This window comes from Triticum aestivum, chromosome 1D (genome assembly GCF_018294505.1).
Source record: "Triticum aestivum cultivar Chinese Spring chromosome 1D, IWGSC CS RefSeq v2.1, whole genome shotgun sequence".
In the NCBI taxonomy this organism is placed as follows: Eukaryota; Viridiplantae; Streptophyta; class Magnoliopsida; order Poales; family Poaceae; genus Triticum; species Triticum aestivum.
In genome coordinates, this window is record NC_057796.1 from 195,003,982 (window position 1) to 195,076,070 (window position 72,089).

Genomic DNA, 72,089 nt, shown 5'->3' on the forward strand with positions numbered 1-72,089 from the left:
CATAAACCGGAGCTTCTCAAAACAAGCATGATGGTTTTCGGTAGGGAATGTCCCACCTTTGGGGACGAAACAATATCTGTTCCCTCTTATTGCTTTCGAATGTTTTCTCATGTGAACATAGAACAACAGGAGTGTTGTGTGATTTTTTTGATTTTTTGGGGTTCGTTTGGACATTTTTATGCATTAACTGAGTTTTCAATGCATTTATGTGCATAATTCGAATTTGAACTACATGCACATGCTCCAATGCATATAAATTTGTTGAAAAATAAAATCTGTGTCCTTGGGTGCATGCTTAGGTGGCATGCAAGAAATGGGAATGAATTTAAAACACCAGGGCACCGTTTATTGCCGGCAAAACATTGAGATGCCTGGTTTTTAAATTCTAGTAAATCCAAAACTAGTCTGAAATTCATGAAGCTTGGCATGCTATCATGGAGCGGCATCAACATGCCATGGTACAAATTTTGTCCCATTTGGGGCAGGTTTGGGTATATGCTTTTCACAAACCGGAGCTTCTCACAACAAGCATGATGGTTTTCGATAGGGAACGTCCCACCTTTGGGGACGAAATGATATCCATTGCCTCTTATTACTTTCAAATTTTTTCTCGTGTCAACATAGAACAACAGAAGTGTTGTGTGAATTTTTGTGATTTTTCGGGGTTCATTTGGAAATTGGTATGCATTAATTGAGTTTTCAATGCATTTATGTGCATAATTCAATTTGAACTACATGCACATGCTCCAGTGCATATAAATTTGTTGAAAAATCAAATATGTGTCCTTGGGTGTGTGGTTAGGTCCCATGCAAGAAATGGGAATGAATTTCAAACACCAGGGCACCGTTGATTGCCGGCAAAACATTGAGATGCTTGGCTTTTAATTTCTAGTAAAACCAAAACTCGTCTGAAATTCATGAAACTTGGGATGCTCACATGGAGCGGCATCAACATGCCGTGGTAAATTTTTTGTCCCATTTGGGGCAGGTTTGGGTATATGCTTCTCACAGTCCGAAGCTTCTCACAACAAGCATGATGGTTTTCGGTAGGGAACGTCCCACCTTTGGGGACGAAACGATATCCATTGCCTCTTATTGCTTTAAATTTTTTCTCATGTCAACATAGAAGAACAGAAGTGTTGTGTGAATTTTTGTGATTTTTTGGGGTTCATTTGGAAATTTGTATGCATTAATTGAGTTTTCAATGCATTTATGTGCATAATTCAATTTGAACTACATGCACATGCTCCGGTGCATATAAATTGGTTGAAAAATCAAATATGTGTCCTTGGGTGCGTGCTTAGGTCCCATGCAAGAAATGGGAATGAATTTCAAACACCAGGGCACCGTTGATTGCCGGCAAAACATTGAGATGCCTGATTTTTAAATTCTAGTAAAACCAAAACTCGTCTGAAATTCATGAAACTTGGGATGCTATCATGGAGCGGCATCAACATGCCGTGGTAAAATTTTTGTCCCATTTGGGGCAGGTTTGGGTATATGCTTCTCACAAACCGGAGCTTCTCACAACAAGCATGATGGTTTTCGGTAGGGAACGTCCCACCTTTGGGGACGAAACGATATCCATTGCCTCTTATTGCTTTCAAAATTTTCTCATGTCAACATAGAACAACAGAAGTGTTGTGTGAATTTTTGTGATTTTTTGGGGTTCATTTGGAAATTTGTATGCATTAATTGAGTTTTCAATGCATTTATGTGCATAATTCAATTTGAACTACATGCACATGCTCCAGTGCATATAAATTGGTTGAAAAAACAAATGTGTGTCCTTGGGTGCGTGCTTAGGTCCCATGCAAGAAATGGGAATGAATTTCGAACACCAGGGCACCGTTGATTGTCGGCAAAACATTGAGATGCCAGGTTTTTAAATTCTAGTAAATCCAAAACTCGTCTGAAATTCATGAAACTTGGCATGCTATCATGGAGCGGCATCAACATGTCGTGGTACAAATTTTGTCCCATTTGGGGCAGGTTTCGGTATATGCTTCTCACAAACCAAAGCTTCTCACAACAAGCATGATGGTTTCGGTAGGGAACGTCCCACCTTGGGGACGAAACGATATCCATTGCCTCTTATTGCTTTCAAATTTTTTCTCGTGTCAACATAGAACAACAGGAGTGTTGTGTGAATTTTTGTGATTTTTCGGGGTTCGTTTGGACACTTTTATGCATTAACTGAGTTTTCAATGCATTTATGTGCATAATTCAAATTTGAACTACATGCACATGCTCTAGTGCATATAAATTGGTTGAAAATCAAATTTGTGTCCTTGGGTGCATGCTTAGGTCCCATGCAAGAAATGGGAATGAACACCAGGACACAGATGATTGCCTGCAAAACATTGAGATGCCTGGTTTTTAAATTCTAGTAAATCCAAAACTCGTCTAAAATTCATGAAACTCGGCATGCTATCATGGAGCGGCATCAACATGTCGTGGTACAAAATTTTGTCCCATTTGGGGCAGGTTTGGGTATATGCTTCTCACAAACCAGAGCTTCTCACAACTAGCATGATGGTTTCGGTAGGGAACGTCCCACCTTTGGGGACGAAACGATATCCATTGCCTGGTATTGCTTTTAAATTTTTTCTCGTGTCAACAAAGAACAACAGGAGTGTTGTGTGAATTTTTGTGATTTTTCGGGGTTCGTTTGGACACTTTTATGCATTAACTGAGTTTTCAGTGCATTTATGTGCATAATTCAAATTTGAAGTACATGCACATGCTCCAGTGCATATAAATTGGTTGAAAATCAAATCTGTGTCCTTGGGTGCATGCTTAGGTCACATGCAAGAAATGGGAATGAATTTCAAACACCAGGGCACCGTTGATTGCCGGCAAAACGTTGAGTACCTTATTTTTAAATTCTAGTAAATTCAAAAGTCGTCTGAAATTCATGAAACTTGGCATTATCATGGAATGGCACCCGACATGCTGTGGTATTTTTCGTGTCCATTTTGATAGAAGGCGCACTCGAATAGTCACAACCAACAAAGGCATTTTGAAAAAATAGTTGCCACTTTAATATCTCAAACGTTTGTATAATTCAAACCGTGTGCGTTATGTTAACCATTCACGTGACGCCACATGTCTTGGTTTTAATGGCTGTAGGAGGTGCCGTGCGGACAGCTGCTTGACCTTGACTGAACGGGAGGCGTGTGAGCGTCGTCCGGTGTGCAGGCTGACCGAGAGGCGTGCAAGCTGTCCTCAAATGCGCAGGCTCACCGGGAAGCGTGCGAGCTGTACGTTGCGCAGGCTCACTGTGAAGCGGGCCCTTTGACATCCATGGCCTCCCGCCTTGCTCGCATCCTCTCCATTAATGGCGCCCAAGCCGAAGTTTAATTCGCTTTTTAAATATAAAACACTCATCGCAAATGTTTTAGTTAGAACACCCGTATGCAAACCGACAGCTTCCCCAGGAAGCCAAGAGAAAATGTGCCGAGCAGGATTTCTGCAGCTCTTGATCGCAAACGTTTTAGATTGAACACCCGTATACAAAGTGAGAGCAGCGCAGGATTTGTGCATCCCTTCAACGCAAATGGGCTCACCGTCGATTCATTGGCGCCACCGTTTGGCCAAAAGAACGCCCCCGCGCGCTGCGCAAGCTTGCGCTGTAAGCCGTCTGCGGTAGCGGGGTGACAAGATGTGCGAGAGGAGGACGAAAGGCTACATACACATACGGTTAATAAAAAAACATTTGTGATTTAATTACCTACTATACCACCATCCTAGTTTATAAGTATGATTTAACTAATAAAATACGAATGCATGTCGCCAAAGATTATATAGTTGGATTTGTATTTGAACATAGTTTCCAATTATATAATTTTTAAAACATGCATTAACTTTTTGTTGGTTAAATTTGAGGGCAAAGTATGGCATAGAATATAAAGGAGACTATAGACTAGACGGAGGTGGTAGCACACGGCTGCTCTCTATGCGGCAATGCAACTGTCGGCCGGCTTGTAGGCGACCATTACCTGCGTGTTCAACTGCTCTATGCGTGTGGTTGCTTGCGGTTCAGGCGGCCGCGACGCGCTCTGCTCGCGTCCTGCCGCGCGCGCTCTGCTCTCGCGTCCCTCTGGGTGCTCTACCTTCGTCCCTCCACGTGCGCTGCCAGTGTTTGGGGCCGGCGCACGATCACGCACGTTCGTGTGCAAGCGGTTGCGTCGGGCGCGGCGCGATGATGTAGTTACCCGCTGCAAAAACTGCCATGCGGACACGCCGAGAATCCACGCCGCCCGGTCCCCTTTATTCCTGCAGCCATTTACCTTCATCTCTTGTCTCACACGACACAATAAGCACACCCACGAGGACACATACAGAGAGGACATCCAGCGGTTCCGATGGCGCTCCCCGTGGCTCCAATGGTGCTCCCAACGGCTGACGACGACAACGGCGGGTAGTTCACCACACATCACGTAGTGGACACCGACATGAGGGGGAAGGCCCTCTCGGTGCTGTACATGAATGATCCGGTCTCGGTGGAGAGCTCCATCCAAACTACGGAGCAGTTCCTTGCCGAGGACAAGTACCGAGTGGTCGGCTTTGACCTCGAGTACACCATCGGTCGTGCCGGGCACGATCAGAAGGTTGTCGTCGCCCAGTTGTGCGTGCGACATGACGTCCTCGTCTACCACTACCACCTTGCCACAAGTCCTTGCGAGTGTTTCTCCAGGTTTATCAACAGCTCCGACTATAGTTTCGCTACGGTGGACACCACCAACGATCTAAAAGCGCTCAAAGTTTTGGACTTGAAATGCCCGAATCTTGTCAACATCCAGCACCACTACAAGGTCTAGGGCAGCGACAAAAACAAACTGAACTCCCTGGTTGACCTCGCATTGGCCATCATTGACTCCTAGTACGCAAAGATGAAGGAAGAGAGCAATAAGGACAAGAACGCCTGACACAGTGTGTGGCATGAGAGACTAGTCGAACAACATGTCAAGTATGCGGCCATGGACGCGTACACAAGCTACGAGATGTACAGGCGGATCGTTGACATGAGGAACTGTCTTCTTCCTGACCCAGATGAGGGATCGAGCCACATAGCAGTGGTAGGAGCATCACAAGAAGTAGATGACTAGACGATCATTTCTCCTACTTTAGAATGCATGCAATTGTTTATTGAGGTGTGTGCGAATGATCTGTATAGTCACTTATGTAATTGGATGCTTATTTCAGTTATATATATATATATCCATGTTATTCTACTATAGATAGAGAAATTCACACGGCTTATTAGCAGCAATCGTCTGTGTAATTATTGGTCTTCGCACACATTTCTGATTACGGACCTGTTTGCCGCGTATCACACACATCTTGTTCAGTTGAACCGTTTCCATTGTGTTGCCTAATCACACACAGTCATCCCAGTGAACCGTATACTGTATATCGTACACGCCTTCATCTGGCTGCCCGTTTATTTTGTTCCTCCTCATCCCAAACAGGCAATTGAGTTGAACCGTATGCCCTGCACCGCACACGCAACTAAATTCTGAACCGTGTTTGATGCATCTGTCATCACAAATGTTTGCACCTTTTTGATGGTTTTTTTACACCACCATTTGCGATTATGGCATCACACACAGTTTTGTCGAAGGGTCTTTGATCGTAGTGTCGTGTTTGGACGATCCTGCAGTAGTGATGGTCTAGAGGAGGAAGAAGTTTTTGAGTCCAAGTAGCAATGTACTGTTATCGGCAAACTTATCTTTAGCCGAATTGTAAAACTATTGTCATGGCAGACCTTCTGCTTCAACCTCCGAAACCCGAGGTTTGGAGTGCTTCCGAATACTATACCGTCGGTAAACACCAAAGTATGTTCGGAAACCAGGCAGTCTGGTCATGGTTGCTTAAATAGACAAGTTGTATTCGGGGAGTCATGTTATATTACATTTGATCGTAAGAAACATCTTCCAGAGAGAATAGTTCTGTTAAGGGTTCCTCTCCCTGGACCAACATGCGCTGTTGTGCATGCCTAAGCTGTGATGCGAAAAATCATAGTACACACTATTTTTGGGGGCTTATATTACAACGAGGGTAGTTCATCTTTTGTCCGCCGACCAATTATTCCCTTAAGAATGCTAGCTTTCGGCTTCACCCGTCCGAGGTACACGTCCGGATAACCCGGCTGTAACAATTGTAGAGGTGCTCCCTTTATGCCCTAGCCGAACAAGCGGGAACGTAGGGCATAAGCACAGGAGCCAGGCAACCCAGCTTGGCAAAAACTTAAGTCATAAAGGTGCATATAATGGCAAAGAAAAGACATATATGAGAAGACAACACATATGTGCGGTGAGCTTGATGCTCGAAAAATAATAATAATAAGCTTCTGTGAAAAGAAGCCCCCAGGTATTGTGGGGTATGTACATTTAAGGATGTATACCCCTTAAGTGTGCGGTTTATCTGAACACGAGCGAGAAGTAATATAAAAACAAAAAGAAGAAAGAAAAAAGAGAAAAAGGTAATGAACAATTAGTCCGGACTTAGGCGTAGAATCTTTGGAGTCTGGCAGTCGTTCCATGGGTTCGGCTCTAAGCGATTATCCGATGCATTACGAAGGCGATAGGCTCCTCCAGTGAGAACTTCATCTATAATGAAGCGACCCTCCCATTTGGCCTTGAGCTTGTCCTTTGTCTTCTCTGGTAGGCGTAGAACGAGTTCACCGACATTATAAGTCTTGGCCCGCACTTCTCTGCTTTGGTATATTCGAGCTTGTTGTTGGTAGAACGCTGAACGAGCTTTTGCGACATAGCGCTCCTCCTCCAGGCCATCTAAGTCATCTTGCCGATCGAGCTCGGCCTCTCTCTCTTCGTACATGCGCACTCGAGGTGAGTCATGAATAATATCGCAGGGCAAGACGGCCTCTGCGCTGTACACCATGAAGAACGGTGTGTATCCGGTCGTGCGATTGGGTGTGGTCCGCAGCCCCCCAGAGTACGAAGTGGAGCTCCTCAACCCAGTGTTTATCTGACTCCTTTAAGGATCACACTAGTCTGGGTTTAATGCCGCTCATTATCAGGCCATTAGCCCGTTCGACTTGACCGTTTGTTTGAGGGTGATACACGGAGGTGTAATCGAGCTTGATGCCCAGATTATCACACCAAGTTTTTACCTCGTCGGCTGTAAAGTTAGAGCCGCTATCGGTGATAATGCTGTGTGGGATACCATAACGGTGTACAACACCGAATATGAAATCTATCACTGGTCCGGCTTCAGCCGTTTTAACAGGTTTGGCCTCTATCCACTTAGTGAATTTATCTACCATGACCAGCAGGTATTTTTTCTTATGGCTTCCCCCTTTAAGGCGTCCGACCATGTCAAGCCCCCAGACCGCAAAAGGCCAAGTAATGGGGATTGTTCGTAGGGCGGTAGGCGGCATATGGCTTTGATTGGCGAAAAGCTGGCATCCTACACAATGTTGCACTAGGTCTTGTGCATCTGCTCGGGCCGTAGGCCAGAAAAAACCAGTACGGAAGGTCTTACTTACAAGGGCCCAAGCTGCGGCATGATGGCTGCCAAGACCAGCATGGATTTCGACCAAGAGCTGCCGCCCCTCTTCTTCGGAGATACATCTTTGAAGGACTCCGGTAGTACTTTCTTGTAGAGCTCTCCTTCGTGAACCTTGTAGGCTTTCAAGCGTTGAACGATGCAACGAGCCTCATTCTGGTCCTCAAGGAGCTCCCGCCTATTAAGGTAGGCCAGGAAGGGTTCGGTCCATGGGGCGATTACTGCCATGATTACATGGGCGGAAGGTGTTGGTTCTACGCCCGAGCCCTCGATGATATCTTAATCGTGTTCGGCATCTGGGGGCGTGCTCGGCGCCGGACTGGTGGTTCTGCTCTCGTCCTGCCATACTACGGATGGCTTGAATAGCCGCTCCACAAAGGTGTTGGGCGGAACGGGGTCGCGTTTAGCACCCATTCGAGCAAGGATGTCCGCTGCTTGGTTACTGTCTCGAGCCACGTGATGGAACTCAAGCCCCTCGAACCGAGCTGATATTTTGAGCACGGCATTGCGGTAAGCTGCCATCATTGGATCTTTTGCATCAAATTCTCCGTTTAATTGGGATATTGCTAGGTTTGAATCCCCTCGCACCTCAAGGCGTTGTATGCCCATAGAAACAGCCATCCGGAGACCCTGCAGTAGGGCCTCATATTCAGCTGCGTTATTGGAGTCTGTATACAGTATTTGGAGCACATAATAGACTATTTCTCCTATGGGGGATGTCAGGACGACACCAGCCCCAAGTCCGGCTAGGATTTTAGAACCGTCGAAGTGCATCACCTAGTTGGAATATGTGTCGTACTCTTTAGGGAGTTCGGCCTCTGTCCATTCGGCGACGAAGTCAGCCAACACCTGAGATTTAATGGCTCGGCGTGGCTTATATGTTATTTCAAACGATAAGAGCTCAATGGCCAATTTGGCAATCCGGCCGGTGGCGTCCCAGTTGTTTATGATATCATTAAGTGGTACTTCGGAAGCCACCATGATCGAACACTCTTGAAAGTAGTGCCACGGCTTCTAGGATGCCATGAAGACCGCATACGCTATCTTTCGATAATGTGGGTATCAGGATTTGCATGGTGTGAGGACCGTTGGTACATAGTATACTGGTTTTTGAAGTGGGAATTTATGTCCCTCTTCCTCTCATTCGACGACGAGCACCGCACTCACCACCTGGTGCGTTGCAGATATGTATAGTAACATGGGTTCGCCGACGTTTGGTGCGGCCGGGATTGGGTTGCTTGCTAACAAAGCTTTTATTTCTTCCAGTTCGGCTGTTGCTGCATCCGTCCATGCAAAGTGGTCGGTGCGTCGGAGCAGGCGATACAATGGCAGTGCCTTTTCTCCTAATCTGGAGATAGAGCGGCTAAAAGCTGCCACACACCCTACCAGTTTTTGGACCTGCTTGAGGTCGGTTGGTGTAGCCAACTGTGACAGGGCTGGGATTTTCGCTGGGTTTGCTTTGATTCCTCCATTGGAAACAATGAACCCAAGCAGTTTTCCGGCGGGAACACCGAACACGCACTTTTATTGAGCCGTATGTCATACCTTCGGAGGTTGTCGAATGTAAGGCGTAAGTCGTCCACCAATGACTCGACATGCTTAGTTTTGATGACTACATCATCTACATATGCCTCAACTGTCTTGCCGATTTGCTTTTCCAGGCACGTTTGAATCATGCGTTGGTATGTGGCGCCGACGTTTTTGAGCCCGAAAGGCATGGTGTTGAAGCAGAAGGGCCCGTATGGGATGATGAATGTCGTCGTGGCTTGGTCGGATTCCTTCATTTTGATTTGATGGTATCCGGAGTATGCATCGAGGAAGCACAGTGAGTCGTGTCCTGCGGTTGCATCAATAATCTGGTCGATGCGAGGTAGTGGGAAGGGATCCTTAGGACAGGCTTTATTAAGGTCCTTGAAGTCGACACACAAGCGCCAGGATTTGTCCTTCTTCGGCACCATGACCAGGTTTGCTAGCCAGTCCGGATGTTTGATCTCTCTGATAAACCCAGCTTCGAGTAGCTTGTCTAGCTGCTCACCCATAGCTTGTCGTTTGGGTTCGGAAAATCGTCGCAGCGTTTGCTTGACTGGTTTGTATCCCTTTAGTATACTGAGACTATGTTCGGCTAGCGCGCGCGGGACTCCTGGCATATCAGAAGGGTGCCAGGCGAAGTTGTCCCAATTCTCGCGCAAGAACGCGTGCAATGCGGCGTACACCACCGGATCCAGCTGTGACCCAATGGAAGCTGTCTTCTTGGGGTCCGTTGGGTGAACTTGAAATTTGACTATCTCGTCTGCTGGCTTAAAAGAAGTGGATTTAGGCCTTTTATCTATAATTACGTCATCTCTATCCACTGTGGAACGCAGAGCGGTGAGCTCCTCGGCCGCCAGGGCTTCGGACAGTGCCTCGAGGGCCAGGGATGCGGTTTTGTTGTCGGCGCAGAGTGCTATGTCCGGATCACTGGCGATAGTGATAACACCGTTTGGCCCGGGCATTTTGAGCTTCATGTACTCGTAATGAGGTATGGCTTGAAAGCGTGTGAATGCATCTCGCCCTAACAGGGCAGGATATCCGCTGTTGAAAGGTGCCACCTGGAAGATTAATTCTTCGGACCTATAGTTCTCAGGCGTGTCGAATACCACATCAAGTTTTATTTTTCCCGAACACACCGTGCTTCTCGGCTGGGGATGATACCTCGAAAGGTTGTGTTGCTCTGCTCGATGCGGCTCTTGTCTATTTGCATTTTATTGAGAGTGTCCTCATAGATGAGGTTCAGTCCGCTGTCGCCGTCCATGAGCACTTTAGTGAGGCGAAAGCCATCTACAATTGGGTTTAGAACCAAAGCAGCTGGTGCTCGGACTGATCGGGCCCTTGGCTTGTCATCGGCGTTGAGGGTTATCGCCATATCGTTCCAAGGATTTATTGCGGCTACGTGATTGACTTCAGCGAGGTCGCGGAGCTCCCTTTTATGCCGATTGCTTGAAGAAAGGGTCTCGAAGACCGTAAACACATTGAGGTCGTTATCATCGGGGGAGTGCATTGCCGGGGTAGTGTTGGTGAGGATAGCCTCACCGCTTTTAGCCACCTGCCGGAGTATCCAACATGCCCGGAGGGTATGAGTTGGTTCAGAATTTGGCATCGCGTGTATCTGACAGGGCTTGTCGAGCCATTCATTAAGGATAGTTCTATGTCCCAGTAAGGGCTTAATTTTCCTTTCCGTGAAGTAATGATCAAGTGCCCCGTAAGGGTGCTTCCGTTTTGCCCGGCCGGTGGGTGGCTTAAAGGCCGGTGGTTCCCACCGAGCTGTCTGGGCTTTCCACGCGCTTTCCATTGCGCAGTACTTCTATACTATGTGTGCCAAATCTGCAAAGTGCAGTATGCGGCGCCGATTAACGGCATTGAGGATCCCCTCGTCCGTACAGTTGCAGCAAAAGACTAATACCGCATCGTTGTCGTAGCAATCTTTGATCTTGTTTTTAAGAAGTAGGAATCTAGCCCAAAAGTGGTGGACTGCTTCCTCGGGTTTTTGTCGTATGTACATTAAGTCACATATGTCCGAGGGACCGGGAATTGCTTGGAGAGTATTGATTGTGGTGGGCGGGTGGGCTTAAATCCGAGCCCTGACCCGCCGCGGAATCCCGATTTTGAAAATTTTCTAAGGTCGTTGGCCCAGGATCCGGAGTGTCCTGGGGGTTCTTAGGTTCGACGCCTGATTCCATGCTCGGAGGATAGATGATCTCTTCTCAAAGATGAGTGTCCGGCTTGTGGGGCTCGGAGATCCGAACATAGCATGTTTTTAGCATAGGAGGAGCAGTATCCTCAACTTGCTCTTCCACGACAGTCACCAGGTGGGTGACCGGTGGGGACTTGATTTCCCTCTGATCGGGTTTAAGCCAATCAGATTGTCATCCGTTGCAACCCCCAGGGCGGCGATGTGATCTAGCAATTCGTTTAAAGACGAGATATCTGCCGGATCCATCTTATCGACGTTTTCGGGGTTGATGCGGAGATGATTTTTGGCAATCCGGGGGACCGCCTTGGGCTTAATGGCCGGGCAGGCACCTATGGTGAAATTGCCGATCCGGAGGGTCTATCGAGGAACTAGGGCTCTTCCAGAGGTGATTTTGTGGTTGATGACAAGGCGAGCCATCAATCCTTCTATCGACAACACGGAGGAACTGTCAATGAAAGCACCAATGTCGGTGTCAAAACCGGCAGATCTTGGGTAGGGCGTCCCGAACTGTGCGTTTGAGGATCGAAGGTAACAGGAGACAGGGGACACGATGGTTACCCAGGTTCGGGCCCTCTTAATGGAGGTAAAACCCTACTTCCTGCTTGATTGACTATGATGAGTATAGGGGTTACAAGAGTTGATCTACCTCGAGATTGTAATGGCTAAACCCTAGATGTCTAGCCTGTCTGATTATGATCGCCTCTACGGACTAACCCCTTTGGTTTATATAGACACCGGAGGGGGCTAGGGTTGTATAGATTCGGTTTACAGAGAAAGGAATCTTCATATCCGAACACCAAGTTTGCCTTCCACATCAAGGAGAGTCCCATCCGGACACGGGGGAAGGTCCTTGATCTTGTATCTTCACGGCCCACCAATCCAGCCCATATCACATTGCCCGGACGCCCGAGGACCCCGTAATCTAGGACTCCCTCAATGCCCTCACAGTAATTATGCGTCGCACCAACATATATATAATCTTCTGCTTCATTTGCCTTTCGGATGTCTGACGCTGCACACATGTCTTTAAAGGCTGACGAAACCCCATGCACCGTACTATAGATGATCAACGACCAGAAGGTGGATGTGGGAACCGCGACGATACAGAAGCCCAAGGAACGCTTGTTCCAGGGCCAGCTAATCCCCGTTGGCACCTTCAGGGTTTCCTTGGCGAGTGTCAAAGCGGGCCACGAGGATTTGGCTCCTCCAGTATGGCTCGGGGGAGAGGATGATGAGACCCCCGATCTGGCTTGGACAATGCAAGGGTTGGATGCTGTTGTGGCTGGAGAATCTTCTTCGTGGGAGGCGACCGAGAGCACACCAACGAGAAAATCACATCAGCAAGGTATAAACACCACCCCTCCTATGCAATTACCAGCGCCTGATCTCGTGCCGGTTGAGAGCGGCGAACGACGCAAGGAAGGGGGTCCAATAATGGATGATCTACTCGCCCCTGTGGAACAAGAAATGGATGATGATATGGGGGAGGAGGACCCTCTTCGGTTCCTCCGTACCGGCACCTATGACGCCGGAGAAATGATGAGTCAGCCATATGACTTGGGCTATGAGCATGAGGATGAGGAGATAGATGATGTCCCTGGGCAGGAACGTCCTAGGGTTGATTGCAAGAAGTCTCTCTTCATGCAATTCTCACAGGACATGCCTCCAGATGCCGCCTCAACGCAGGGTCAACTAGCCGAGGGTCATACAGTGCTTTGCCCGACAACACTCGTGGCAGGGGTAAGGAAGGGTCTGGAAGGTCAACCCAGGAAAAAGGAGAGGAAGAGACCGCCGAAGAGAGGCTCTGCTGCCTACAAACCTAGGGTTGGTTCTAGGCTGCCTTGGGACGTCCTCCCACCTCCTTGGCCGCCACCCCTTGCTCCTATATAAGTAGATCCATCTAGTAGCTTTTTCCTTGGGATTTGTTTAGTTAAAAGTTAGCCATTGCAATTTCGTGTACTTCGTTTGTGTCCAACGACCAGACCAAGACCGCTTTCGCATCCCGACCTTTATCAATACTTCATCTATATTCGCAATATTCAGATTGCATTATAATATTCTTACTTGTTCTTCGATTGCGTGCAGGAACAGACCTTCGTGGTCAGGCTGATTGTGCTTCCAGCATCGTCAGTAACCTCGGGAGATTAGCGATTGCTAAGGCGCAACGTTGTGCATGTTTGTAGTCGGATCGTCAAAGTCGGCTCCACCAAATCGATAGTTATCATCTCATCGAAAGATCGGGACACCCTCGCCTCTATCAAGTGGTATCAGTTTTCAGGTTGCTCGGTGAGAATTTCCAGTTTCCCCTAGATTAGATTTATTTTCTTACCTATTGTCCAAGAAAAAGCCACAAAAAAGTTAGATCTATTCATCCTTTTGTCCAAGCCAGTCTGAGCGTTTGCAATTTTCTTTTCATTGTTTGCATTATTGAATTATCGGTTGCATCGTCGTGTCGAGTTGCTGGTCTTAGTGTCTAGTTCGTTTAGAGTTTCGAGTTCTGTTCACATTAGTCACGTCGCCACTGCATCGTTATCCCTTCCGCTGTCCACCACACCATCCATGAATTTCCACCACGTGCTACCCATAGTTCATTGTCACAATCATAGTTGAGGTCGTTCACATCTTCGCTTGATCCAATATGCATCTTATCTAGTTTGTCTTGGAAAGAGGGAGAGACAAAAAAGACAGAGAAAAAAAAAAGAGAGAAAAAAGAAAAAAAAGACAGAGAAAAAATAGAGAGAAAGAAAAAGAAAAAAAGTGTGAGGAAAAAAAATAAGAGAGAAGAAAAAAACAAAATTCGGATCTATCTAGACTCAATCTCGTAGTTGAATTCGGATTGGAATCTGTTTTGTGCACTGTTCAGTAAAACAGGCATAACTTCCTCATACGAAGTCCGTTTTGGCTCCGCGAGTACTCAAATGAAAGCTAGCAACGAGCCGCATCTAAATAGTTGCAGAGGTTAGTTCAATATTTAACACCTCAAAATCGTCTTCTAAATAGGTCTTTTTGCCCTCCGAAGTTCGCGGACACAGCTTATTCCAGTTTTTCAGGCCAGTTTTAGAATTCTTTGACTCCTCATATCAATTCGGAATTGAGTGATTCTTTTTGCATTGGAAAGCTTGAGTTAGTAGCATTCTTTGAAAAAATTTATCAGAAAATTGGCTCAAACTTTTCAAGAGGAAAGTTGGAGAGAGAGTTGTTGTATATCCTGCTTGGCAGTTGTTTTTCATCATTATCTTTACTGCCGTTGTGCTGTTCACTTATATCTTGCTGTCCAGAGCTACTTACTATCCTTCATTGATGCTAGTTGTGCTACGTAGTGACCTCATTAGTGTTCCAGGCTCGCATCTCTAGTCCGGTCTAGCCTAGGACCAGCACAGTACCGTCGTTGAGCGTTTATTCAACATTGCATCTCTGAATTGATTATTACTAATATTTTGCTACCATATATATAGCCAACCCAGCTCCACATATTTCTGCACTGTGTATACGTACGTTCCCCTGGCAACCGCTTTACACAATCTTCAAAGTTATTTGACACCGCTGGTTGCCTGTCACCACCTGCTACTTGGTAAGAACTTGTAAGATATTGATATTTGCTTTACTGTGAGCGCTTTACCACCACATCCTAGTAGTTCATAGGAACATTATTCTTGAATTTTGTTTCTTGTTTTTACTAATCATGACAGGGTCTAGAGTCAATTCATGGGGTTTGTCGATCGTGGGAGACGTGCCATCACCTATGCAAATACCACAACCATCACAAGAGGTGCACAAACATCCAAATGCACATGATCAGGTTAATGTTTCTATACCACCATTTAATGGCCGTTTTAGACCTGCTTTATATATTGAATGGGAGTTTGACATAAATAATATATTTGCTTTGAATAATTTTGATGTACGTAAAAAAGTTAAGGTTGCGGTTGGTTCTTTCACGGGTTATGCTGTAGTTTGGTGGAGTGAATATTGTCGGTTACACCCTAATGATATACCTACTACTTGGGATGATTTGAAACTTGCCATGCGACATACGTTCGTTCCCGCTTATTATACTCGTGACATGATTACAAAGTTGCAACATTTAAAACAAGGTAGTGACACCGTAACGAAATATTATGATACTTTACAAACTACCTTGCTGCATTCCTCTTTAGAAGAAAGTGAAGAAGATTTTATGGATAGATTTTGGGGAGGATTAAATTGTGACATTCAGGAGATACTAATTCATGAAGAGTGTTATCCTATGGACCATTTGTTTCATCTTGCTTGCAAAGCTGAACAGGAAATAAAACGACGTGTTGCCCACAAGGAGAACAAGCGTGAGATGCACATTCCAAGAGTTGATACGACTGTCCCTTCAACTACTAGGCATACTATGACAACCACATCCGTTGTTGTGAGGACTACGTCACCTCCACCATGTGACACATCATCACCGAGAGTGCCTAGATCATCTGAGTTGATCATAAGAGGTAATGACAAAGCTACTAATCTTCCACGTCCACATGAGTATGATGAATGTCTTGTCAATTTAAGTGCAACATGCGGTGAGCTACCGACTACTTTGATCACACCAGCTACTTTAGAGGACTACGTTGATGATTTGACTTTGCCATGTGATCAAACAATTTTGAGTGAACCCATTCAATTAACTATCGATACAAAAGAATCAAGTGAATCAGGGAATAAATCAGATTTGGATTGAATATGTTTGAAAATAATTGTGCCAATGTTTAATCATTTTGATATGACTTCTAATCTTGGTGATGGTTCATCAATGTTGGGATGGTTTAATGATAAGCATTGTCAATCTTTTGATATGAATAAGAGCTTCACTTATATGTGCAAACTGAGTTGCAATATTTTCATGCCTTTGACTTCTTGTGAAAATATATTAGCTTTACATTTCATGACTTTTGAAGGGTGCTCTTGTATAACTGTGTCACATGTGCACCAAATGAGATCAGTAAAAACGGATGACATATACATATACAACGTGTACACCTTGTCTCTTTTGTTAGCCAGATTTCAGATTAAGCAACGCCGAGGACGGCTTTGTTTTCAAGAATGGGAGGATGATGAGGACATGACTACCTTGGATACGACCAAAAATATTGCATACATGCATATTTGTCAGGTGATCTCTAGTGCAAACTATTCAATAATCTATTTATGTTATCCAGAACAAAAATACTTCACACACTTCTGTGTTTTGTCTAATTGCAGGTGTATGGGACATCTATATAATCCACATATGAAGATAAGGCAAAAGGAGAAGTTTAGGTTCTGTTCAAAAAGTCCTCTCACGTCACTTTTGGGCCAAGAGAAGATATAGTCCAAGTCTCTCACGTTTTGGATTCAGATTCGTACTACATAGACATACCTGACTCAAAATGCCAACAACTTTTTCATACGGACTCCAAATTGGGTGATTCTTTTTTTGTTGGAAAGTAGATTTCGTCCTCTTTCCAACCCAATTGGATTCACCTTTAAATTCTTCCGGAGCGTTGAGATATGGACGAAACAATGTGACGCTAGATCAGAATCTGAGTCAAACAACAAGTCCAAAGGTGTTGCATCACCTTCACTTGGGCCCATGAGCCTTGTACGACCTAGGGTTGGTTCTAGGCTGCCTTGGGACGTCCTCCCACCTCCTTGGCCGCCACCCCTTGCTCCTATATAAGTAGATCCATCTAGTAGCTTTTTCCTTGGGATTTGTTTAGTTAAAAGTTAGCCATTGCAACTTCGTGTACTTCGTTTGTGTCCAACGACCAGACCAAGACCGCTTTCGGATCCCCACCTTTATCAATACTTCATCTATATTCGCAATATTCAGATTGCATTATCATATTCTTGCTTGTTCTTCGATTGCGTGCAGGAATAGACCTTCGTGGTCAGGCTGATTGTGCTTCCAGCATCGTCAGTAACCTCGGGAGATTGGTTTAGCGATTGCTAAGACGCAACGTCGTGCACGTTTGTAGTCGGATCGTCAAAGTCGGCTCCACCAAATCGATAGTTATCATCTCATCGAAAGATCGGGACACCCTCGCCTCTATCAGTGTGCCTGAGGGGAAGTGCTACGTTGACACACTGCCCGCGGAGGTGTTCTTCCTGCGTTTGATCACATCTTTGGTATGTTTCTCATGAGGCGGCTCGATTTTATGAATCTTCGCCTTTTTGCACTACATATGAACTTTGTCATCAGGAGAGAACTAATCTCGCAAATATCGGTGGCGGATCCATACTACATGCATGATTCCTTCTTGAGTCTCGGCGCTTTTGAACGTAAAGCTGCTAGGGAGTACATCGAATACTTCATGATAACGAATAAGGACAAGGAAACGGTTCTCCTACCTTACCATCCAATGTAAGTCATTGCCAGACAGTCCTTTCGTACATTTCAATCAGTCCTTCGCTCATATGGAGAATAATTTGAGGTGTTTTTCCTGGCAGCAATGGGCGCCATCCTTATCATTCTTTTCCCGCGAGTCTCCCACTCTGTGTATTTCGAATCATCCAGAAACTATGAGAAGAAGGACTACACCCACATAATGGATATTCTGGATGATGCTCTCCAGGGCTTCAGCATGAGGGGTGGCCACATCGAGACCAGGAAGCAAAGGAAGAGTAGGCCGGGTTTCTCGCATAAAACCAAGTTCTGCTGCATCCATCAATTGACAACAAGAAAGAATGATGGATTCTACCTCCTCCATCTCATGAAGGAGTTTAGAAGGGATCACCAGCACCTTTGCATGACAAGCAGAAACGATGATCATATCCACAAATGGGTAGAATCCTTAGGAGAAGAACAGGATTATAAACTCAGAGATGACTTCTTTGACATCCAGAAAGACATTGCAACGATCATCATGAAAGAAGTCGTCGAAGAGAAGGGGATATTCAACCATGGCCCTATATCGTGAGCTGACGTCCGAACTCACATAGGCCTAAAAAGTTTGGACCTGACGCCGTTCACAAATCTAGGGTGCATCCTCCAGGATCTGGATGGATGGAACTTCCAGTGATTGACGACGCCGATGATGATGTATAGGTTGAACTTGTACTTTCTATAGCAATGAAACTTTGTGATATCAACGGTCCCTGCTGAACTTGCGTAACACTAGTTTGTTAGTTTGGGTACGATGACCTACGTACCTCTAGGTAATTAGTTTGGGTACGATGAACCTATGTTGATTAATTATGTTTACTATATGTTGCATCTATTTCCTAACTCTTTCTTTTTGTGTTGCTCAAGTATATTATGTTGCATATTATTGTTGATTCGCTTGATGAAGATGCATCTCTAACAGGTACATAGATACTTGATGGCGAAGAAGTGCTATGTTGTGTAGATAGGGAGGGTTACGGGGGTGTATGATGGGTGGCCCGAGTGTCAGGCCCAAGTGGAGCGGTTCTCAGGCGGCAGCCATAAAGGGTTCGATAGCAGACAAGATGCAAAAGCTAGTTACTTGAGGTTCACGCTAGCGCGAGAGAGAGGAATCAGAACCGGTGCCTCATGTACTGCATAATTCCGCTCTCACTCATTGTGATAGCTCTTCTCTTCTATATCATTGTTTAAATGGATGATGATGTAGTTGCAAGAATTTGAGACATGTCATAACTTGTATCGGTATTTCGAGATGAAGACGAGAGACATCATTTGTGTTGGATGATGATTATGATGATGACATGATTTGATGAGACTATTTGTGTGTGTATGATATGATGAGACTATTGTCTGTATGATATGATATAGACTATTTAATAAAACCAGTACAAATACAAAGGAAATATGTTGCAGAATCACTTCATAAATTTCTTCGTTTAACACTTCGTCACAATTTTCAGATTCAAAAATCTCAAGCAGAACTCCATAAAGATAATCAAGTGCACTCAAATCACTAGCAACTAGTTCAACATAATTAGATCTCTTAAAAAGATTAGCTAGTGGATGAGGATCCATATCAACAGATTTTTAGCAAGCGAAGATGCAAGCAAATAGAGGACACATGGTCACACAAGCAAACAAAAGATCAAACGAAAAAAAGGTGAATGAAAAAGAGGGCGAATAAAACGGCAAATTTTGTGAAGTGGGGGAGCTGAAAATGAGAGGAAAATAGCAAATAATGTAAATTGCGAGGAGATGAGATTTGGGATTAGGAACCTGGTATATGTTGAAGATCCTCCACGGCAACGGTGCCAGAAATTCCTTTTGATGGCGGCTTGAAGCTACGTCGGTATTTCCCCAAAGAGGAAGGGATGATGCAGCACAGTAGCGGTAGGTATTTCCCTCAGATATGAAACCAAGGTTATCGAACCTGTAGGAGAACAAGCAACACAATGTAAATAGCACCTGCACACAAATAACAAATACTCGCAACCCGACGTGTAGAAGGGGTTGTCAATCCCTTTCGGGTAGCGGCGCCAGAAATTGGCACGTGGACGGGAGAAAGTTGTAAATATTGATAGATCGAATGCCAAAAAAAATAAATAAGAACAAAATGCAGCAAGGTATTTTTGTATTTTTGGTTTAATAGAGCTGAAAATAAAAGGCAAATAAAATAGATCACGAAGGCAAATATATTAGAAAGAGACCCGGGGGGCGTAGGTTTCACTAGTGGCTTCTCTCGAGAAAAATAGCAAACGGTGGGTAAACAAATTACTGTTGGGCAATTGATAGAACTTCAAATAATCATGACGATATCCAGGCAATGATCATTATATAGGCATCACGTCCAAGATTAGTAGATCGACTCCTGCCTGCATCTATTATTATTACTCCACACATCGACCGCTATCCAGCATGCATCTAGTGTATTAAGTTCATGGAGAAATGGAGTAATGCAATAAGAACAATGACATGATGTAGATAAGATCTATCTATGTAGAGATAGACCCCATCGTTTTATCCTTAGTAGCAACGATACATACGTGTCGGTTCCCCTTCTGTCACTGGGATCAAGCACCGTAAGATCGAACCCACTACAAAGCACCTCTTCCCATTGCAAGATAAATAGATCAAGTTGGCCAAATAAAACCCAAATATCGGAGAATAAATACGAGGCTATAAGCAATCATGCATATAAGAGATCAAAGAAACTCAAATAAATTTCATGGATATAAAAAGATAGATCTGATCATAAACTCAAAGTTCATCCGGTCCCAACAACACACCGCAAAAAGTGTTACATCATATGGATCTCCAAGAGACCATTGTAATGAGAATCAAACGAGAGAGAGGAAGCCATCTACCTACTAACTACGGACCCGAAGGTCTACAAAGAACTACTCACGCATTATCGGAGAGGCGCCAATGGAAGTGGTGAACCCCTCTGTGATGGTGTCTAGATTGGATCTGGTGGTTCTGGACTCTGCGGCGGTTGGAATTGATTTTGGTCGACTCCCCTAGGGTTTCTGGAATATTGGGGTATTTATAGACCAAAGAGGCGGTCCGGGGGCATCCGAGATGGGCACAACCCACCAGGGCACGCCTGGGCCTCCTGGCGCGCCCTGGTGGGTTGTGCTCCCGTCGGAGCCCCCCCCCCCCCCGACGCAGCCTTGGCCCATTAGGTGTCTTCTGGTCCATTAAAATCTCCGTAAAGTTTCGTTGCATTTGGACTCCGTTTGGTATTGATTTCCTGTGATGTAAAAAACATGCAGAAAACAGCAACTGGCACTTGGCACTATGTCAATAGGTTAGTACCAAAAAATGATATAAAATGATTATAAAACATCCAAGATTGATAATGTAACAGCATGAATAGCGGCGGCACGGTCAGTATCTTCCATCCTAAGCGGGTTATTCTCATGATGAGTGTTTATTCACTTGCCTTGCACGAGAGAGGTTAGTAATTGGGATGCCCAATCCCTTAAATATAAAACTAAAGAAAAATATAATAAAACAAAAGTTCACCTTGGAAAGTTGAAAGTTTGGAGGGCACCCGTGAATTCGGCTAGCCATGGCTTGTGTTTGAATGGTTGAGGGGAAGTTATGAATTATTACCGTTGACAATTATCTCTATGATAAATGAGTTGGGAAGCAAAACAGTAAGCCCCTATCTTTCTCTGTGTTCGATGGATGCTATTTGTTCTAAAAATATTCTTTGAGTATTAGCGATCATAGAAGACTAAATGATGGTGAGTATGTGGAACCCTTATTTAGGCTTTGTTGAAAATAACATGCATTGAAATTGTTTGGTAACTAAGAACATAGGTTGTTAAGTTTTAAGAGAATGCATTGTTCGAACCATAACATGTGAATTGATTGCTACTTTATAATGATGAGTTTTACGAGAAAGAGTTGCTATTTATGATGCTAGAAAAAGTAACTGAAATTGATCAAACTTGTGCACTATGCTAGCATTCACACTTCATAAATTATTTCTTTTATCATTTACCTACTCGAGGATGAGCAGGAATTAAGCTTGGCGATGCTGATACGTCTCCAACATATCTATAATTTATGAAGTATGCATGCCATGATTACAACAATTTTATATGGTTTTGGTACACTTTTATATGATTTTTATGGAACTAACCTATTAAACTAGTGCCCAGTGCAGTTACTGTTTTCTGCTTGTTTTTGGCTTTTCTAAAAATCCATACCAAACGAAGTCCAAATGTGACAAAACTTTTTGACGATTTTTTGGATTATATGAGACCCCCGAAGCTTCGCGGGAGGATCAGAAGACCCACGAGGAGGTGACAAGGCAACCCAGCGTTCCCAGGGTGGTGGCCGCACCGGGATACCTTATGGGCCCTTCATAATTTTGTTTCGCGTGATTCTAACTCTGAAAATTCTTATAAATAGCGAAACCCCCAGAAATTAACCTAGAACTTCGACTCCGCCACCGCAAGCCTCTGTTCCGACGAGATCCTATCTGAAGGCCTTTTCCGGCACCTTGCCGGAGGGGGAAATCATCACAAGTGGCCATCTTCATCATCCCGGCAGTCTCCATGATGAGGCGGGAGTAGTTCACCCTTGGGGCAGGGTATGTACCAGTAGCTACGTGTTTGATCTCTCTCTCTCTCTCCCTCGTGTTCCTGATTCGGCACGATCTTGATGTATCATGAGCTTTGTTAATATAGATGGATCATATGGTGTTCTTCCCTCTCTACCTTGTTGTGATGAATTGAGTCTTTCCCTTTGAGGTTTCGTTATGTTGGATTGAATACTTTGGATTTGAGAACACTTGATGTACGTCTTGCATGTGGATACCCGCGATGACAATGGGGTATTCTATTGAGTCACTTGATGTATGTTTTGGTAATCAACTTCCGGATTCCCGAGGTGACATTGGGTTAATCTATGCATATGTGTTGATAGACGTTTTCATCCTACTTACTCCGATAGGAACTTTGGCGCACTCTTTGAAGTTCTTTTTGTTGGATTGAATATTATGAATCTGAAGCTCTTTGATGCATATCGTATAATTGACTCACGGATACTTGTGGTGACATTGGAGTATATAGGTGACATTATAGTTGATTGATGCGTATCATACAGTGTTATTTTAGTACGAACTCTAGGGTTGTTTGTGACACTTATAGTAATAGCTCAATAGATTAATCGGAAAGGATAACTTTGAGTTGGTTTACCACCTACAACAATTTCTTCTTATGTTCTCCGCGATACGATCAAAAGTTATAGATACATTGGAGACGTATCAAGCATCGCCAAGCTCAATTCCTGCTCGTCCTCGAGTAGGTAAATGATAATAATAGAATTTTTGATGTGGAATGCTACATAACATGTTTATCATGCAATCTTCCTTTTAGGGTATGAATATGAAGATCTGAGTGATTCAAAGCAGTAGTCTATAAGTTGATATAAATACATCAGTACTCAAGAATACCAACAAACAATCATGCCTTTCAAAATAAAAATGCTAAAGAATGCTATCCCTACAAAATCATATAATCTTGTCATGATCGATCTTCCTAACATGAAGTATTAATCATGTACAACCCCAATGACAAGCTGCACAATTGGTTCAAATTTTTTAACATGCTTCAGCTTTTTCAACTCCCATGCAATACATGAGCGTGAGCCATGGATATAACACTATAGGTGGATTAGAATGCAGTGATAGAGATCAATAAGGGGAAGTAAAAAAACGAAGATAGTCTCACATTGACACAACTAATCAATGGGCCATGGGGATGCCCAGATTTGTTGCCAATTCGAGGAGTAGCGGTTGCCATGCAACTGATTCACTAAGAGCTATAAGTGTATGAAAGTTCAACATGAAAATTAAGTGGGTGTGCATCCAGCTTGCTTGCTCATGAAGACCTCGGGCATTTGAGGAAGCCCATCATCGGAATATACAAGCCAAGTTCTATATTCAAAAATTCCCACTAGTATATGAAAGTTACGACATAGGAGACTCTCTATATGAAAAATATGGTGCTACTCTGAAGCACAAGTGTGGAACAGGATAATAACATTACCCCTTCTCTCATTTTTTTGTTGGGCTTCTTGGCCTCTCTTTTTTCTCTTTTTTTATTTTTCGTCCGGTTCCTGATCCCAACTTGTGTGGGAATCATATTCCCCATCATCCTTTCCTCACTGGGACAATGCTCTAGTAATGATGATCATCACACTTTTATTTACTTGGGATAATTGGTTTTATACCCCTAGTTGGATCACACTCGGCTGGTTTACCCCTAGTTTTCGAAAACATGTGTTCCTGCCCAAACCACTTTCCTCATCTTATGCTTTTGCCCTTTGACTGGTTGACAGCCATTTTGAAAACTTCATAACAAATTCGTACTAACTCAGAAAAATGCAAATAAAATATCCAAATGTTCAGGAAAACATCACCTATATGTGCATGAAATTTGAATTAATGAGAAAAGTGTTGGAAAGTCCCCATCTCAATTTTAGCTCATATAGGTGATGGGTACTTCCCAACACTTTTGTCATGAATGCAAATGGCATGCACATATAGGTGATGTTTTTCTGAACATTTTGATATCTTATGTGATTTTTCTGAGTTAGTATGAATTTTTTAAGAAGTTTTCAAAATGTTGGTCAAACGGCCAAAGGGCAAAAGCATAAGATGAGAAAGTGGTTTGGGCAGGAACGCGTATTTTTGGAAATTAGGGGTAAACCAGCTGAGTGTGATCCAACGAGGGGCATAAAACCAATTATCCCTATTTACTTACAACTCTATACTAGAACAATATGACTTTATATGAATGCCTCTGGCAGTGTACCAGGATTTGCAATGATGCTAGCGTAACATGTATGATAATGATGAACGGTGGCTGAACCACAAATACTACATGCAAAGCAATATGACAATGAAGGTGTTTGTCGTAATAACGGAACGGTGAAATTTGCATGGCAATATATCTTGGAATGGCTACGGAAATGCCATGATAGGTAGGTATGGTGGCTGTTTTGAGGAAGATATAAGGCGGCTTATGTGTGATAGAGAGTATCATATCACAGGGTTTGCATGCACCGTTGAAGTTTGCACCAACTCTCGAGGTGAGAGAGGGCAACGCACGGTACCGAAGAGGCTAGCAAATTGTGGTGAGGTAAGAGTGTGTATAATCCATGGGCTCACATTAGTCTTAAAGAACTCACATACTTATTGTGAAATCCTATTACCCTCGAAGCAAAGTACTACTACGCATGCCCCAAGGGGGATAGATTGGTAGGAAAAGACCATCGCTCGTCCCCGGCCGCCACTCATAAGGAAGACACTCAATAATAAATCATGCTCCAACTTCATAGCATAACTAGAGACTATACATGCATGCTTCAGGAATCACAAACCTTAACACCAATATTCTTACTAAACCACAATTATTCACTAGTACCTCCCACATATTACCATCTCAATATCACAAAACTATTGCAAGCAATCAAACTTATCATATTCAGAGATCTACATGAAAGTTTCTATTATATCCCTCTTGAATACCTATCATATCAGGACCAATTTCATAACATGTGCATATTGCCATTACTATTTATTAGACTCTCACAGGGTATAAGTGAAGCATGAGAGTACAACTATTTCTTTAAAATATAACCACCGTCGTGCTCTAAAAGATATAAGTGAAGTACTAGAGCAACTGCCTAGCTCAAAAGCTATAAGTGAAGCACATACTGTATTTTAACAAATCGCTAATAAATGTGTGTCCCTCTCAAAAGGTGTGTGCAGCAAACAATGATTTTGGCAAACTAAAAAGCAAACAAAGCAAAGCCTACTATCATACAAGACGCTCCAAGCAAAACTCATATCATGTGATGAATAAAAATATAGCTTCAAGTAGTATACCGATGGATTGTAGACGAACGAGGGGATGCCATCGGGGCATCCCCAAGCTTAGATGCTTGGTTCTCCTTAAATATTACCTTAGGGATCCTTGGGCATCCCAAATCTTAGGGTCTTGTCACTCCTTATTCCTTCATCCATCGTGATCTCACCCAAAACTTGAAAACTTCAGCAAACAAAAGTCAACAGAAATCTCGTGAGATCCGTTAGTATAAAAAGCAAATAATAAACTTTAGGTACAATTATCAACCCATTTATATTTTATTATTGCATAATACCTACTATATTCTAATGTCTCCATGGCTTATACCCCCCGATATCATCCATAGCACCATTAAAACAAGCAAACTATGTAACAAAAACATAATCTGTCAAATTAGAACAGTATGTAATGATCTGAACAAATGCAATACTTCTGTAACTCCAAAAATCTGAAAATTAGGAAAATGTGGGAAATTTGTAAAACCTTCAAAATTTTAACACATTCCAGTGAATACTTAAAATTCCAGTACTATGAGCCAAAGTTTCTGTTTTTTCACAGAATCAAGTCAACTATCAACCAAATCATCCCAAAGGCTTTACTTGGCACAAACACTAATTCAAACATAAAAACACAATAATAACAGTAGCATAATTGTGTTTACTATCAAAAACGGAAAATTAAACAAGAAAAATAAGATAACTATTGGGTTGCCTCCCAACAAGCGCTATTGTTTTACGCCCCTAGCTAGGCGTAATGCATAGTTTCAAGTGTTATTATCCTTAGTTTTAATCCCATAGGTGGCCCTCATAATATATTTATATGGTGGCTTAATTCTTTTTCTAGGTAAGTGTTCCATCCCTTTCTTAATGGAAATTGGAACCTTATGTTTCCTTCTTTCATATCAATAATAGCACCTAAGGTTCGTAGGAAAGGCCTACCAAGTATTATAGGACGAGACGGATTGAATTCAATATCAACCACAACAAAATCAGTGGGCACATAATTTCTATAATCAATAATAATCACATAATTTATTCTACCCAAAGGTTTCTTGATAGTGGAATCAGCTAAATGCAAATTAAGGGAACATTCATCCATATCAACAAGGCCTAGCACATCACATAAGGATTTTGGTATAGTAGAAACGCTAGCACCTAAATCACATGGAGCATTACATTCATAATCTTTAATCTTTACTTTAATAGTAGGTTACCATTCATCATGCAATTTTCTAGGTATTGAAACCTCCAACTCTAGCTTTTCTTCATAAGCTTTCATCATAGCCTCTACAATATGTTTAGTAAAAGTTTTATTTTGTTCATAAGCATTGGATGAATTTATCATGGATTGCAACAAGGAAATACACTAATTAAAACACAACTATCATAACTAAAGTCCTTATAATCCAAATTAGTGGGCACATCACTAGTCAAAGTCTTGACCTCTCCAAACCCACTTCTATTATTTTTATCATTAAGATCATCACCCTCCGAATAATTGGGACGGCTTCTAGCTAAAGTTGACTCATCTGCAGTCCCCTTTTCATCAAGTTTTATATTAATAAACAAAGATTCAATGGGTGATACACCAATCATTTTAATATCTTCATCATGATTACAGTAGAAATCACGTGGAATTGCCTTTTTTTAGGAATTCTTGCTTAGCTCTCAATCTAGCAGTTCTCTCTTTACTTTCATTAATGAAGACATAGATAGCCTTAATAGACTCATTCATATCATGATTAGGTGGAAAAAATTTAGATTTAAGAGTTTCCACATCGTGAACAATTATATCCATGTTTCTAGCCATATCAACAACTTTATTCAATTTTACTTCTACCCTGGCAATAAAATATTTTGAGAATTAATGAATTCTTTAATATTGCACTCAAGATCAGTAGGTATACTATAATAATAATAATAATAATTTACATGGGAATTACCATAATTATTAGAGGAATTTCTGGGATACGGTCTATGATTAAAATTTCCTCTATAAGCATTGTTGTTGAAATTATTTGTAGAGACAAAATTCACATCAACTGTTGGGTAACATAGCAATAATTCAAAAAAATTCCTACGTATCACCAAGATCAATCTAGGAGATGCTAGCAACGAGAGAGAGGGAGTGCATCTTCATACCCTTGAAGATCGCTAAGCGGAAGCGTTACAAGAACGCGGTTGATGGAGTCGTACTCGCGGCGATTCAAATCGCTGTAGATCCGATCTAGCGCCGAACGGACGGCGCCTCCGCGTTCAACACACGTACAGCCCAGGGACGTCTCCTCCTTCTTGATCCAGCAAGGGGAGAGGAGAAGTTGAGGGAGAACTCCGGCAGCACGACGGCGTGGTGGTGGAGCTTGTGGTATTCCTGCAGGGCTTCGCCAAGCACTCGGAGGAGAAGGAAGAGTTGGAGGAGGGAGGGGCTGCGCCAGGCAAGGGTATATGGCAGCCCTCCCACCCCCACTATTTATAGGAGGAGGGTAGAGGGGGGCGGCGGCCAAGGGGAAACCCTAGATGAGTTTTGGGCGCCCCCACCCCTAGGAGACTTGCCCCCCAAGCCAGGAGGGGCGGATGCCCTAGGGGAGGTGCCCCCACCTCTCCTGGTTACGTGAGAGGGGTTGGGAGGGGCGCACAGCCCCTTAGTGGGCTGGCTTGCCCCTTCCCCTTGGCCCATAAGGCCCCCAAAAGCTTGCCGGGCCTCCGAAACCCCTTTCGGACATGCTGGCCATAGCCTGGTACCCCCGGAACACTTCCGGATTCCAATACCCTTCGTCTAATATACCGATCTTCACCTCCGGACCATTCCGGAACTCCTCGTGACGTCCGGGATCTCATCCGGGACTCCGAACAACCTTCGGTAACCACATACTATTTCCCATAACAACTCTAGCGTCACCGAACCTTAAGTGTGTAGACCCTACGGGTTCGGGAACCATGCAGACATGACCGAGACACCTCTCCGGCCAATAACCAATAGCGGGATCTGGATACCCATATTGGCTCCCACACGTTCCACGATGATATCATCGGATGAACCACGATGTCGGGGATTCAATCAATCCTGTTTGCAATTCCCTTTGTCAATCGGTATGTTACTTGCCCGAGATTCGATCGTCGGTATCCCAATACCTCGTTCAATCTCGTTACCGGCAAGTCACTTTACTCGTTCCGTAATGCATGATCCCTTGACTAACTACTTAGTCACATTGAGCTCATTATGATGATGCATTACCGAGTGGGCCCAGAGATACCTCTTCGTCATACGGAGTGACAAATCCCAGTCTCGATTCGTGCCAACCCAACAGACACTTTTCGAGATACATGTAGTGTACCTTTATAGCCACCCAGTTACGTTGTGATGTTTGGTACACCCAAAGCATTCCTACGGTATCCGGGAGTTGCACAATCTCATGCTCTAAGGAAATGATACTTGACATTAGAAAAGCTCTTAGCAAATGAACTACACGATCTTGTGCTATGCTTAGGATTGGGTCTTGTCCATCACATCATTCTCCTAATGATGTGATCCCATTATCAATGACATCCAATGTCCATGGTAAGGAAACCATAACCATCTATTGATCAATGAGCTAGTCAACTAGAGGCTCACTAGGGACATATTGTGGTCTATGTATTCACACATGTATTACGGTTTCCAGTTAATACAATTATAGCATGAACAATAGACAATTATCATGAACAAGGAAATACAATAATAACCATTTTATTATTGCCTCTAGGCATATTTCCAACAGTCTCCCACTTGCACTAGAGTCAATAATCTAGTTCACATCACTATGTGATTGTAATGAATCCAACACCCATGGGGTTTGATCATATCTCGCTTGTGAGAGAGGTTATTAGTCAATGGGTCTGAACCTTTCAGATCCGTGTGTGCTTTGCAAATCTCTATGTCATCTTGTAGATGCAGCTACCACGCGCTACTAGGAGCTATTCCAAATAACTGCTCTACTATACGAATCCGGTTTACTACTCAGAGTCATCCGGATTAGTGTCAAAGTTTGCATCGATGTAACCCTTTACGACGAACTCTTTTACCACCTCCATAATCGAGAAAATTCCCTAGTCCACTAGTTACTAAGGATAAGTTCGACCGTTGTCATGTGATCCATTCCTGGATCACTCTTGTACCCCTTGACTAATTCATGGCAAGGCACACTTCAGGTGCGGTACACAACATAGCATACTGTAGAGCCTACGTCTAAAGCATAGGGGACGACCTTCGTCCTTTCTCTCTCTTCTGCCGTGGTCAGGTCTTGATTCTTACTCAATACTCACACCTTGTAACACAGCCAAGAACTCCTTCTTTGCTGATCTATTTTGAACTCCTTCAAAATCTTGTCACGGTATGTATTCATTTGAAAGTACTATTAAGCGTTTTTTATCTATCCTTATAGATCTTGATGCTCAATGTTCAAGTAGCTTAATCCAGGTTTTCCATTGAAAAACACTTTTCAAATAACCCCGTATGCTTTCCAGAAATTCTACATCATGTCTGATCAACAATATGTCAACAACATATACTCATCAGAAATTTCTATAGTGCTCCCACTCACTTCTTTGGAAATACAAGTTTCTCATAAACTTTGCATAAACCCAAAATCTTTGATCATCTCATCAAAGCGTATATTCCAACTCCGAGACGCTTACTCCAGTCCTTAGAAGGATTGCTGGAGCTTTGCATACTTGTTAGCATCTTTCAGGATTGACAAAACCTTCTGATTGTATCACATACAACCTTTCCTCAAGAAAATCGTCGAGGAAACAATGTTTTGACATCCTATCTGCAAGATTTCATAAATAATGCAGTAACTGCTAATATAATTCCAACAGACTCTTAGCATCGCTACGAGTGAGAAAGTCTCATCGTAGTCAACTCCTTGAACTTGTCGGAAAACATCTTAACGACAAGTCAAGCTTTCTTAATGGTGATACTTACCATCATTGTCTGTCTTCCCTTTTTAAAATCCATCTGTACCCAACAGCCTTACGACCATCAAGTAGTTCTTCCAAAGTCTATACTTTGTTTTCATACATGGATCCTCTCAGATTTTATGGCCTCGAGCCATTCGTCGGAATCCGGGCCCACCATCGCTTCTCCATGGCTCGTAGGTTCATTGTTGTCTAGCAACATGACTTCCAAGACAGGATTACGTACCACTCTGAAGTAGTACGCATCCTTGTCGACCTACGAGGTTTGGTAGTGACTTGATCCGAAGTTTCATGATCACTATCATAAGTTTCCACTTCAATTGGTGTAGGTGCCACAGGAACAACTTCCTGTGCCCTGCTACACACTAGTTGAAGTGACGGTTCAATAACCTCATCAAGTCTCCTCCCACTCAATTCTTTCGAGAGAAACTTTTCCTCGAGAAAGGACCCGATTCTAGAAACAATCCCTTTTGCTTCCGGATCTGAGACAGGAGGTATACCCAACTGTTTTTGGGTGTCCTATGAAGATGCATTTATCCGCTTTGGGTTCGAGCTTATCAGCCTGAAACTTTTTCACATAAGCATCACAGCCCCAAACTCTTAAGAAACGATAGCTTAGGTTTCTCTAAACCATAGTTCATACGGTGTCGTCTCAAAGGAATTGCGTGGTGCCCTATTTAAAGTGAATGCGGTTGTCTCTAATGCCTAACCCATAAACGATAGTGGTAATTCGATAAGAGACATCATGGTATGCACCATATCCAATAGGGTGCAGCTATGATGTTCGGACACACCATCACACTATGGTGTTCCAGGCGGTATTAGTCGTGAAACAATTTCCACAATGTCTTAATTGTGTACCAAACTCGTAACTCAGATATTTATCTCTATGATAATATCATAGACATTTTATCCTCTTGTCACGAAGATATTCAACTTCACTTTGAAATTACTTGAACCTTTCAATAATTTAGACTTGTGTTTCATCAAGTAAATATACTCAGCATATACTCAAATCATCTGTAAAGTAAGAACATAACGATATCCACTGTGTGCCTCAGCACTCATTGGACTGCACACATCAAAATGTATTACTTCCAACAAGTTGCTTTCTTGTTCCATCTCACTGAAAACGAGGCCTTTCAGTCATCTTGCCTATGTGGTATGATTTGCATGTCTCAAGTGATTCAAAATCAAGTGAGTCCAAACGATCCATCTGCATGGAGTTTCTTCATGCGTATATACCAATATGACTCAAATGGCAGTGCCACAAGTAGGTGGTACTGTCATTACTATCTTATATCTTTTAGCATGAACATGTGTATCACTACGATCAAGATTCAATAAACCATTCATTTTAGGTGCAAGACCATTGAAGGTATTATTGAAATAAACAGAGTAACCATTATTCTCCTTAAATGAATAACTGTATTGCGATAAACATAATCCAATCATCTCTATGCTCAACGCAAACACCAAATAACAATTATTTAGGTTTAGCACCAATCCCGATGGTAGAGGGAGCGTACGATGTTTGATCACATCAACCTTGGAAACACTTCCAACACATATCGTCATCTCACCTTTGGCTAGTCTCCGTTTATTCTGTAGCCTTTTATTTTGAGTTACTAACACTTAGCAACCGAACCGGTATCTAATACCCTGGTGCTACTAGGAGTACTAGTAAAGTACATATTAATATAATGTATATCCAATATACTTCTGTCGACCTTGCCAGCCTTCTCATCTATGAAGTATCTAGGGTAGTCCTGCTTCAGTGACCGTTCCCCTCATTTCAGAAGCACTTAGTCTCGGGTTTGGGTTCAACCTTGGGTTTCTTCACTAGAGCAGCAACTGATTTGCTGTTTCATGAAGTATCATTTCTTGCCCTTGCCCTTCTTGAAACTAGTGGTTTTACTAACCATCAACAATTGATGCTCCTACTTGATTTCTACTTTCGCGGTGTCAAACATCGCGAATAGCTCAAGGATCATCATATCTATCCCTGATATGTTATAGTTCATCACGAAGCTCTAGTAGCTTGGTGGCAGTGACTTTGGAGAACCATCACTATCTCATCTGGAAGATTAACTCCCACTCGATTCAAGCGATTGTAGTACTCAGACAATCTGATCACATGCTCAACGATTGCGTTTTTTCCCTTAGTTTGCAGGCTTAAGAAACTTGTCAGAGGTCTCATACCTCTTGACGTGGGCACTAGTCTGAAATCCCAATTTCAGTCTTTGGAACATCTCATATGTTCTGCGGCATTTCAAAATGTCTTCGGTGCCTCAATTATAAACCGTTTAACATTACGCACTGAACTATCACGTAGTCATCAAAACGTGTATGTTAGATGTTCGCAACATCCACAGACAACGCTCGAGGTTCAGCACACTGAGCGGTGCATTAAGGACATAATCCTTCTGCGCAACAATGAGGACAATCCTCAGTTTACGGACCAAGTCCGCATAATAGCTACTATCAACTTTCAACTAAATTTTCTCTAGGAACATATCTTAAACAGTAGAACTAAAGCGTAAGATACGACATTATTTGCAAAGACCTTTTGACTATGTTCATGATAATTAAGTTCATCTAATCAAATTATTTAATGAACTCCAACTCAGATAGACATCCCTCTAGTCATCTAAGTGATACATGATCCGAGTCAACTAGGCCGTGTCCGATCATCACGTGAGACGGACTAGTCATCATCGGTGAACATCTTCATGTTGATCGTACCTTCTATACGACTCATGTTCGACCTTTCGGTCTCCCGTGTTCCGAGGCCATGTCTGTACATGCTAGGCTCATCAAGTCAACCTAAGTGTATTGCGTGTGTAAATCTGGCTTACACCCGTTGTATGCGAACGTTAGAACCTATCACACCCGATCATCACGTGGTGCTTTGGAACAACGAACCTTCGCAACGGTGCACAGTTAGGGGGAACACTTTCTTGAAATTTTAGCGAGGGATCATCTTATTTATGATACCGTCGTTCTAAGCAAATAAGATGTAAAAACATGATAAACATCACATGCAATCAAATAGTGACATGATATGGCCAATATCATTTTGCTCCTTTTGATCTCCATCTTCGGGGCGCCATGATCATCATCGTCATCGGCATGACACCATGATCTCCATCATCGTGCCTTCATGAAGTTGTCTCGCCAACTATTACTTCTGCTACTATGGCTAACGGTTTAGCAATAAAGTAAAGTAATTACATGGCGTTATTCAATGAAACGCAGGTCATAGAATAAATTAAGACAACTCCTATGGCTCCTGCCGGTTGTCATACTCATCGACATACAAGTCGTGATTCCTATTACAAGAACATGATCAATCTCATACATCACATATATTTCATTCATCACATCCTTTGGCCATATCACATCACACGACACATGCTGCAAGAACAAGTTAGACGTCCTCTAATTGTTGTTGCAAATTTTTTACGTGGCTGCTATAGGTTTCTAGCAAGAACGTTTCTTACCTATGCCAAAACCACAACGTGATATGCCAATTTCTGTTTACCCTTCATAAGGACCCTTTTCATCGAATCCGATCCGACTAAAGTGGGAGAGACAGACACCCGCTAGCCACCTTATGCAACTAGTGCATGTCAGTCGGTGGAACCTGTCTCACGTAAGAGTACGTGTAAGGTCGGTCCGGGCCGCTTCATCCCACAATGCCGCCGAATCAAGATAAGACTAGTAACGGTAAGCAAATTGAACAAATCATCGCCCACAACTACTTTGTGTTCTACTCGTGCATAGAATCTACGCATAGACCTAGCTCATGATGCCACTATTGGGTAACGTAGCAATAATTCAAAAAAATTCCTACGTATCACCAAGATCAATCTAGGAGATGCTAGCAACGAGAGAGAGGGAGTGCATCTTCATACCCTTGAAGATCGCTAAGCGGAACCGTTACAAGAACGCGGTTGATGGAGTCGTACTCGCGGCGATTCAAATCGCTGTAGATCCGATCTAGTGCCGAATGGATGGCACCTCCGCGTTCAACACACGTACAGCCCGGGGACGTATCCTCCTTCTTGATCCAGCAAGGGGAGAGGAGAAGTTGAGGGAGAACTCCAGCAGCACGACGGCGTGGTGGTGGAGCTTGTGGTATTCTTGCAGGGCTTCGCCAAGCGCTACGGAGGAGAAGGAAGAGTTGGAGGAGGGAGGGGCTGCGCCAGGCAAGGGTATATGGCAGCCCTCCCACCCCCACTATTTATAGGAGGAGGGTAGAGGGGGGCGGCGGCCAAGGGGAAACCCTAGATGGGTTTTGGGCGCCCCCACCCCTAGGAGACTTGCCCCCCAAGCCAGGAGGGGCGGCTGCCCTAGGGGAGGCGCCCCCACCTCTCCTGGTTACGTGAGAGGGGTTGGGAGGGGCGCACAGCCCCTTAGTGGGCTGGCTTGCCCCTTCCCCTTGGCCCATAAGGCCCCCAAACGCTTGGCGGGGCCTCCGAAACCCCTTTCGGACATGCTGGCCATAGCCTGGTACCCCCGGAACACTTCCGGACTCCAATACCCTTCGTCCAATATACCGATCTTCACCTCCGGACCATTCCGGAACTCCTCGTGACGTCCGGGATCTCATCCGGGACTCCGAACAACCTTCGGTAACCACATACTATTTCCCATAACAACTCTAGCGTCACTGAACCTTAAGTGTGTAGACCCTACGGGTTCGGGAACCATGCAGACATGACCGAGACACCTCTCCGGCCAATAACCAATAGCAGGATTTGGATACCCATATTGGCTCCCACACGTTCCACGATGATCTCATCGGATGAACCACGATGTCGGGGATTCAATCAATCCCGTATGCAATTCCCTTTGTCAATCGGTATGTTACTTGCCCAAGATTCGATCGTCGGTATCCCAATACCTTGTTCAATCTCGTTACCGGCAAGTCACTTTACTCGTTCCATAATGCATGATCCCGTGACTAACTACTTAGTCACATTGAGCTCATTATAATGATGCATTACCGAGTGGGCCCAGAGATACCTCTCCGTCATACGGAGTGACAAATCCCAGTCTCGATTCGTGCCAACCCAACAGACACTTTCGGAGATACATGTAGTGTACCTTTGTAGCCACCCAGTTACGCTGTGACGTGTGGTGCAACCAAAGCATTCCTACGGTATCCGAGAGTTGCACAATCTCATGGTCTAAGGAAATGATACTTGACATTAGAAAAGCTCTTAGCAAACGAACTACACGATCTTGTGCGATGCTTAGGATTGGGTCTTGTCCATCACATCATTCTCCTAATGATGTGATCCCGTTATCAATGACATCCAATGTCCATGGTCAGGAAACCATAACCATCTATTGGTCGACGAGCTAGTCAACTAGAGGCTCACTAGGGACATATTGTGGTATATGTATTCGCACATGTATTACGGTTTCCAGTTAATACAATTATAGCATGAACAATAGACAATTATCATGAACAAGGAAATACAATAATAACCATTTTATTATTGCCTCTAGGGCATATTTCCAACAGTCTCCCAAATCATTATTTTTCTCAATCAATGTAGATAATGGAACATCACTAGGATCAACATGAGCATTTTTAATAGCAACCATTTTCATACGAGCATCCATTTTATCACTCAAACTAGTAATTTCTTCGACGGAATTTACCTTCTTACCAGTTGGAGCTTGTTCGGTGTGCCATTGAGAGTAATTTGCCATTATATTATCAAGGAGTTTTGTAGCTTCTCCCAATGTGATTTCCATAAAGGTACCACTTGCAGCAGAGTCTAGAACATTTCTAAAAACAAAGTTTAGTCATGCATAGGAATTTTGTATAATCATCCATAAGCTTAAACCATGAGTGGGAAAGACAATTTCTTATCATTAATTTCATTCTCTTCATTGATGGGCCTCTCCATTGCTCGTTGATCCGATGAGTTGATGCGAAACTTTCTTCCTTTTTGACTTCCCTTATTGATCTCTACCACTATATTCTATTCCCGCTATAGTGCTATATACATGGCTCATGCTCATGTATTGCATGAAAATGCTGAAGCGCGTTAGAAGTACGATCCAATTGCCTGGTTTGACACCAGGGTGCTCATGATTTATATTTATGCAGTGAAGGCGGAGTCATGCCATGCTAACATGATAAAATGAGCAGGGATAGCATTCATTAAGGATCACATATTTTGAAAAAGTAATTATTATGTTTCTTATATTCATGAAAAAGTAACTGCATCTAGTGCCACCCCTAGTTGGTTTTGGAGTATTGACGACAAACTTGGTTGAGGGACGAATGTGTTTGTGAGAATTGCAGGATAACACAGGTAGTAGTCCCTCATTGATTTGGTTTACCTACCAGATATGACCCCTAAAAATGTGTGAAGACATTGAAGACAATGGTGGTCTGTGAAGATATTCACAATGAAGATCATGACTCGAGAAGACATTCACGTGAAGACTATGGAGTGCAAAGACATAGTTCTTTCGTAGTTTCCTTTTCTTCTTTGTTGAGTCATAGGAACCACCGCACTGTTAAGTGGGGTCCAAGTGAACAAATTTAGAGTGACTAAAGTGATGCTCAACCAAATCCTATGTCTTCGAGCGAAGACAATGAGAGCAAATCTTATCCAGAGTTGGATGAGTCAGCTTTACCTGTAGCCCAAGTCAAGCTGCCGCGTGTGTTGGAAATCTAACCGTTGGGCACGTGTCAGTTCCTTAGTGACCCAGGGTCATTTTGGACAAATAAGGTCGGGTTGCCTCCTGGCTATAAATAGCCCACCCCCTACACCATAAATTGGTGGCTGCTCAGAGTTAGTGCACAACTTTTGTCGTTTGAGAGCAACCCACCTCCGAAGCATTTGAGAGAGAGAGATCCTTGCAAGGACAAAGTCCAAAACACCCAGGCCAAAGAGTGTTAGGCATCACTGAAGTCTTTCTGCCCACGTGATCTGAAGACTTTTTACACTTGAGGACTGTGAATCCTCCAGCCGGTTAGGCGTCGCGTTCTGAGCATCCAAGAGTCATTGTGGATCGCCGATGAACGAAGTCTGTGAAGGTTTGGAAGTCTACCTTGAAGACTTACCAGAGTGATTGGGCAAGGACTAAGTGTCCTTAGCTCAAGGGGAATAAGTTGAAGACGCGGTCTTCTGAGTTAAATCTCAGCCTCCCTAACCAGACGTACAGTTGTCACAGCAACTGGAACTGGTCCAACAAATCCCTGTCCTCACCAAGCAACTGGTTCTATCTCTTACCTCTCTTAACTTACATTTTTTCTTCGTGAAGTGTTTGCCTGCTTGCTTGATCTGATTGACTTCACTACGTGACGACTATTGTTGTTTGGCTTCATACTATCTTCCATCCTGATCTATAGTACCTAGCTGCTAATATTCTTCGTGCTTTCACTTCATTGCTTACTTGACTATGGCTTGTCTAGTGTAGTCTCCGCTGCATATCAATAGGCTCATATCTACTATTTGTCTTCAAAGCCCCCATGTTCTGAAGACTTTCATAAAAATCGCCTATTCACCCCCCCTAGTCAATAACTAGCACTTTCATTACTTCATCGTTTATCATCATCTAAAAGACATTACATGATACACATGCTAGGTAGCATTCAACATAAAAAAATTTGTTTTTATCATTTACCTACTCGAGGACAAGCATCAATTAAGCTTGGGGATTAATATGTCTCCAACGTATCTATAATTTTTCATTGTCCCATATTATTATAGTATCAATCTTCGATGTTTACCCCCACGTCACAAAAACCCTCACCCCGCCCGCCACCCCCTCCGGTCCCCATTCACACCTGCACAAGCTCCTCCACAACTCTGCATGGCACCGCCTATCGCCGCAACAACCACTTAGCTCGACAACTGTCGCCGCCGCCAGGCTGCCGGCAAACCCCACCGAATTTCGCCACTTTCGCTTGCCGTCGCCTATCACCATCGACTTTCTCGACACTGCTCGCGGTCGACCCAGCTCCGCTCGATTGGGGAATCTGCTGTATTGAGGGTTTTTTCTCATCGACAACAAGGTAACTAATTTAATGAGATATTGTCTCATCTCTTATCCTAGTTCATCTGCCTCCTTTACTCACCAGGCCGAAATCGCCGTGAATTTATTTTTATTTGAGCTAATTTGAGGATTTTCTTTCATTCATAGAGTGTACAGTGCGCGGACACATCAGGACTTTGCGGTCTCAGCCAGACATCCATGGAGTTCCATCTCACCGTACCAGATGACTTGAGGATACATGCGGTATGTTCAATCTCACCCTAAATCGGTTGGCATGGCCTACTTTCCTGAACATATACTATATATTGCTACATTTGGATAAAAGGTGCCACATGTAGCATATATGTTAAAGGGGATTTTTTCCCCTCTTCTTTATATATTAGGCAAATTAATGATGTATTGTTCTTTCAATTACTCTCATACTTCCATGACATCATGGTTACCCTATCTATTTAATTATAGATTTTTGTCCTTTGATTTCAACTGTTGTAGAGTTCTTTAAATTTCACACATATTTGCATGTTACCATATTCTTTAACAATCCTACCATTTTTTGCAGCACGTCCCTTGCTATGCAACAATATTTGTAGTACACAATCTTGCCCTTTACATAAATCAAGACTGCAATGATGTCATCCTGAACACAAACCATGGATTTACAATCGTTGCTTCTGTAAGACTTGATGAAGGTGGTCACACCTATTTTGCCACAGGCCTTTGGATAGAAATTTCTAAGTTTTATGTACTGAAAGCTGGCACTAAAATTGCACCGCACATAAAAGAGTCTGGTCATGATATATATGCTAACTTCCTGTCGTGGTGGGCGCACGGCAGATGCCAAGGGATGGCTAAAGATAGGAGGAGGCTCGAGGGCACTGGTGGGCTCCAGAGGCGAGGTCGGCATGAGCGAGCGCGGGACGCAAGACATACCCAGGTTCAGGGCTCTCCGGAGAGATAACACCCCTAGTCCTGCCAAGTGTAGTTGATACATGTCAGTACAGGGTCGCTCCTTGAGCTGTATGGAGGAAGGAGGAAGACAGACCAAGGCTCATGTTGCTTCTCCTTGTGGTGTGTGTGTGTGTGCTACTGATGATCTGATCGCCCCGTGCATGAGGGCTCCTGGGGGGGTTTTATAGGTCAACCCCCCAGGGGTACAAGGGTAATGTTACAAGGCCATGGGGCCGGATTGTAATTGTCCGGGAAGCCAGCGCTGGGACCCGCCGGGGGTCAGGGCTCGTCGGGTTCTCCGGGCACGGGGCCCGCCGGGTACGGGGGCACTGTTGGCCGTCTTGTCGATCGTCAGGGAGTGGCCGGGTTGAGTCGGCTACAATGGCGCTCCGTCAGGTCGCCGCTTGCCGACTTCATTGGTGATGATGGTTGCACTGTTGCCACACCGGCTCTGGTCAGCGGGTAGGTGGGGCACTGTTGCCACGCCACGGCTGACCAGAGGCATGGGCGGGGCACTGTTGCCTCGGTATCAGTAGATGGAGACTCGTCCCATCATACGGCTGGGATGGGACGGGAGCTGACCCATGGCCGGGTTGAGGAACGCGCTAAGGGTGGAGCTGGCTTGTTGGAGAAGTCTTGACGTGCCGGGTTTGGCTGTCTTTAGCTGGTTGTTGGGATCGAGTTGAGGGGTTCGGCCGGGTTTGGAGAGTTGGGCCAGGTCGAGGGGCTTGGCCGGGTTGAGCGACCCGGCCAAGCACGAGTCGGGTTGAGGGGCGATGCTGGCCCCGTTGTTTTTGAAAAGGATCGGGTTCCGTTGCCTGCCCGTGGTTCATCACCCCGACAGTAGTCCCCGAAGCTGTGAAGGTCCGCCGTCTTCAGATGGGAGGGCCTTCGCAGTTTGCCCCTCTTACCGAGACGAATTTTGGTGGCCGCCGGGTCTGCCAACACCCACTGCGTGCCGGCTTCCGGAAGCCGGATTGCGGATCCAAGCAGTGGCGGGAAACCGAGGAGTCTGCCGATTCTTGGGGCAATATTTTGGGCTTCGCGCGGACGCCACGTGGCGCCCGGAAGCTGGAGGGGCCTGACAGGCCACGCGCGCGATAGGACAGGGCGACGCGCTGGGGCCCGGGCCGTGCGCCCTCGGCCCACGCGCGCGGATTTATTGCAGCGTCTGCAAGTCGGTTGCCATTCTCGAGGCAGTTATTGCGCACGTACGTGCGTAGTTATTGCGGGGAAGTGGGAAAGGCGAGCGCAAACGATCCCACTCCCCCAAGTTTCAAACCGTGGCTTATAAATTAGGGCGAGGAGGGTGCGGCGGAAATCATTCTCGCTCGCGCTCCTCTGCCTTCTTCTTCCTTCCTCTGCTTCTTGCGATCGCCGCGCACTGCGACGCCCGTTGCTTCGAGCAGAGCTTCGTCGCCATCTTCCTCCCTTTTTTCCTCTGCACCTTCGTCGATGGCGCTGCCGTCGGGCTCGTGGATGGGCTCGACCATCACTCTTGATGACATCGCCTATCTTCGCACCACCAGGCGCCTGCCGGGGAGACGGAGGTCGCCGCGCGCCTGCCGCAGGGTGAGTGGGAGCCGCGGCCCGAGGGCACGGAGCGCATGGTCTTCTTCCCGCACATCAAGCGCGGGTTCGGACTCCCCGCAAGCACCTTCTTCTGTGACTTCCTGGAGTTCTTCGAGCTCCAGCCCCATCATCTTGACGCGGGCGCCATCGTGCAGCTTTCGGGCTTCGTTACCCTCTGCGAGGGGTACCTGGGGGTCGAGCCATCGATCGACCTCTGGGTACGCTTTTTTTCTTTGAAGCAGCAGGGGCCGAGGGCCGGAGAGATGTCCGACTACGGGGGCGCAGTCATCTCCAAGCGGTCAGGCGCTCACTGCCCCAAGATGCCGCTGAAGGATTCTGCCAAGAAATGGCAGAATTCCTTCTTCTACGTTCGCAATCTCGGCGCGGACCGTATCAATTTGCCGCCGTTCGTCAACTCGCCGCCGTGGGCGAAGCAGAACTGGGGTTACTACCCCAGGCACCCGTCGCAGGAGGTGCTCAACCTCTGCCAGCGGGTATCAGAGAAGAAGGAGCGGGAAGGGCTCACCGGCACCGACCTCATCGCCGCCTTCATCGTCCGCCGACTGCGGCCGCTGCAACGGCGCAGCTGTCTCATCGGTCAGATGACCGGCCTCCAGGACCCCAACTGCATGGAGAACTTGCGGCTGAGGGCGGACCAGGTCGCGCGTCGGGTCAACGGCATCTCCAAGGCCAACCTGCGGGACGACTGGGAGTTCGGGAAGCCCCCGTACAGTCATGCGAACCCGGCACCGATGGTGAGTCCTTGGTCTTCGTACTTTGTTGTTGCCCATCTTCTCGTTCGTCCCAACGCGACGCGGGAGGTGCTTCTGAACGCCATCTGACATCCTTACGACCGAGCACCGACGCAGGTGGTGCGGGCCGACTCGGAGGAGCCTGCGGCCCACGGCGGAGGGGAGGAGGCGGCAGCCGACGTCGGCGCAGGGCACCGTGCGGGTAAGTTTCATCTTCTGTATTTCTTAAATTGCCAGGCGCGGGGCGGTGTTGGGGGTGCTGACGTGAGTCGTTGATGTAGTGATGCGGCCGGTGTTGGTGGAGGAGGCGGCGGAGCGGCCGGAGCCGGGTCATCCCGGGGGCCGCCGGTGGCGAGCCGTCCGCACGGGAAGGACAACGTCCCGCCGCGGGCCCTGGCAGTGAAGTGCGCGGCGAACCCGGCTGGAGGCCCGAAGCCGCATGCCAAGAGGAGGCGTGGTGCTCCGCAGGAGAGGGCGGCGAGGCCTGCCGTTCCGGTGGTGCCGGGGTGAGTTCCTCTCTTGCTTGCATCCGAGCGGCCGAGCGGCTCTGCTTGGCTCTTGCGTTATTTACTCTGTCTAGGGTTTCGGGTCACCGATCTCGCTGGCGCTGGCGGCGGCGGACACCGCGTCCAATGAGGGCGCCGCGTTCCGGAGGTGCCGGTCCGGCACGGTCGATTGGGACGAGGAGGAGGAGCGGGCGGATCCGTACCTTGGTCTGGACTCGGCCGACACCGAAGGCCTGGCCTGGCGGGACCGGAACCGGGCCGAGGCGGAGCTAGAGGCAGCGTCGACCCAGGCCTGGGTTAGCACCGCGGGAACGTGGGCGCGAGCCGGCGAGGAGCCGGCGTGGCCGGAGATGCTGGCGGGGATGGTGGCGGCGGCGACGGTCTTCGTGCCGTCGCTGGAGGGGGAGCGCGGCCAAGGCGGCCGTGCGGATGTGATGGACCTCAACCGGGAGGTCGTGGTCGTCGGGGACGACACCCCGCCACGGACCGATGTGGTCAAGCGGACGGGGGCCGACGGATGCGGCGGTGACGCCGTCTTGGAGGAGACGCCACGGACGGCGCCGGATGGGGCGCCTCAGGTGCCGACGAGCGAGGCGTCGCTGGTGGTGGAGCCGCAGGCCACTCCGGCCACAGAACCGGCGACGGTGCCTTAGTGGGTGCCGGAGAAGGTGCCGGCCGCCGGGGAGGCGGCCAGCAGAGAGCACGCCCTGGTGCTAAGGCCAGGGGTCGCCGGGCCGTCGGGTCGCACCCGACGCGGAGCGGGACCAGCGAGGTCTTCTTTGGGCCTCTGACCCAGGAGGAGATGGCGATGGCTGCCATGACCCAGCGCCTGCGAGGGCGGACAGACCGGATCCAGGCCTTCGCCCAGGCTGAGGTGGAGCAGACACAGGAGCTTGAGCGCGCCGTGTTTGTAAGTTTTCCCTTGCCTTCTGTTTTTTCCTTTTGGTTGCTTCTTCCATGTGGGGGCGCGCTAGCGCACCCACTGGGTGTAGGCCCCGAGATTCGGGCCAACTGCGTAGCAGTTGGGTCGAACCTTAAAACGTTGTCTTGTGTTGATCATTCCTTCTTGCAGCAACTAGACTCCTACCGGGTTAGCGTCTTCAACCGGCTCCTGGAGACGCACCAGCGGCTCAAGGAGCAGCTCGCCACGAAGGAGGAGGAGCTCCGCGTCCCCGCGGGTACTTTTCTTGTGTGCTCTTTTTTAGTGGGGGTGCGCTAGCGCACCCACTGGGTGTAGCCCCCGAGATTCGGGCCAACTGCGTAGCAGTTGGGTCGAATCTTAAATTGGTTTTTTGTTTCTGAGTCTTCCTTTTAAAGCTGAGGTGCTGGCTCGGAAGACCCGGCTGTTTCGAGCCGGCTTCCATTACGACCGGCTAGTTGCCGACGCCGGCCGGCTTGGGGCCGAGGTGGTGAAGGCGAAGGCGGAGGCGACGGGAGCACGGCAGGCGCTCGACGAAGCCAGCCGGCTGCGGGAGCACCTGTCGGGCGACAAGAGCCGCCTCGAGGCCGAGGTGGAACGCCTCAAGGCGGAAGCCGCCAAGGTTGTGGAGGTGCAGCAGGCCCTTGTCGAGGTCGACCAGCAACGCGGCAAGCTGGCCGATGATAAGGGCCAACTCCAGGCCGAGGTGGAGCGCTTGAAAGCGCTGGTGGCCGCGGAGGAGGAGACCCGTCAGGGGGAAACCCGTCGCTGCGAGGAGGCCGAGAAGACGACCGAGGCCAAAGACGCCGAGCTGAAGGCAGCCCTTGCCAAGGTCGCCGAGCTGGAGAAGTCGCTTCAGGAACGCGACCGCACCCTTGCCCTGGAGCGGCACGGTATGTTGCTCGAAGCGCAGCACCTGGAAGAGTCCTTCTCTAGTAAGTGCTTTCCTTTGGGTTGCGCCGGGTTGGGGTCCCGGCTTCTTTCCCTTGGTGACTGTTTTGACTTGTTCTTTTTCTTGACAGGGGCCTTCCCGGAGACACGCGAGCTGGAGTAGGAAGCCGTCCGCTTTTAGCGGGACCCCGAGGGAGTCGTTGGCTCTGGGACCGACTCGCAGGTGGCTTGGACCTTCCCGGAGATCATGACCCCCGCCGAGGCTCGTTTGCGTGTCTTGGGCGACCAGATGGGGCGGCTTTCTCAGGCCGGCGCGGCGATGACGGCGGCCCTCTGGACGGGTTCCGTCGTGCCGAGTAGCTTCACGCAGCTGGCGTGGTGGTTGGAGGCGGGTCCGGAGCGTCTCCACGACTCGCGCGTTTCCGTCGCTCGTGCCGGTGCCAAGATGGCGCTCATGTTTGCCATGTCTTGGCATCCGGACCTGTCGCTGGACGCGTTGATGGGCCAGCGAGCTGGCTCGGAGAGCCAACTGCAAGCGGAGGCCAGACGGATCGCTGCTCGAGCCAGCTACATCGTCGGGTTCGCCTTCCACGACGAGTTCCGGCCGGAGTGGGCGGAGGATGGCGGAGTTGTGCCTGTCGATGACTACGGCCTGCTTCTGGACGACCCGAAGGGCAGCTCCGAGGAGACGGACATCTACCGCGACGCGGGCGCCGAGGAGGGAGACACCGGCACCTCGGCGAACCCGGAGGCCATTGAGGGGGATGCCTGAGGCTGCCTGTTTTTATCTTAGCAAAAATTTCTATTAGGTAGCCGGTCCACCCACCCACTGGGGGTATCCGGGTGTAACGAACTCTGGCCTTGGGCCTGTCCTTCGAGTGTTGTATAAGTTCTGTGAATGTTTGCGCTTTTTGCTTTTCGTTCTTTGAGCTGTTTTCTTGTGACTTTCCCGTCTTGGGCTTCCCTCCCGCGAGTCTGACGGCCAAGGCTCTGGTCCGTGACAAGGGGTTTGGCCTTTGAGAGGATCATGCAGTACTTAGGCGTTCGAAACATTGAGCACGAGCGAAACGCCCACTGGGCCGGCTGGCGGCAATCCGGCGAAGCTGGTTAGTGAGCAGCCGGTCGTGCGGTAACTTAAAGTGGCGGGGCCGGGTTGATCGACCCGGAGGTATGTATGAATTTCGTGGATGCCTACGCTTTTACTTTTCGTCTATTGAGCCGTTTTCTTGCGACTTTCCCCCCTTGGGCTCCCCCCCCCCCCCGCGAGTTTGACGGCCGAGGCTTCATTCCGTGACAAGGGGTTTGGCCTTCAAGAGGAGCGTGCAGTACTTAGGCGTTTGAAACATTGAGCGCGAGCGAAACACCCACTGGGCCGGCTGGCGGCAATCCGGCGAAGCCGGTTGGCAAGGAGCCGGTCGTATGGCAACTTAAAGTGGTGTGGCCGGGTTGGGTAACCCGGCGGTCCTTGACTTAGTGTTCATGGCGCGCTGGTGCTCTGGCCTTGCGCGCTTGCCGGCCGACAACCGAAGCCGGTTCTGTGGCTTAGGGCAAAGCGGAAGGCCGAGGCGATCCCAACGCGTCAGGAACCACTAAGCCTTGTCCGCCTGGTCGTTCCATTCGAACGGCGTCGTCTTCTTCATCAGCTGATACAGGGGCAAGGCCCTCTCGCCCAGTCGGCCGAGAAACCGGGTGACCGAGGCCAAGCAGCAGGTGAACTTCTGGACATCGTGCAGCCGAGCCGGCTTGCGCATGCGCTCGATGGCCTTGATCTTCTCCGGGTTTGCCTCAATGCCGCACTCCGAGACGAGGAAGCCGGGTAGCTTTCCAGCCTGGACGCCGAAAACGCGCTTCTCCGGGTTTAGCTTGACTTTGTACTCGCGCAGGTTGGCGAAGGTTTCCCTTAGGTCGTCAAGGAGCGTGAGGTGCTGCTTGGTCTTCACCATGATGTCATCCACGTAAACGTGGATGTTGCGGCCGAGTTGGGGTAGCAAGCATTTCTCCATGCAGCGCTGGAAGGTGGCTCCAGCGTTCTTCAGGCTGAACGACATGGTCATGTAGCAATACGCCCCAAATGGCGTGATGAAGGACATCTTCAGGGCGGCCGGGTCCAGCTTGATCTAGTGATAGCCGGAGTAAGCATCCAGGAAGGACAGGAGCTCACACCCGGCAGTGGAGTCGATGACTTGGTCGATCCGCGGGAGGGCAAATGGATCCTTGGGGGAGGCCTTGTTCAGGCTAGTGTAGTCGATACACATGCGCCAGGTCTTGTTTTTCTTCAGAACGAGGACTGGGTTGGCCAGCCACTCGGGGTGAAACACTTTCATGATGAAGCCGGCCGCCAAAAGCTTGGCGACCTCTTCACTGATGGTCCTTCTCTTCTCTTCGGAGAAACGTCGTAGGGGTTGGCGGACAGGCTTGGCATCCTTGTGGACGGGGAGTTTGTACTCGGTGTACTTCCTCGGGATACCCAGCATGTCCTTTGGGGTCCATGCAAAGATATCCCGATTCTCACGGAGGAAGTCGACGGGCTCACCTTCCTATTTGCTGTCGAGGCGGGTGCCTACGACAACGTACTTGCTGCAGCTGGGGTCTTCCGGGTTCAGCTTCACTTTCTTGGTCTCCTTGGAGGGCTTGAACGAGGCCTCGTCGGCCGGCTCCTCGGCAGGGATCGGCACGGCCGACGTCTCGTTGGCCAGGGCGACGATCCGGTCAAGCTGGTGCTGCTCCTCGGCTATGACCAGCGACTCGGCCAGTTTGGTGCCGTCACGGGCGCACTCCAGGGACTTGCGGTAGTCGCCGGTGATGGTTATGAGGCCCTTCGGACCTGGCAGCTTCATCTTCAGGTAGCCGTAGTGGGGACCGCCATAAACTTGGCGAGCGCGGGCCGGCCTAGCAGCGCGTGGTATGCGCTGGACAGGTCCACCACCTCGAACCAGATCGGCTCACGTCGGAAGTGGTTGCTATCGCCGAACAGGACGTCGAGCGGGATCCGGTCGATCGGAGAGTAGGAGAGGCCGAGAACGATGTCGTGGAAGATCATCCGGGTCGGCTCCAGGTCTTTGGCCTTGAGGCCAAGCTTGGTCATGGTGTCGCGGTAGACGATGTTGATGCTGCTGCTGCCGTCGATGAGAACCAGGGAGAACTTGCACGTGCGTCGAGGTGTGACAATGGCGGGGTTGAGGACGAGGGCATAACCACCCGGGTTCGGCATGACGGCCGGGTGGTCCTCCCGAGTCCAGGTGACCGGGCGCTCCGACCAGTGCATGTATTCGGGTTTGGTCGGGATGACAGTGTTCTCCTCCTGCCGAAGGAGGCGCTCGCTGCGCTTGTCGTCGCCGAGGCTGGTGAAGACGACATAAGTCGCGTTCTGGGCCAGGTAGACGTCGTCGCGCATTGCGCCGCCAGCCGGAGGCGGCAGAGGGGGTGCAGGCGGCTGCCCGCTCCCGGAGCCGGGCCCGGAGGAGGCGGGATCTCGCCCCTCATGATGCGCTTGGTGATGGCGCACTGCCGAAGCGTGTGCGTGGACGGCCTCGCGCCGCTGTGGTGCTTGCAGGGAGCGTCGAGCATCTCCTTGAAGCTCATGGCGGGTTGCCACGTCGCCTTGCCGGTCTGCCGGCGCTTGGCAGCTAGGTCGATCGCGGGCGCCTGCTCGGCCGCCGCGACGAGCCAGTTGTCGTAGCGCTGGGCCGGCTGGTCGGCCTTGCGCTTGTTGTTCTGCTGGTTGTGCTGCTGCCGGCTTCCTTCGCCGGCCGGCTTCGGAGGGGGAACCAGCTTTGCTTTGCCGGCTTCATCCAGCGCCACCTAGATCATCATGGCGGAGTCCGCGTTGGCGTACTTGTCCGCCGTCACCATGGGCGCGGCCATGGTGGTCGGCTCGGAGCGTAGGAGCTTGTGTTTGAGCAGGGTGTCGTCTCGGCACCCGTTGACGAAGTACTGGATCGCTTGGACTTCGTGGACGCCCTCGCAGCTGTTCCGGAGCTCGGTCTAGCGCGCGAGGTACTCTCGGCCAGTTTCCGCCGGCCCCTGTACGCACATGGCGAGCTGGCTGGGACGGCTGGGTCGCCGGTAGGTCCCGGTGAAGTTGCACACGAAGGCTTGCTCGAAATCGACCCATGCGTTGATGCTGCCCACCGGCAGACTGTTCAACCATGTGCGGGCCGATCCCTGGAGCATGAGTGGCGCGTAGCACACGGTGAGACGGCGGTTGCCGCCGGTGATGCCGATGGCGGTGGTGTAGTCGGTGAGCCAGACCTCCGGCTTCACGGTGCCGTAGTACTTGGGGATTTCGCGGGGGAGCGTGAACCCTTTGGGGAAGGGCTCGTCCCGGATGCGTGGGCCGAAGCACGCCGGTCCGACAGCGCCGCTCTCCTCCACCCCCAAGGAGAGAGCGAGTCGGTCGAGGCGGTGGCGGGCGTCGGTGTCGTTGATGGCGCGCGGGCCCGACCGGCTGGCGACCGCGCCGCGAGGGGCCGGGTCGACTGAGGTCGGACGCCGGCCGGGTTGCAGGGGAGTGTCGAGTCTGCGCCGGTCTTCCAGGGTCGGCTCGTTGCCCAAGCCGCCGGCAGTCATCGGGGCAGGGTTGCGCCGGGTCCGGGTGCGGCCGGAGTGCGCCTCGCCGGGTGGTGAGGACACCATGTTCTGCTGATCGCCGGGCCCGCCGATGCGGGCAGAGCCCGATCCCGCCGGCTTGGCGAGTTGGTTGAGGTGGTCCTGCTGCGCGTTGGTCGCGTCGAGGAGGTTGTGCACCCGCTTCAGGCGGTCCTTCAGCTCATCGCCGTCGAGCTGATCCAGGCCGACCGCGACTGCCTGGGCGGCACACATGTTCTTAACTGGAGTCTCGTAGAAGGGGGGAGGGCGCCGAAGGCGCGACCGTTCGCGCCACCCCGGGCTCGCACATCGGTGACCCGTCTTGGCTCGGCCACGATAGGCGTGGAGCCGTAAGCGGCGTTGCGCTCGAGCTGAGCGGAGTCGAGGCGACGCTGCGTGGCGGCGAGCGTCTTGGTGAGGTCCAGCAGGCGCTGGCGGTCCTCGTCGGGCCGAGTCCGGGCCTCGGCTATGTTGGAGGCGTCGATGTCGGTGCCGATGGGAACGCGGAGGCTCTGCATCGTGGCGCGCAATGGGTTGGGCGAGCCGGCTGTCGGTTCTATATCCGGCGTATCTCATAGTAGGGTCCCTAAGCTAGGCGTCTTGGAGCAATGGTAACATGGACACGGGATTTTACCCAGGTTCGGGCCCTCTTGATGGAGGTAAAACCCTACGTCCTGCTTTTGATTATATTCATATGGGGTGTAGTACAGAGTACATGTATCTACCACGAGATTGATCTAATGAATATAAGACGTCTTATTGACTAGCCTGGCCTTGGTTTATATAACACACCGATGGCCTAGGGTTTAGAGGAGTCCTTGTCTTGGGCGCCAAGTCTTGTGGAATCCTCCTTGTACGCAGCATGGGCTGTCCGAAGTGGTCCATGAGTAAACCGCCATGGGGGTCCTCGGCGCGATACACCTGTTCGGGAGATGACGTGTTGAGTACCCACTAGTCCAGGACACCGTCAGTAGCCCCCTGAACCGGTCTTCAAGTTGGGGACGCTCCTCGATTCTTCCGAACTGTTCTTCATCTTCGGTCGTCGGTCTTGAAAACTAGTTCAACAAATCTTCTCATCTTCGATATTGAGGATCACCAAAGTAAATCCGAAGAGTTTACACGTCGGGTATCCAAGGAGCCCCTTTAAGTTCTCGGCCTTTATCAATGCCTTATTATTATTTTTTACGCCACACCTCGGGTTTGAAGTTGTTCCCGTGCGGCGGTGTCCTCTTGCATCCGAGCTCCAATGACGGACTGCCTTCGTGACATCCTTTGCAGCCGAGCACCAACGCCAGACTATATCCGGGCTCCAACGCCGGACTATATCCGAGCTCCAACGATGGTCAGCGTCTGAGGTGTCATAAACTACCTCGGTCTTTTAAAAGATTGAACGAATTCAGCCGAGCTTAATGCTGGAAATGCCCTCTATGGAGCCAGCCACTGGCGCCCGAGCTTTATGCCGGATTACTTCTGAGGTGGTGCACCACCCCGACCGCGGGCTGATTTTCGTGTATATTTTTTATTGGTGCAATTTACTCTCTACCGAGATATATATCCAGTATATGTACGTCTAGGAGCCCTCAAGGTGTGTGTCGGTCTAAACTCGAGATGCACCTGAAGGAAAACATAAAACTACTGATCCTGGTAGCCCCTGAGACTCAGGTCGATTTGCAAAATCGTCCTGAGGATCAACTCCTAGCTCGGCAGCATACGTAGGAATAGAAACGCAGTGTAATATATTAGAGGTAATAATGATCGGCGGACGGGCTCCTGAGAGAGGGTCGTGAGAAGTTGCCGTGATATATTAGCTTGATGCAGGATAAGTCCCAGATGGTAATTATTGTTGTCCGAAGACGCGCTTGTCCGTAGTTCGGTCATGCCGAACACTGAGCACTTTGAATTCTCTGCATTGAATAAGCAATCCAGTAGCCCCCGAGACATTGGTCGGATGTGCCCCTTTAATATTTATAAATAATGAGCGCGAAGCCCATTAGCCCCCGAGCCTTAATGTGGGCACGGGTGGCCGAATTAAGGATCGATATCCGTTTAACACCAAATTTTGTTGTGTTTAACACAAACTTCTCGGAAAGAGAATAAAGATCTCTTAAAGGAGCTTAGAGCTGACCAAAATCCGAGCTCGCCAAGGTAGGCCCCAAGGGGTTTAAAAGATAGATTGCAGTAAATGGATTTTACTCGCAATTTTTATGTGTAATGATTCTATGTATCCAAGCACTTTACATCATTAATGCTTGGATCCGCATTGTACAAAACATTGTTGACCGACCATCAACGTCAACCTCCTCGGCCAGTAGCTGGGGAGTGTTTGTCCTACTTTATAAACCCTTTACAAGGGCAAAGTTTTACGACAAACAAGGCAATCCGGCCATATGGTTTTATAAACAAAGGTACACGAAGAGATATGTTATAAGACATCTTCTGGGAAAAATAGTTCCATTATAGGTTTGTTTTCCCAGGCTTTCATGTTGATTATGATCATGAAACCTCAACTCCGATCAATGTGGGAGGAAAATATTGAGGATTTAGTTGTGGGGAAAGTTCCCGAACTCTGTGGTTTTAATGGACCAAATTTTTTGCTTTCGTCGTTGCCGACCAATTATATTCTTTAAGATGGCTAGCTTTCGGCTTCTCCCAGTCTGAGGTACTAACACGAATGACTCGGAAGTAACAATCACAGAGGTGCTCCCTTTACCCCCTAGCCGAACAATCGGGAACGTAGGCGTAATCACAGGAGCCAGGCAACCCAGCTTGGCCGAAATCTTAAGTCAAATTGATGCATATTTATGGCTTTATAACGATGATTATGGAAGGCGGCCCTTGTATATTAAATACAAATGCCGATGATATGTTTATTTTGACTCCGTTGCGACCGCTAATCAGTTGAAAGTGGCCCATGGTCGGCTTCCACCCCTTTGTAGATGCTACTTAGGGTGTTTGCACAATAACAAACAACCCTTAGCCGACGTCTCGGTGCCCGAAGGCGGTTGTGTTAGTGGAAACGCTTTATAACTTTCACTTAGTCATAGGAGCTTAAAGTTGGGAGGCCAGCTACAAGCCCCTGGTTAGTGTTCGGCGACAGCTGAGGTCAAGCCATAAACAATTCGGCCAATGTTATGAACGGCCCGTCATTTAACACAGTCATCGGATCGCTGGCCAGTTTACGCTTATTGTGACAGTCAGTTTTCGGCTTTCTCCACTGAGGTGCTTAACCATGCGAGATGGAAGCACAATCGCAGTGGTTCTCCCTTTGCACACCTAGCCGAACAAAGCGGAACGTAGGAGGCAAGCACAGGAGCCGGGCAACCCAACTATTGACCAAAGACACAATTTGAAACCGATGCATATATAGCAATATCCGAGAATGTTTTTGCAGAATCTCTAAAGGTGTCCGGCGTTTCACTACGAGACTTATGCTGGAAACACACCAATAGTTTAAAAGAGCCATAGGCTTGAAAAGCCAAAAACTTATGTAAAAGCTTGACATCCGGACTAAGCCGAGATTTTGGTGCCAATCCGGAAATTGGTATTTAAAAAAAGAAATTGTGCTTCTGTCGTGCTTTAACATGACACATCTGACTTCAAGACTTCAAGTGGGTCAGCCTACGCCTTCAAGCTCCTTATCCCGAAGGAGCGGTACTTCTCCAAGGCCAGTTTAGCGAACTAAACTCGAGCGGCTTTTAGAGAGAAGACAGGCTATCCGGCTATTGACCATACACTCGAGTCGAAAAAGGAGCGATAGAAAAAGACTTTGCAACAACCAAGAAGAAAACACATTTACTATAAGACGGCTCATACTAATTTAAGAGCCCCCGAGTGACTTGGGTAAAAGAATTTTATGTATAATGATTGTATGTACCAAAGTACTTATATCATATCTATGTTCACCCGAACTTTAAACGCGTCTTAGCCGACCGTCGGCTTCTCCCTCTTCGGTCAAGGGCCGAAAAGTGTTATGTACTCCATCTGTCGAGAATATCGACGGTGTTTCCGATAACCAGGCAATCGGGCCATAAGGCTGTAACAGACAAAGCGTGCTCAGGGAACTTATGCTATATTACTGATGAACTGTAAGAAGCATCTTCGAAGAAAATAGTACCCCCACCGATACCTTTCTTCGGTTGCTCATTGTTACTATGAGACTTGTGCAATAGATTTTTTGTACTCATGAGTTCCGTTGTGTGCCGACCATGATTGAAAACAATAAGAGCACTAGCTTTCGGCTTCACCAAGTCTGAGGTCCGAGCTCGGATGACCCGATCGTGACAATCGCAGAGGTGCTCCCTTTACTCCCTAGCCGAACAATCGGGAACATAGGGGTAAACACAGGAGCAAGGCAACCCAGCTTGCGGAACACTTAAGTCAACATGGTGCATATTGTGGCGTAATACACGAACAAGGAACGAACCCATACAAGTATAATCATATGCAAGAGGAAAGGCTTCATAAAGGAAGCCCCAAGTAAACGGGGTATTTGAATTTGCGTGTCACAAACAAAGTTTTGACAAGGAAGTTTTTCACAAACAACTTTTTGCCAAAAAAGTATAATGCTTGGTCGAACCGAACAAAATTTAAAACTGTAAGTCTTTGAGCATGAAAGCGACTTAGCTGGTTAATGTGCTCGGTGTTGATGACGCGATTCGGGCTTGTGGTGGGACGAAGACGCCCATTGATCTGTGACAGATCTGACAAGGATCGCAGTCCTCGGCATGGCTGAGGTCCCAGCCCCCAAGCCCGAGGTGTCCGAGCAAGGAGTTCGGCACTCCGGAGTAGTGACACGGATCGGCCGATATGGTAAGGCGAACCCCCAGTCTAGCCGAGCTGGTGGAGTTGGTCGGCAAGGTGAGAATGAAGCCCCCACGCCAGTCGACCTGTTTGGCATGGTGGACGTCAGTTTGACGAAGCGACGACACTACGCGGTCGATGTGGCGAGATGAAGTTCTCGGTCTAGTTAACATGGCGAAGCTGTGATCGGCGGATGCCGAAGTCTAATGTAGGGCTGGCGATGCCGAAGTGACCGCGTAATGCAGTCACAATCGATTACCTGCACACATAAAACAGTGCGGTCCAAAAAATAATATATATATAATCCTTGCATAATTTCTTTATGCAAAAATAATTTATTTAAAGAGATGTGGCCTGGTGCCGAAGCCAATGTCGATGCAGGGCGTCGGCGTGACGCAATGAAGGCGTGACAAAGCCTAAATTTGCAGGGCGGTCCGGGCTCTAGATGCGGCGTTTGCCGAACTGCAGACGGGAAACGGACCGAACCATCACGCAACCATCATTAATGCGGCCATCATTTGACAGACCTGTGTACAGATGATAGAACAAACCAGTGTAATAATTTTTCTGAAAAATAAACCCAGGTAAGAAAAAATTACTAGGATTAATAGCACCTGGTTTATCTGTTGTAGCAATCTGAAAAAAGGTTACTCCAAAATTGGGACTTGATCCGCACACCCATTGCCTGATGAGCGATGGAGCGGCGGCATGGTGATGTTGGCAAAGGTTGGCTTGCCGAGGCAAAGTCCCCGGTCCAGCTAATGTGATGAAGCTGGTCGGCGGGTGACGTCGAAGTCTCTGAAGTAGGTTGATGAAGAGATGGTGAAGCCCCCAGTCTAGCCGAGGTAATGGAGCGGGTAGGTAAGGAGATGTTGCAGCTGCCATGTCAGCCGAGGTGTTGAAGCAGTTCGGCGTGTTGGACATCGGCTTGAAGAAGCAATAGTGCAGTCATGCCGACGCTGGTCATAACTTGTGTCGCGGTCAAAGCCGGATTGATGAAGTGACCGAACGGCAATGCCGGTGTGCCCGTTCCGTGTAATCCGTGGGGCGGCGTGGTTGGTGATGATTTATCCTTTGCGATGCCGAACTCTTTTTTGGCTCGCCGAGATGATGATCCAAAGAAGATGAGCTCGGCTCAACAAAGCGACGACGTGTCTAGCGCAAGTCGGCAGCCGTAGAGCAATGTTACCGGACTGGATTGACACCAGCATGATGGTGAAGAGTACCTCAGAGAAGGCTTAAAATTTTATGGGCACGTGTTTAGAACAATGCACAATACCCTAGAAGAAAATTCCTTTAAAAAGGTTGTCCAATACCACGTTCATAAAGAAACATGAATTCGGGTCGGATCCGTATTCGCGCAGAAAACAGATCAGAAAATTGGTCCACTCATCGGAAGGTTCCCGGAGTTTGATCCGTCGGATCGAGCTAAAATTTTGAGGGGTGGTAGATATGGGAATTCCGCAGCAGATGAACGATTGGATCTTCCAAAGGACCTCCGAGCTTGGCTCCGGAGACCACGTCCTAAACTCGTCCAGATTCCCGTCCAGATTAGACAGGGCTCCGGTATATCGCAGATTGCCGGAGATTCCTCCATCGGAACTCGACAAAATTTCACAGTGTTGTTGTAGACTCAATTCCGCACAATTCCGCCGAAGGAATCATCAAAGCGATGCTCGAGGAGGTGGTGGTAGCGGATACAAGTTCGCTGTTCGGAAAAACAGCACGGTTGCCTGAGGGCTATGCTGACGTCGAGCCCCCGAGCTCCATGGATGATTCCTCCATGATCTTGATAGAGATCGGAGTTGATGTTGATGAAGGCCCTCGTCCGAACATGATGATTGGAGGCAGGGCACAATCCTCGGTTAAGCCAAGGTGACCAGTCGAGCCGGCGACAAAAGATGCCGACATCGACCATAAAGCTCGGCTCCGATGCGTAGATCGCGCCGGAGACGATCCGAATTCCCATCGCACTGTGGCGACCGCCAGCAGGCTCTCAATGAAAGCACCAATGTCGGTTCTATATCCGGCGTATCTCGTAGTAGGGGTCCTAAGCTAGGCATCTTGGAGCAATGGTAACATGGACACGGGATTTTACCCAGGTTCGGGCCCTCTTAATGGAGGTAAAACCCTACGTCCTGCTTTTGATTATATTCATATGGGGTGTAGTACAGAGTACATGTATCTACCACGAGATTGATCTAATGAATATAAGATGTCTTATTGACTAGCCTGGCCTCGGTTTATATAACACACCGGAGGCCTAGGGTTTAGAGGAGTCCTTGTCTTGGGCGCCAAGTCTTGTGGAATCCTCCTTGTACGCGGCATGGGCTGTCCGAAGTGGCCCATGAGTAAACCGCCATGGGGGTCCTCGGCCCGATACACCTGCTCGGGAGACAACGTGTTGAGTACCCCCTAGTCCAGGACACTATCACCGGCCCGATCCACTGCGGCCTTGGCTTCGGCGACCTTCCTCGCCGCGCTTGACGAGGAGGAGGCGCCGGTGTCGGTGACGAAGACCTCCACGCAGAGGTACATTGCCCCGACGGGAGCGCTGCCGCCGAGGGAGAGGGGGAAGTCGGAAAAGTCAAGTACCTCACTGGGGTACTCGTCGGCCATAGGCGCATTGGAGATGCGCAGCGCGGCGAAGGAGGCGGCGAGTGCGTCGATGACGTTGTCCGCCAGCCTGACGGGCTCGTCGGAGTCGGAGAGGATCCCCGTTTGGAGCATGCTCCCGGCCAGGACCTCGAGCTGCCCCACGGTGGGCGCCAACTATCATGGTGGGCGCACAACAGATGCCAAGGGATAGCTAAACATCGGAGGAGGCTCGAGGGCACTGGTGGGTTCCAGAGGCGAGGTCGGCATAAGCGAGCGCGGGACGCAAGACATACCCAGGTTTGGGGCTCTCCGGAGAGATAACACCCCTAGTCCTGCCGAGTGTAGTTGATGTATGTCAGTACAGGGTCGCTCCTTGAGCTGTATGGAGGAAGGAGGAAGACAGACCAAGGCTCGGGCTGCTTCTCCTTGTGGTGTGTGTGCGCTACTGATGATCTGATCGCCCAATACATGAGGGCTCCTGGGCGGATTTTATAGGTCAACCCCCCAGGGGTACAAGGGTAATGTTACAAGGTCGTGGGGCCGGATTGTCATTGTCCGGGAAGCCGGCGCTGGGACCCGCCAGGGGTCAGGGCTCGCCGGGTTCTCTGGGTGCGGGGCTCGCCGGGTACGGGGGCACTGTTGGCCGTCTTGTCGATCGTCAGGGAGTGGCCGGGTTGAGTCGGCTCCAGTGGCGCTCCGTCAGGTCGCCGCTTGCCGGCGTCATTGGTGACGATGGTTGCACCGTTGCCACGCCGGCCCTGGTCAGTGGGTAGGTGGGGTACTGTTGCCATGCCCCGGCTGACCAGAGGCATGGGCGGGGCACTGTTGCCTCGGTCATTGGTAGATGGAGACTCGTCCCATCGTACGGCTGGATGGGACGGGAGCTGACCCGTGGTCGGGTTGAGGAACACGCCAAGGGTGGAGCTGGCTTGTTGGAGAAGTCTTGACGTGTCGGGTCCGGCTGTCTTGAGCTGGTTGTTGGGACCAAGTTGAGGGGTTCGGCCGGGTTTGGAGAGTTGGGCCGGGTCGAGGGGCTTGGCCGAGTTGAGCGACCTGGCCAAGCACGAGCCGGCTTGAGGGGCGATGCTGGCCCCATTGTTTTTCAAAAGGATGTGGGTTCCGTTGCCTGCCCGGGGTTCATCCCTCCGACACTTCCCCAACGATATCATCCGTCCAGACTTTGTTTGAAGTAAGTGTTCTTTTCAAGTATCTGCATGTTGACTTACCCAGCAATATCAAAGGAATTGTGTGGTATTTAAGCAACCAACTGTTATTCCATTTTCTTACTCTATTCCTACCTACTAACTTCTGGTTACCAATACACTTATCTATTGCCCTGTTTTAACTAAATATTCTTGTACTCCCACTTCTATCAGAAAGCGCCGCTGACGAGGAGACTCCAGAGGTGGAGAACGGGGCTGCCAACAAGCGGAGGCTGGTCGAGCAAGAACTGCAAGGGACTCCAGCAGGCCTAGACTTCATCAGCAGCCTCCCCGATGATATGTTGATAGTCATCGTCTCCCTCCTCCCAATCAAATATGGGATGCGGACAACCGTCCTTTCTCGGCGGTGGCGCCCCCTATGGCACTCTACCCCTCTCGACCTCATCGACACCCACGAGCTCTGCCATGGCTATTGCAAAAGGTTGGATGCGTTCTCCCAGATCCTCGGCAATCACCATGGCCCAATCAGGGCCTTAGAATGGGCAAGTTCCTTTCCAACGGCAAGGACTGAGCCAAGCTTGACGAGTGGTTCCGATCCCCCACCCTAGGTCAGCTCGAGGATCTCACTTTTGATGATGGGCATATGCGCTCGCTGCCAATGTCCGCGCTCCGCCTCGCTCCCATGTTGCGCGTCGCCAAGGTCATGAACTGCCCTCCCCCTTTAATGACGCGCCCGCTCTTATTCTACCACGACTGAAGCACCTCAAACTCGTCGTCGACTTCCTACCAAATGGTGACATCGATCGCCTGCTCCGCAGCTGTACTGCACTCGAGTACCTTCATCTTCAAGTGATCAATGGGTTGAGTAGCTTCCACATCACCTCCATGACTCTCCAGACTATTTATGTGTGTTGCTGGTGCTGCAACAAGACATCACAAAATGTGTACCATGGTATGGTCATTGAGGTCACACCTTCACTTGAGAGATTACTTGTAGTTGATCAAGAAGGTCCAACAAGAATCAATGTCATTTCAGCACCGAAATTGCAGCGGTGGGCTACTCGTCTGACAAATACTCCAAACTTGTTATTGGATCCACACCCGTTTAGGTACAACAGTCGCCTTCTACCTCTCCTTCTTGAAATTAACATTACTTCTAATTTTGAAGATGTAGAATGTGTTTAGCATGGAAGATATTGAATACCTTACTCGTGACGTTGACAGGAAAAGCACACCAGTCAAAAATACCCTACTCGTACATTGACATGGAACATCTGGCACCTCTCAAATCCATGCTTCCCTCTGCGAAGGGCTTATCTTTTACTTTTTTGTTAACTTTTTTGGTGAGTCAATTTCTTATTCCAACCTATTCTTTAGTTGGAAAGCATCATGTGGTGGGAAAAGATCCAGGCACATATGGCCATTCAAATATATTTGATCATGAATTATTATCGTTGACAGTTATCTCTATGATAAATAAGTTGGGAGGCGAAACATTAGGCCCATATCTTTCTCTGTGTTCTATGGATGCTATTTGTTCTAAACATATGCTTTGAGTATTAGCAATCATAGAAGACTCCATGACGAGGAGGAGTAGTTCACCCTTGAGGCTGAGGTTATGTACCAGTAGCTATGTTTTTGAGTTGTAACACTTAAACTCGATGGTCGTCTGCTAGTTTTTCTGCTACCTTGTGATGCGATGACAAATCCTGCATGAAGCCATTCCGCAGACATCCATTTTTCATTATGCATGTCATTATCTTCGTTATCTCTTTATAAGCATGATGAATTGTCTTCATAATTTGAAGAGGATCTCCACAAAGTAAAACCTGCCAAGTGCATTTGCATTCAAAAGCAAACTACTTATATGCACATCTTCAGGGGGAGCCTTTTGCAACTTATGAAGACAATGCTTTTATCCTTAACTCTCACATATTTTTATCCCTGTTGAAGACTTCAACCGGTTTGTCATCAATCACCAAAAAGAGGGGAGATTGTAAGTGCATCTAGTGCCACCCCTAGTTGGTTTTGGAGTATTGACGAAAAACTTGGTTGAGGGACTAATGTGTTTGTGAGAATTCCAGGATAACACAGGTAGTAGTCCCTTACTGATTCGGTTTACCTACCAGAGATGACCCCTAAAAATGTGTGAAGACATTCAAGACAATGGTGGTTCGTGAAGACATTCACGATGAAGGTTATGACATGAGAAGACATTCATATGAAGACTATGGAGTGCGAAGACATAGTTGTTTCGTAGTTTCCTTTTCTTCTTTGTTGAGTCATAGGAACCACCGTACTGTTAAGTGGGGTTCCAGTGAACAAAGTCAGAGTGACTGAAGTGATGCTCAACCAAATCCTATGTCTTCGAGCGAAGATAATGAGAGCAAATCTTCTCCAGAGCTGGATGAGTCAGCTTCACTTGTAGCCCAAGTCAAGCTGCCGCGTGTGTTTGAAATCCGACCGTTGGACACGTGTCGGTTACTTAGCGACCCAGGGTCATTTCGGACAATTCAGGTCGGGTTGCCTCCTGGCTATAAATAGCCCACCCTCTACACCATCAATTGGTGGCTGCTCAGAGTTAGTGCACGACTTTTGTCGTTTGAGAGCAACCCACCTCCGAAGCATTTGAGAGAGAGAGAGATCCTTGCGAGGACATAGCCCAAAACACACAGAGACAAAGAGTGTTAAGCATCACTGAAGTCTTTTTGTCCGCGTGACCTGAAGACTTGTTACACTTGAGGACAGTGAATCCTCCAGCCGGTTAGGCGTCGCGTTCTGAGCATCCAAGAGCCATTGTGGATTGCCAGTGAACGAAGTCTATGAAGGTTTGAAAGTCTACCTTGAAGACTTACCAGAGTGATTGGGCAAGGACTAGGTGTCCTTAGCTCCAGGGGAATAAGGTGAAGAGGTGGTCTTCTGAGTTAAATCTCAGCCTCCCTAACCAGATGTACAGTTGTCACAGCAACTGGAACTGGTCTACCAAATCCTTGTCTTCACCAAGCAACTTGTTCTACCCTCCACTTCCTTTTACATTACAGTTTGTCTTTGTGAAGTCATTGCCTATTTGCATGATCTGATTGTCTTCACTGTGTCAAGATTATTTGCTGTTTGGATTCATACTGTCTTCCATCCTGATCCATACTACCTAGCTGCTGATAGTCTTCGTACTTTCACTTCATTGCTTACTTGACTATGGTCCGTCTAGTGTAGTCTACCTTCCGCTGCATATCAATAGGTTCATTTCTACCGTTTGTCTTCAAAACCCTCGTGTTTTGAAGACTTTCAAAAAAACCGCCTATTCACCCCCCCTCTAGTCGATAACTAGCACTTTCACAATGTTCCTCGTAGCTGACGGTGTTTTTTGTTCTTTTCTAGCATTGCCGAGCATCTCCATGGATGGCAGTTCTTGTTTTTGGGTTTTATGGTTTTAGGGAAAACAAATATTTTTAGGGATGCTATAAATAGTTTCAGGTCTTCCTCCTTTGACTTCAACCGGTTTGACATCAATCACCAAAAAGGGGGAGATTGTAAGTGCATCTTGTGCCACCCCTAGTTGGTTTTGGAGTATTGACGACAAACTTGGTTGAGGGACTAATGTGTTTGTGAGAATTGCAGGATAACACAGGTAGTAGTCCCTTACTGATTCGGTTTACCTACCAGAAATGACCCCTAAAAATGTGTGAAGATATTGAAGACAATGGTGGTTCGTGAAGACATTCACGATGAAGATTATGACATGAGAAGACATTCATATGAAGACTATGGAGTGCGAAGACATAGTTGTTTCGTAGTTTCCTTTTCTTCTTTGTTGAGTCATAGGTGAAGGAAATATGCCCTAGAGGCAATAATAACATTATTATTTATCTCCTTATTTCGTGATAAATGTTTATTATTCATGCTAGAATTGTATTAACCGGAAACTTAGTACATGTGTGAATACATAGACAAAACATAAGTGTCCCTAGTATGCCTCTACTTGACTAGCTCGTTTATCAAAGATGGTTATGTTTCCTAACCGTAGACATGTGTTGTCATTTGATGAACGGGATCACATCATTAGGAGAATGATGTGATGGACAAGACCCATTCGTTAGCTTAGCATTATGATCCTTACAGTTTCATTGCTACTGCTTTCTTCATGACTTATACATGTTCCTCAGACTATGAGATTATGCAACTCCCGGATACCGGAGGAACACTTTGTGTGCTATCAAATGTCACAACATAAATGGGTGATTATAAAGATGTTGTACAGGTGTCTCCGAAGGTATTTGTTGGGTTGGCATAGATCGTGATTAGGATTTGTCACTCCGTGTTTCGGAGAGGTATCTCTGGGCCCTCTCGGCAATGCTCATCACTATAAGCCTTGCCAGCAATGTGACTAATGAGTTAGTTGCGGGATGAAGTATTGTGGAACGAGTAAAGAGACTTGCCGGTAACGAGATTGAACTAGGTATGATGATACTGACGATCGAATCTCGGGCAAGTAACATACCGATGACAAAGGGAACAACATATGTTGTTATGCGGCTTGACCGATAAAGATCTTCGTAGAATATGTAGGAGCCAATATGAGCATCCAGGTTCCGCTATTGGTTATTGACCGGAGATGTGTCTCGGTCATATCTACATAGTTCTCGAACCCGTAGGGTCTGCACGCTTAACGTTCGATGACGATTTGTATTATGAGTTATGTGATTTTATGGACCGAAGTTTGTTCAGAGTCCCGGATGAGATGACGGACATGACGACGAGTCTCGAAATGGTCGAGAGGTAAAGATTCATATATTGGAAGGTTGCATTTGGACATCGGAATGGTTCCGAGTGATTCTGGCATTTTTCCGGAGTACCGGAAGGTTACCGGAACCCCCCGGGAAAAGTTATAGACCTTATGGGCCATAAGAAGGAAGCACACCAGCCCACAATGGGCTGGTGCGCCCCCCCTTAGGCAGGAGGCCGATTAGGACTAGGATAAGGGGGCCGCCCCCCCCTTTCCTTCTCCTTCTCCCTTCCCCCTTTCCTACTCCGTGTGGGAGGTGGAATCCTACTAGGACTAGGGATTCCTAGTAGGAGTCCACACCTTGGCGCGCCCGCTAGGGTCGGCTGCCTCTCCCTCTCCCTCCTTTATATACGGAGGCAGGGGCACCCCAAAGACACACAAGTTGATCTTTTAGCCATGTGCGGTGCCCCCCTCCACAGTTACACACCTCGATTATATCGTCGTAGTGCTTAGGCGAAGCCCTACGCCGGTAACTTCATCATCACCATCGCCACGCCGTCGTGCTGACAGAATTCTCCCTCGGCCTCAACTGGATCAAGAGTTCGAGGGACGTCACCGAGCTGAACGTGTGCAGATCGTGGAGGTGCCATACGTTCGGTACTTGGATCGGTTGGATCGCGAAGACGTTCGACTACATCAACCGCGTTACTAAACGCTTCCAATTTCGGTCTACGAGGTTACGTAGACACACTCTCCCCGCTCGCTGCTATGCTTCTCCTAGATACTTGAGTGATCGTAGGCAAAAAAAATTGAAATACTACGTTCCCCAACAGTGGCATCCGAGCCAGGTCTATGCGTAGATGCTATATGCATGAGTAGAACACAAAGAGTTGTGGGCGATAATAGTCATATTGCTTACCAGCAACATCTTACTTTGATTCGGCGGCATTGTTGGATGAAGTGGCCCGGACCGACATTACATGACCGTGTTCATGAGAGTGGTTCTACCGACGTGCTTCGCACACAAGTGTCTAGCGGGTGTCTGTTTCTCCAACTTTAGTTGAATCGAGTTTGACTACGCCCGGTCCTTGTTGAAGGTTAAAACAACACACTTGACGAAAAATCGTTGTGGTTTTGATGCCTAGGTAAGAACAGTTCTTGCTAGAATCCCGTAGCAGCCACGTAAAACTTGCAACAACAAAGTAGAGGACGTCTAACTTGTTTGTGCAGGGCTTGCTGTGATGTGATATGGTCAAGACATGATGTGATATAAATTGTTGTATGAGATGATCATGTTTTGTAACAGAGTTATCGGCAACTGGCAGGAGCCATATGGTTATCGCTTTATTGTATGAAATGCAATCACCATGTAATTGCTTTACTTTATCACTAAGTGGTAGCGATAGTCGTAGAAGCAATAGTTGGCGAGACGACAACGACGCTTCGATGGAGATCAAGGTGTCAAGCCGGTAATGATGGTGATCATGACGGTGCTTTGGAGATGGAGATCAAAGGCATAAGATGATGATGGCCATATCATATCACTTATATTGATTGCATGTGATGTTTATCCTTTATGCATCTTATTTTTCTTAGTACGGCGGTAGCATTATAAGATGATCGCTCACTAAATTTCAAGGTATAAGTGTTCTCCCTGAGTATGCACCATTGCTACAGTTCGTCGTGCCGAGACACCACGTGATGATCGGGTGTGATAAGCTCTACGTTCACATACAACGGGTGCAAGCCAGTTTTACACACGCAGAATACTCGGGTTAAACTTGACGAGCCTAGCATATGCAGATATGTCCTCGGAACAGTGAGACCGAAAGGTCGAGCGTGAATCATATAGTAGATATGATCAACATAGTGATGTTCACCATTGAAAACTACTCCATCTCACGTGATGATCGGACATGGTTTAGTTGATATGGATCACGTGATCAATTAGATGATTAGAGGGATGTCTATCTAAGTGGGAGTTCTTAAGTAATATGATTAATTGAACTTTAATTTATCATGATTTTAGTCCTGATAGTATTTGCATAACTATGTTGTGGATCTATAGCGCGCGATGTAGCTCCCCGTTTATTTTTGATATGTTCCTAGAGAAAAACTATGTTGAAAGATGATAGTAGCAACGATGCAGACTAGGTCCGTGATCTGAGGATTATCCTCATTGCTGCACAGAAGAGTTATGTCCTTGATGCACCGCTAGGTGACGGACCTATTGCAGGAGCAAATGCAGACGATATGAACGTTTCGCAAGCTCGGTATGATAACTACTTGATAGTTTAGTGCACCATGCTTTACGGCTTAGAACCGGACTTCAAAAATGTTTTGAATGCTACGGAGCATATAAGATGTTCCAAGAGCTGAAATTGGTATTTCAGACTCATGCCCGAGTCGAGAGGTATGAGACCTCTGACAAGTACTTTGCCTACAAGATGGAGGACAATAGCTCAACCAGTGAGCATGTGCTCAGATTGTCTGAGTACTACAATCGCTTGAATCAAGTGGGAGTTAATCTTCCAGATAAAATAGTAATTGACAGAGTTCTCTAGTCACTATCACCAAGTTACTAGAACTTCGTGATGAACTATAATATGCAAGGGATGACGAAAAGGATTCCCGAGCTCTTCGTGATGCTGAAATCGACGAAGGTAGAAATCAAGAAAAGCATCAAATGTTGATGGTTGACATGACCACTAGTTTCAAGTAAAAGGGAAAGGGAAAGAAAGGGAACTTCAAGAAGAATGGCAAGCAAGTTGCCACTCCCATGAAAAATCCCAAAGCTACACCCAAGCATGAAACTGAGTGCTTCTACTACGAAGGAAATGGTCACTGAAAGCGGAACTGCCCCAAATACTTTGCGGATAAGAAGGATGGCAAAGTGAACAAAAGTATATATGATATACATGTTATTGATGTCTACTTTACTAGTGTTCATAGTAGCCCCTGGGTATTTGATACTGGTTCAGTTGCTATGATTAGTAACTCGAAACAGGAGTTACAAAATGAACAAAGACTAGTTGAGGGCAAGGTGACCATGTGTGTTGGAAGTGAATCCAAGGTTGATAAGATCACCATCGCACGCTCCCTTTACATTCGGGATTAGAGTTTGATACGTCTCCGTCGTATCTGTAATTTTTGATTGTTCCATGCCAATATTATACAACTTTCATATACTTTTGGCAACTTTTTATACTATTTTTGGGACTAACATATTGATTCAGTGCCCAGTGCCAGTTCCTATTTGTTGCATGTTTTATGTTTCACAGAAACCCAATATCAAACATAGTCCAAACGGGATAAAAACGGATGGAGAATATTTTTGGAATATTTGTGATATCTGGGAAGAAGATTCAACGCGAAACGGTGCCCGAGGGGGCCACGAGGCAGGGGGCGCCCCAAGGGGGCAGGCGCACCCCTGACCCTCGTGGGTACCCCGTAAGGCGGTTGTTGCTCTTCTTTTGCCACAAGAAAGCTAATTTTCAGAAGAAAAAAATTGAGGCGAAGGTTTCAATCCAATCGGAGTTACGGATCTCTAGTTATAAAAAATGGTGAAAGGGCGGAATCGAGAACGCAGAAACAGAGAGACAGAGAGACGGATCCAATCTCGGAGGGGCTCTCGCCCCTCCCAAGCCATGAAGACCAAGGACCAGAGGGAGAACCCTTCTCCCACCTAGGGAGAAGGCCGAGGAAGAAGGAGAAGGAGGGGGACTCTCTCCCCCTCGCTTCTAGTGGCGCCGGAGTGCCACCGGGGGCCATCATCATCACCACAATCTACACCAACACCTCCACCATCTTCACCAACATCTCCATCACCTTCCCCACCTATCTACAGCGGTCCACTCTCCCGCAACCCGTTGTACCCTGTACTTGAACATGGTGCTTTATGCTTCATATTATTATCCAATGATGTGTTGCCATCCTACGATGTCTGAGTAGATTTTTGTTGTCCTATCGGTGATTGGTGAATTGCTATGATTGGTTTAATTTGCTTGTGGTTATGTTGCTGTCCTTTGGTGCCCATCATATGAGCGCACGCGTGGATCACACCATAGGGTTAGTTGTATGTTGATAGGACTATGTATGGGAGGGCAAGAGTGACAGAAGCTTCAACCTAGCATAGAAATTGATGCATACGGGATTGAAGGGGGACCAATATATCTTAATGCTATGGTTGGGTTTTACCTTAATGAACGTTAGTAGTTGCGGATGCTTGCTAATAGTTCCAATCATAAGTGCATAGAATTCCAAGTCAGGGACGACATGCTAGCAGTGGCCTCTCCCACATAAAACTTGCTATCGGTCTAGTAAAGTAGTCAATTGCTTAGGGACAATTTCGCAACTCCTACCACCACTTTTCCACACTCGCTATACTGACTTTATTGTGTCTTTACCTAAACAGCCCCTACTTTTTATTTATGCGCTCTTTATTATCTTGCAAACCTATCCAAAAACACCTACAAAGTACTTCTAGTTTCATACTTGTTCTAGGTAAAGCGAACGTTAAGCGTGCGTAGAGTTGTATCGGTGGTCGATAGAACTTGAGGGAATATTTGTTCTACCTTTAGCTCCTCGTTGGGTTCGACACTCTTACTTATCGAAAAAGGCTACAATTGATCCCCTATACTTGTGGGTTATCAGTGTTGAACCTAAAATAAATGTTATTTGGTGTTTGCATTGAGCATAATATGATTGGATCATGTTTATTGCAATACAGTTATTCATTTAAGTCAAAGAATAATTGTTATTCTGTTTACATGAATAAAACCTTCTGTGGTCATACACCCAAGGTGAATGGTTTATTGAATCTCGATCCTGGTGATACACATATTCATAATATTGATGCCAAAAGATGCAAAGTTGATAATGATAGTGCAACATATTTGTGGCACTGCCGTTTAGGTCATATTGGTGTAAAGCACATGAAGAAACTCCATGCTGATGGACTTTTGGAATCACTTGATTATGAATCACTTGATGCTTGCGAACCATGCCTCATGGGCAAGATTACTAAGACTGATGAGGGCATTCCAGTACCTCCTATTGTTCCTATGAAGAAGGAGGTGAAGCCCAACTTCAGGACTCCACGAAGTTAGAGGTGTGCCAAGGGGATCACCGAACCATGGTAATTCGGTCGATTGCAATTTTACTTATTTATTTTTTCCAGGCCATGTTATGGGCCAATTAGGATATTTATTTATGTGTTTCGGTTTGGGCCTTTCCAACCGACTTGGTTTCTGGCCTCCTATATAAAGGACCCAACTTCTAAGGTTTAGGGGGAGTTTTAGTTTTTGAGTTGTGTCTCGGGGTGAAGCATCCCTCCGGGGACGGCGCCGCCGCATATCCAGATTGAATACAGTTGCGTGAAGGTTCTTGTGTGCATCAAGAATTATCAGGCTGAGGTTTGAGGCATGTTGATCATCATCACGTTGCTTGCTGGATTCGTTCCTGTTCTTCAGGTTGCGTTCATCGCGTGATTGGAAGATTAGCTATTTGTTGATTCGCCGTGAAAGATCGAGCAAAATTCTACGAATCATCACGTTGACCCATTATCATGTGGTATGAGATTTCTGGGTTTATCACGGCGAGTTTCTAACTGTGATTGGTCTGCTGGTTTGTTGAAGCTAAGAAGATCGATCCTTTGGTTTGTTCGTTGGTTTCGGATTGGAGGAAGCAGACCTTAGCGGGCGCCATCTAGGGTTCTTCTCCGTCCAGTTTTGCTGAGGGTTGGCGCTGATTGGGGTGGCTAGTCAGCAGCGTCCTGTAGTCGAGCCGGCCTAGGGTTCGATCAGCTGGGAATCAGTTTTGGTTGGTACGTGCTAGACTTGATCCTGGAGTACTCCTGCTTTGATTGGTCTTCATGCTAGCAAAAACAAAAAAATGCATCAGGATTGACATCATGTACAGGGATTCTTTCCTTGGTAAGCGTCAATACGGAAGAAAGATATATCTGCAGATCAGATTGGTTGCAATCACGCGAGTCCTAAAAAGATTTCTTTCATCTTCGGCAAAGGAAAATTAAGGAAAGTGCTGATCCGATTGGTCTTGCTATTTCCGTGTCAATTTTTCTTTGTTGGGATCGTCCCATTTAATTTGGTACGTACCTGTATTTGTTTGGTATATACGTGAGCGGAGCTATCAACGACGCAAAAAAAATTGTACGTGAGACTGCTGCTGCTGTTGTCTGCCGATCGACCATAGACATTGTCTCTCATTCAGTTCCCCTACCAAGTTAGAGGTGTGCCAAGGGGGTCAACGAACCATGGTAATTCGGTCGATTGCATTATTAGTTTTTTTTTCCAGGCCATGTTATGGGCCAATTAGGATATTTATTTACGTGTTTCGGTTTGGGCTTTCAAACCGACTTGGTTTCTGGCCTCCTATATAAAGGACCCAACTTCTAAGGATTAGGGGGAGTTTTAGTTTTTGAGTTGTGTCTCGGGGTGAAGCATCCCTCCGGGGACGGCGCCGCCGCATATCCAGATTGAATAAAGTTGCGTGAAGGTTCTTGTGTGCATCAAGAATTATCAGGCTGAGGTTTAAGGCGTGTTCATCACCATCATGTTGCTTGCTGGATTCGTTATTCTTCTTCAGGTTGCGCTCATCGCGTGATTGGAAGATTAGCTATTTGTTGATTCGCCGTGAAAGATCGGGCAAAATTCTACGGATCATCACGTTGATCCTTATCAAAGACTCCGTTCTCCGGAACAATGGAGCGAGCAACATACTTGTTGGAAATAATACATATTGATGTATGCGGTCCGATGAGTGTTGAGGCTCGCGGCATGTATCGTTAATTTCTGACCTTCACAGATGATTTGAGCAGATATGGATATATCTACTTGATGAAACATAAGTCTGCAACATTTGAAAAGTTCAAAGAATTTCAGAGTGAAGTGGAAAATCATCGTAACAAGAAAATAAAGTTTCTACGATCTGATTGTGGAGGTGAATATTTGAGTTATGAGTTTGGTCTTCATTTGAAACAGTGCGGAATAGTTTCGCACCTCACGCCACCTGGAACACCACAGCGAAATGGTGTGTCCGAACGTCGTAATCGTACTTTAGTAGATATGGTGCGATCTATGATGTTCTTACTGATTTACCACTATCGTTTTGGGGTTATGCATTAGAGACAGCTGCATTCACGTTAAATAGGGCACCGTCTAAATCCGTTGAGACGACACCGTATGAACTGTGGTTTGGCAAGAAACCTAAGTTGTCGTTTCTTAAAGTTTGGGGATGCGATGCTTATGTGAAAAAGCTTCAGCCTGATAAGCTCGAACCCAAATCGGAGAAATGTGTCTTCATAGGATACCCAAAGGAGACTGTTGGGTACACCTTCTATCACAGACCCGAAGGCAAGATATTCATTGCTAAGAATGGATCCTTTCTAGAGAAGGAGTTTATCTTGAAAGAAGTGAGTGGGAGGAAAGTAGAACTTGATGAGGTAGTTGTACCTTCTCCCGAATTTGAAAATGGTTCATCACAGAAATCAGTTCCAGTGATACCTACACCAATTAGTGAGGAAGTTAATGATGATGATCATGAAACTTCAGATCAAGTTACTAACGAACCTCGTAGGTCAACCAGAGTAAGATTCACAGTAGAGTGGTACAGTAATCCTGTTCTGGAGGTCATGTTACTTGACCATGACGAACCTACAAACTATGAGGAAGCGATGATGAGCCCAGATTCCGCGAAATGGCTTGAAGCCATGAAATCTGAGATGGGATCCATGTATGCACTACAAAAAAAAATAAACTTCCGTGATGATACGTGTTTGTCACAGTAGGTCGCGTTTTCTGTCATGCATGTACATCCATGACAAATTTATGACAGAATCAAGATAGTCATACCTGTGCTATCGTAGAAGTGTTCCATGACATTGCCAAAATTGTCATCACGGAAGTGTCCACTTCCATGACGATAAATCGCGCGTCACAGAAGTGCTTTCATCAAGGGTGACCGACACGTGGCATCCACCGTAACGGAACGCCGTTAAGCTATCGGGTCGGATTTTGGATCCGATAACCCGTTAACAGCCACGACCAATGCCGATTTTCCACGTGTAAAATTCTCATTGGCTGACGGATCCACGCGTCAGCTCCGCGTTGGCACAGGTGTCACTCATCCAACGGTCGAGATGGGCCTATGATATGTTGACACGTGGACCGGCCCAAAAGTGGCCCACAAAGTTTAAATGGGCCGGCCCAACCGAAGGCCCATAAGATTTAGCGGACCATAATGGGCCGGCCCAGCTAAAGGCCCACAAAATTTAGCGGACCATAATGGGCCGGCCCAGCTAAAGGCCCACACGATTTTGCAGACCATAATGGGCCGGCCCAGCTAAAGGCCCACAAGATTTTGCGGACCACAATGGGCCGGCCCAGCTAAAGGCCCACAAGATTCTGCAGACCATAATGGGCCGGCCCAGCTAAAGGCCCAACATTCTCTGTCAAATCGGCCCGTCAACGGCCTGTCCTAAACTTGTCATCAACGCGGCCCATGGTCACTTCTGGCCCGTTAACAGTCCGCTAAGTAATTGGGCCGAATTACGGCCCGGTGTATTTCCGGCCTGTTAAAGGTCCGGCTTCATTTGGGCCCATTTACAGGCCATCAAAACTTTCGGCCCATAAACGACCGTGAAGGATTTGGGTCATATTCGGCCATGTCTGACATTCGGCCTGTTAGAGGCCCACTATAGATTTGGGCCACTTTCGGCCTGTTGTCATTTTCGGCCTGTTAACGCCGGACGTAAACCATGGGCCATATGTGGCCCAACGTCATATCGGGCCCATTAACGGCCCATATAAAAATGACGATAATCTAGCCCGACCGAAGTTCCGGCCTGTTAAAGGCCCGTGTATTAGGTCGGCGCATTTACGGCCCGTCCGAATTTCGGCCTGTCAAAGATCCGCATCGTAAATGGGCCACCATTTCGGCCTGCTAAGTCCAGTGGGTTATTTGGCACAATCAGGGCCCAATCTCACTTTCGGTCTATTAAAGGCCCATGTTTTTTATGGGCTCGAGATATTTACACCTGTAAACGGCCTATTTTTACTGAGGGCCCAAATTATGTTTAGGCCTGTTAAAGGCCCACTATGGGCACAGGCCTACCAGAAAAATATGAAAGCTTATGCTGATTTAGGCCCAGATATTTTTAGTGGGCTACATGCCAATTTCGGCCCGTAATCGTTTTTAGCCCAATTGGAATGGGCCCGACGAATGTTGGCATGTTGGGCTCCTACGAAGCTTTCGGCCGAATACATTACTAAGATAAACCTACACTATACAAAAATAGCGTCGTAATTACTGCAGCCTGTGGCAGCATCATAAATGTTGTATCACAACAAAATAAATTCCAACCATACAACAAAAGGCCTGTTGGCATAAAGTTTACAGTCCTTCCAGATAAAAGCACCATCAGATGTATAGAAGCACAGATCATTTGACCTGAGTGCTAATGTTTCAGGCTGTAGAATCTGATGGAGCAGCACGATCTCCACCTTTTTCCGCCATTGCTCTTGAACAACGAAGCGAATGTCTGATAGTCTGGTTTCAAAACCATTCATATCTTGACGACATTTCTCAACCACTATTCTTGTTTCCGAAACAACGTCCATTAGGGATTGGACTTGTGTCTGGAGCACAGATATATCACTCTGTCTAGCAGGAAGATTTTGTTCAGTAGGCGATTTGGACGAGGTTACCTTGACAACCAACCCAGAATTACGCAGGAAGGTGCTTTTTGCACTGTTAGTGGAGAGATACTGACGCACTGCAGCAAGAGGTGACATTGTGCCTGTAGTAGCCTCGTCACCTTCAGGTGGTTGTGGCTGTTCAATCATTTGTTCCATAGCTTCCTGAAAGTTTGAACTTGTAGATTAGTGTACCAGATAAGTTACTAATGAGACAAAAACAAACAAAGTAGGTTAAACGTTTATACATAACTTATTTTGGTGAACTACTGTAATACATTAGCATGTATTGTAGTGCCAACTACATAATAAAATCACTTTCGGAACATATGTCCATGTAGCATGCCTACTGTATTGTCTATTTCCTCACATTCGTTGACATCTAAGGATA